The sequence below is a fragment of the Nelumbo lutea genome, chromosome 6 (genome assembly GCF_056320005.1).
Source record: "Nelumbo lutea isolate HS-2025 chromosome 6, American lotus-T2T, whole genome shotgun sequence".
In the NCBI taxonomy this organism is placed as follows: Eukaryota; Viridiplantae; Streptophyta; class Magnoliopsida; order Proteales; family Nelumbonaceae; genus Nelumbo; species Nelumbo lutea.
The window spans coordinates 7,084,590-7,150,892 of NC_142689.1; the positions used below are offsets into that span (position 1 = coordinate 7,084,590).

Here is a 66,303-nt window from a genome sequence, read left to right on the forward strand (position 1 = left end):
AGCACGCGAGCTCTCCAAGATCGCATATTTGGCCAAAGTAAAAGAAACCCTGCTCAACTTCCAGTCACACATCATCAGGCAAATCCCGAGGTCAGAGAACACTGAGGCCGATGCCTGTCCCGGTTAGCCAGTACAAGTCACAACAATATGAGAACTGTGTACATAGAGGACTTACCTCGGCCTAGTATTCTTGGGGGGATAGAGGAGGTCGCTCCCGTCTTGGAGGCAGAGCCGAGCTGGATCGACCCACTCGCGAGCTTCTTGATAGATGGAACCCTCCCTGCAGAATGCAATGCGGCCAAGAGGGTGCAGCGCCAGGCAGCCAAATACGTCATAATAGACGAACGGTTATACCGACGGTCCTACACACTCCCCTACTTGCGTTGCCTGCGACCTGCCGAAGCCGAGTTCGTACTCCGCGACACTCATGAAGGCTTGTGCGACAGACACTTGGGGGGCAGAGCACTCGCCCAAAAAGCACTTCGACAAGGATACAATTGGCCAACGATGAAGGTAGAAGCTGTCGAGCTAGTCAGAAAATGCGACAAGTGTCAGAAGCACGCCAATATCCACCATCAACCTGCCTCCGACCTCAAATACCTCGCCAGCCCGTGGCCCTTTGCACAATGGGGCATTGACCTCCTAGGGCCATTCCCACCAGCAACAGGTGGAAGAAAATTCCTAGTTGTTGCAGTAGATTACTTTACGAAGTGGATAGAAGCTGAACCTCTAGCAACTGTTACGGCTCGAAACATGCAGAACTTCTTTTGGAAGAACATAGTATGTCGGTTCGGGTTACCTCGGGTACTAATCTCCGACAACAGCAAGCAGTTCGAAGATATCAAGTTCCAAGAGTGGTGCCAGAACATGGGGATTCGGCAAAACTTCACGTCAGTCGCGCACCCGCAGGCAAACGGTCAGACGGAAGTAATGAACAGAGCCATCCTGCGCGGACTGAAATCACGTCTGGATTGAGCTAAGGGATTGTGGGCCAAAGAGCTACCAAGTGTCTTATGGGCTCACCGAACTACCGAAAAAACCGTCACGGGAGAAACCCCCTTCAACCTCACCTACGGCACTGAAGCAGTGATCCCAGCGGAAGTCGAAATACCAACATTGCGATTAGAAACATACGACGATCGGACGAACGGAGACGAGTTACGTACCAACCTTGACCTATTGGACGAGGTAAGGGACCTCGCGCACATCCGAACAGCGGCATACCAACAGCAGGTAGCTCGCTACTACAATAGCAGAGTAAAGCAACAAAGCTTCCGAGTCGGCGACCTGGTCCTTCGTAAGATTATGGTGCCCGAACCCGGCGTGGGCAAGCTTGGACCTAACTGGGAAGGGCCCTATAAAGTAAAAAGAGCGCTCAAGGGGGCATACGAACTCGAAACCTTAGAAGGCAAACGAGTACCTCGAGCGTGGAACATCGTGAATTTAAGGCGATACTACCCATAAACCACCAAGCGAAGTGGACGAAATCAGGTCCTATGTGCCACGATGCAAGCCAAGAGGAACCTCGACGTAAACAAGAAAAGAAGTCGGGCATATTATCAGCTCGGCAAAAAACCAGTTCGCAGCAGAACAGACCGTGGAAGTATAATAACCCGAACAAAGTGGCATAGACAAAGAATCAGTTCGGGGAAGAATAACACTTGGGGAAAAAGACATATATATTCCATTGCAAGAAACAGTACATTGGCCATCAGAAAGGACTTACAAAAAATAAAAATTACATGCCCGGAGCCACTTCTTCACCATTAGAAGGCACTTCAACAACACCCGAAGGCCCTGCCTCTCCTTCAGAGTCCGGCGCACCATCGGCAGCATTGGCCATCTCCTGAGTTATACGCGAAGTGGATATGGCACTTACATCGAGGTCGGGGTACGTATTCTGGATCATCCACCGGCTCAACTTGAACCCCCTCTTGTAAGAATCCACCATCAGATCGTCAAAACGCGGAGAGGCAATGTAGTCCTCAACTGCCTTCTTCTTGGCGTCTTCAATGCCTTGGGAAAAAATCTGTGTTCTCTCCCTGGTGTCCTCCTGAAGATATTCGACTTGATGCTGCAAATCCAACTTCAAGTCCGCCATATGCTTGACAACTACCCCCATGGCCTCGGCGTCACGTTGAGACCTCGCCTGCCTGGCCATCGCGACACGAGCAGCCTCTTCAGCAGCGTAAGCAGCTGCCTCAGCAGCCCGGGTATTTGCCTCAGCAGCACGAAAAGCTTCTTCAGCAGCATGAGCAGCAGCCTCAGCAGCTCGCGCCTGTCGCAAACTCCTCTCCACTTGGGCCGCCAAGGCATGAATTGAAGAATTCACCTACCAAAAGAAACAAGTGAGCAAATAACAGCAGAAGCAACAAAATAAAAAAGGAAGACAGAATCTAACTTACCACCATGGCATGTGTTACGGCGCGGCAAGCGACCTGATTCAAGGGAAGATCGGTCCACGCCACGACCTCCTCAGGGAAAGTAGCGTTCCTACTCTTCTGAAGAGCGTAGTTTGGCGTCAACACGCTCCTAAACTCCCCTTGAGCTCCCGAGCCCGAGGGCCCAGCCCGCGTATGAGCGGACCTGGAGTGAGCAGGAGCACTTGAGTATGCAGGAGCGCCCGTATGAGTGGTCTTAGCGTAAGGCGCCCTGACAGTTTCGTGCATCGGTGGAGTCACTTCGGGCTCCCTGGGCAGATCCTCCAGCGTATGGTCTGGAACTTGGGGCTCCTCATCCAGGGGCAGCTCGGTACGAGTTCGCTTGGCGACCCGCTTCCTCCTCTTCATACCTTGGAACAAACGCCCCCCACGAGTTCTCTCCGCGTCCATTACACCTGTAGAAACGAGTTCAACATCAGAAAAAACGAAAAGAACAGAGCAAGCAAGAAAACCGCATAGCTAGAAACCTACCCGAACTCAAGCCGGCTGTAATAAGCTTGGCCTCCGTTAAGTAGTGGTGGCACTTTAAACCTTGCCGTGCCCATTGCCGGAGGCCCTTCACCGTCTCTTTATCGAGAGTCACACCTAAATCGGGAGCGGCCTCACCCCACCCGGTCTGAAAGGGCCATCCTTGTGCACTTCGCACGCCAAAGTAGTCCCGCTTCCACGTCGGGACCTTATTAGGAAGATCGTGCAGAACCTTAAAACCCTGGCGATGAGAAAGGTAATACGCCCGTCTCCTCCCAGGAAGACAACCCGCCTGTCTCTTGAGCATCAAGATAGAGGAGAATATCTCTAAGTCCAAGGGGAAGTTTTGCTCGCAAAAAAGGGAAACTGTCCCCACCAGGTTCCGAATAGAGTTCTGATGAAGTTGGCCAATGGTGACACCGAAGTGGTTTATGACTTCGATGAGAAGGGGATGGAAAGGAAGTCGCAACCCCGCAGCGAGCTGCTCTCGAAAAATCACGATCTTGTCAGGACCATGTTCCCAAGGAAAGCTACCCAAAGGAATAAAATATGTGTACCCCCCAGGAAGATTGTAAGACATAAGTATGGATTGAAGCCCCTCAGACGTCATGGTCGAAGGACCAAACCTATCTAACGTCCGACCTCGGCGGGAGGTAGACGCCAAACTGCCCAAAGCGATTCGGCCTACTGGTTCATAGTCCTCAAGCTCCACCTTAGGATCACTGAGGCAGTCGAGGGACACAGCTCGGTTGGTGGAACCTACGTCGGCCCTACTCGAAGAATCGTATGAGCTATCAAAGCTAGACATTGGGGAAAAGATGGATTCAGGAAAGTACTCACCGGAAAGTTTGAAGAACAAGCCAAAGAACCGTGAAGACTATATAACTAGCCTTGACGCGAGCTGGAAAAGACTTGGACGCGAGCTGAAAGGTTGGACGCGAACTCAGTAGACAAACCGCAGAAGTGACAAACCGACGGGTCCCCCACTATTTATAGCTACAGTAACCAAGAATCGACCGTGCAGATCGAAGACGATCCGACGGCCCACGTTCTTACTGACCGCACGACCCTTAAGGTCGAGACGTGATTGGCGCACGTCTTTCCGAAAAAAACAAAACGTCAGCGCACGTCTTTTTGAAACCGACGTCGCTTCGATACGCATCTTTCCAAAACTGACGCGTCGCACGTCTCCCTGACAGTCGCCCACGCACATACAGCAGTGGCACGCCTTTTTGAAATGACCCGCTGTCACGTCCCAGCGGCGCGAATTGGTTTGAAATTTAAAACGCGCGCTGTCACAACCACCAGCATTCTTGAGTAAGCACATTTTCCAGCCTTCTCGGAAACTGAAAGAACCCTAGCAAAAGCAACTCGCGTAGTGAAGATTCGAAGGATGGGACAAATCCACCTGCTACCTCGCGAAACTCCCCGCACCATGGCAAAACCCCCGATGCAAGGAGTGGGGGGCAATTGATGAAAGAAGATTTGGCCCGACCTCTCTATTACGTGACACATGGCAGAAACAACAGCTCGGCAAAAGGGGCCAAGCCTAGGCGGGAACAAGGGGACACGAGCAGACTGAACTCCCTACCGGGGGCCCGGACTCACCCTTTGTAACAGCCCGGGATACACTTCGCCGAACTGACCCACCTTGTAACAGCTCGGGACACACTTCGCCAAACTGACCCACTTTGTAACAGTTCGGGATACACTTCGCCGAACTGACCCACTTTGTAACAGCTCGGGATACACTTCGCCGAACTGACCCACCTTGTAACAGCTCGGGATACACTTCGCCGAACTGACCCTGTAACAGCTCGGGATACACTTCACCGAACTGACCCACCTTGTAACAGTTCGGGATACACCTCGCCGAACTGACCTGCCCTATAGATACCTCCGAGCTCAAGACTGCCTCGCTCAGCACTTCACATCACCTTCTGGGCACCAAAACCAAACAAGTCGTACCATGCCTGACACTAAGGAAGTCCGTGCCCGAGGGCGCCGCGCCTGATTGACTTGGGATCTGACGTTTGGCGGCAGCACTCTAAACGGCCACCTGCCACCACCACTGACACTGCCATCTCCAGTTAGAAAGACGGTTAGGCAGTGACGGTTCTGTCTCAGCAGAAAGGACGATGGCCGAATTGACAAGCACAAGGGTAATCATACCCGACCTGACAAGGGCCTCGGGACGAGTGCACGAAGTGATTATAAGAGCCTCCTGCCCCCGACAAACGAGGTATGCAAACTCTGCGCTATCTGGTATTACCTTGCTTTTGAAGGATTCTAACTTGAGCTTCGGAGCCTCTACACCGGGTTCCCCCCGGAGCTTCCCCATCTCCTCCGTTTCAGGTTCCCTGTTACCCCGTTCAGAAGCAAGGCCGCGGACAGCTAAGACCGGCCGGATTGGGCTCCATCAAATCCCATATTCTTTCTTCAGATTTATGTGGGGACTAGAAAAAATTTATTTTCCTAGAGTATCACTTGCATTATTTACATGAAAAAAAAAAAGAATAATACACTTATTCAATAAATCTTTTTGTAGAATAGTTACTTAGATAAATGTATTTACCCAGATAAATAATTTACAAAAAAACGAACGAAGCCTTAGTGTAAAAACTGTGAACTATCACAAATCAATTTGTTTAGTTATTGAAATAGTTCTATGAATCAATATTCTTCTTATAATTTGCAAATTAGACTTCCTTAGCTGGTGTGGCAAATTTCATGAATCAATTTTTGGTTTTCAATTGATAATCATTATAGTGTTTGAAATCATGCATGGTGTTTTGAGTCTCACTACTCAGCTCGTACTTACTTTTTTGAATTGAATTTTCAAAAAGTGAGATGTTAATTTGGTACCTAATACAGGGGGCGTAACCGTGTAAGTCAGATACCCGATTTGAACTCTAAATAGGCCTTGAAAATTTTACATTGGATTGGGTATCGGGTTCAGCCTATTCAAATTAATCTGAGCCTACCCAAATTACATTTATTACAGGTTTAAACACATGTGCCATTGCAGGACTGTATGTGTCTTAAATGATATCTGCAATGGGAACAACCTCCATTGAAAAAAAAAACAACTTATTGAAGCTTCCTTCAACCCCTCTATGCACATTACGTCCAGAGATGTTTGCATTTAATTCTATCCAACTAAACTTTTTGAAGCTTCCTTCAACAACTGTATGCAAATAAGTCAAAATTCCAAATATTACCAAAAGAAACATTATACCAACTAGGATTTTTGAAAAATTAAGTCAAAACTCTAACATCATACCTAACTAAAATTAAAACAAATACAATAAAATGCAACACTGCCTTCCAAACTCTACCCAAATTTCTGTACTTTTTAAATTTTAATTTTATTATCCCTCTTCATATTTGAGCACATTTTGGAAATCAAACCGATTCTATCAATTTTCTAAATCGAAGTTGAACCGAATAAGTCGATTAACATATATGTCGGTCTGATTATCGATTGATTTTTTATAGGTTTAACGAAACCAAATAAAAAAAAAAACCAAGATTTTGTAAAATAAAAATTGAAACTGAACTAACGTTAATCAATGTTTTTGGTGGTGTTTGATTTCATAGACGGCGCCGCATCGGAGTTGCATCAGATTTTGAGAAAACTAAAAACGGAAAATACATCAGCATATGCTGGTTTGGTTAGCCGTTTTAAAAAAAAATGGCTAATTTTGAGAAAACTAAAAACGGAAAATACATCAGCAAAGCGTTTTCTGCTATGATGACCGACGTGATTCTTACCTGACGCTATTTTTACAATAGAACTAAAATGCACCGTGTATAAACATCTTCTAAAAAATCGCAAAAAGATACAATGCCGTGTTTTTAGAAAACGCAATGAAAGGAAAAAAAATAAACACATTTGGTTTCTACTTTTTAACGGTTTGCACACTAGCTCTCAAAGTTTGCATGCATTTAATTTCTACTTTCCAATGCTTTTTTATTGTCTGCTTGACTGAACTGGATTCCAAATCCAAACTGAATGATAAGTTCAAACGGTTCGACCGGCCAGATCAACGGCGGGTTGAAAACATTGCTATTTAGGCAGCAAGGCCCGCCCTGGTGCAATCGTATTACCTTTTCTTTTCGGAAAGAAATCAGTTCTTTCAAAAAAAATTGTCGCCATCGTCTCAGTCAAAGAGAATTTCGTATAAAACCGACAGAATCAGAGGCTTTTGCGACATCTGATCCCGATTACTCCTCTTCAAGTTTCAATCGTTTCCGTTCAAACTCTTCAAAAGAAAGTCAAGGTGCATTTTCGTAATTGCACTCAAAATCACGACCATTTTCTCCAGCTCTGTTCTTCCCTATTTATATCTCCCCTCTTATACTCTTTTCTCACTCACACTTCACCTCCCTCTTCCCTGCAACTCTCCTTGTATTCTTTTCATAGTGATAGTTTATTGCCTTTTCTTCTCGTCCTAACTCCTACCTGATCATCAAGATTCTCTGTAAACATAATTTAAAATGTTTTCGATTCTTGGGAGAGAAATGATGCGATTTAGGTACGTAATCAGATCATTTACCAAATTTCTTCTTTTGCTTTAATTTTCTCTATAAAAAGATAAGCGGACAAGTAAGATCTTCTCAGGCCAAAAATTTATCTTTCTGTTATCGTGTTTCTTGTTTACTGAAGTGCGGTAAGTTTCTGAATTTTTGTAGAAGATAGACGTTTAATTTGACTCTTCTACTCAATCGCATTCTTTCTTTGATTTCAGGTTTGTATGGTAGGACTGCAGAACAATCGGATCAGGCATTTCCAATTTCTTTCCCAGTTAAAGTAATCTGCTCAAATTTGTGAGATTCAATCATAGATTGCATATAGGTCTCCAAGTGCAGAACAACGCTCTTGCAAACAAAAAAAAGATGGGGAAAGGAAAGGCCGAAGCATGTGTTTCGGTTATTTTCTTATTGTTTATCACCTTTACAGGAGCAGCAAATGGAGATGAAGTTGAACTCCTTTTATCATTCAAAAGCTGTATCAACGATCCGTTTAGGTTTCTCTCTAGATGGAACTCTTCTGTTGCTTTATGCGACTGGTACGGGATTACCTGCTTAAACTCCTCTCACGTTTCCGGAATTGAACTCTCCGGAAAGAACATCTCCGGCGAACTCTCTCCCTATCTTTTCCGTCTACCGTTTATCGAAAGTATCAATCTCTCCAACAATGAGTTCTTCGGAGAACTTCCTAATGAAACATTTTCCTGTTTGTCCCTTCGCTATCTTAATCTCAGCAGCAATAACTTCACTGGTTCAATGCCTCGTGGTTCAACCTCCGGCCTTGAGACTTTGGATTTATCTAACAACATTATCTCTGGTGAAATTTCGGTTGATATCGGATTATTTACCGGCCTTAAAGTTGTTGATATCGGAGGGAATGTCTTAACAGGAAAAATTCCAACTTCGATTTCAAACCTCCAAAAGTTAGAGTACTTGACATTAGCATCAAACAGGTTAGTTGGTGAAGTTCCGAGGGAACTGGGCCGAATGAGGAGTTTGAAGTGGATTTACTTGGGATACAACAATCTTTCGGGTGAGATACCGAAAGAAATTGGTGACTTAACTTCTTTGAATCACCTTGATCTTGTCTACAATAATCTCACAGGAAAAATCCCGCCTTCACTAGGGAATCTCAGTGATCTTCGGTACCTTTTCCTTTATCAAAACAATCTTACCGGCTCGATTCCTCCATCTATATTTAATCTCAGAAAGCTTGTTTCTCTCGATTTAAGCGACAATTCTCTCACTGGACCCATTCCTGAACTTGTAATTCAGCTACAAAACTTGGAAATTCTTCATCTCTTCGCCAATAATTTTACTGGAGCAATTCCAGAGGCCATTGCTTCTCTGCCTCGTCTCCAAGTTCTTCAGCTCTGGTCCAACAGATTATCAGGAAAGATTCCCAAAAACCTCGGAAAACAAAACAATCTGACTATCGTAGATCTTTCGATGAATAAACTCACAGGGAAAATTCCAGACAGTTTATGCAATTCTGGACGACTCTTTAAGCTCATCCTCTTCTCCAACTTCTTTGAAGGCGGAATACCAAAGAGCTTAAGCTACTGCAGAAGCTTACAGCGAGTTCGTCTGCAGAACAACCGATTCTCCGGTGAATTGCCGCCAGAGTTTACGAAATTGCCACTTGTTTACTATCTCGATGTATCAGGCAACAATCTTTCGGGCAGGATCGATGGGAGGAGGTGGGATATGCCTTCACTTCAGATGCTGAATTTAGCGAGAAACAGATTTGACGGAAACTTGCCGCAGTCCTTTGGTAGTGAGAAGCTTGAGAACCTTGACCTGTCTAAAAACCGCTTTTTAGGTACAATACCGCCGAGCTACGGAAACCTATCGGAGCTAATGCAGTTGAAGCTAAGTGAAAACCAGATTACCGGTTCCATCCCAGACAAGTTGTCTGCATGCAAAAAGTTGGTGTATTTGGACCTCAGCCAAAATCAACTAACCGGTCGTATTCCGGCTAGTCTCGCGGAAATGCCGGTTCTCGCTGAACTCAACCTGTCGGAAAACCAGCTATATGGCAAAATACCGGAGAATTTGGGAAATGTCGAATCACTTGTTCAAGTAAACGTCTCTCACAACCATTTGCACGGTAGTTTACCTTCGACAGGAGCATTTCTCGCTATCAACTCGGGCGCCGTCCTCGGCAATAATCTTTGTGGTGGTGATATTGTAAGTGGTTTGCCGCCATGCGAAACCATAAAATGGCATGTTTGGTGGTTCCTCGTCACTACTCTTCTGGTCGTCCTAGTTGTTTTGGTTCTTTTGCTGTCCGTCGTGGTCTTGCTTCGACGTCGAAATGAAAATCTACAGCTCGAAAAGGTCGACGGTGAATACAGTAATGGTATCTGGGATTTGCAGATATTTGATTCTAGAGCTTCGAGGTCAGTCACCATAGACGATGTCTTGTCGTCGACAAAAGAAGAGAACGTCATATCGAGGGGGAGTACCGGCACACTGTATATCGGGAAATCTGCTGCAGACGATGTGCAGTTTGTCGTAAAAGAGATGGATGGCGATCACTCCCCTTCGTCGAATTTATGGATGCAAAATGTGGAATTAGGAAGACTCCGACATCCAAACGTGATTAAAATGATCGGGATATGTAGGTCGGAAAAGGGTGGAATTGGATTTATCATTTTTGAGTTCATTGAAGGGAAAACCTTGAGAGATATTTTAAGTGGTTTAAGTTGGGAATGTCGCCGGAAAATAGTCATTCGGATAATGAAGACTCTTCAGTTTCTACATTGCCGATGCTCTCCGAGTGTTCTGGTAGGAAATCTGTCGCCAGAGGAAGTGATAATCGACGGAAAAGAGGAGCCTCGTCTCCGTCTAAGTCTTCCTGGGCTCGTCCTCGTGGGTGACAATCTCAAAGGTTTCCTCACTTCAGGCTACGTAGCACCAGGTACCTGTCCAAACGAACTCACGTGCTAACGAGTGCTCATTTCAAATGGCGGGACCCAACTGTAATTCAAAAAGTGCTTTATTAAAAAAGTTTAATATTAGAAAAAATTCCCTTTGCCACGTGGAAGAACGAAGATTAATAATATCCGTCTAATTTTAGTCTGTTTATCGATACAAGTTTTATTGTAGGAAATTACAAGAATATCCACGATATTCGTGTTGATTGCCATGCACCTGTGTGCTGCCATACGTATTAACGTACTCTCTGTTGCAGAAACACGGGAGAAGATGGATATCAACGAGAAGAGCGACGTATACAGCTTTGGAGTCCTCTTGATCGAATTCCTGACAGGAAAGAGCTCGAGCTCGATCGACGCGGAGGCGGGTCTGCATCTGCAAGAGGGCACCGTAGAGTGGGCCCATTACTGCTACTCAGAATGCCATCTGGACACGTGGGTCGATCCTGCAATCAAGGAGTACGCATCGAATCATCGGAACGAGATCGTGGAAACAATGTACGTAGCTATGCGGTGCACCGCGAGGGACCCCGCAGCGAGACCAAGCACCAGCCACGGATTGAAAATGCTAGAATCTGCCATCAGAGCCTGTTCCTGTGTTTCAGTGCCCAAATTTTCTGCCACTATGTGATAATCTTGGATACATATAATTTCATGTTCTTTTACGGTTTTACTTGTGTTTTATAAATATAAAGATGTTAAATGAGTGTTGCTCAATGCTGTCTTTGTGTTTGTTATTATGACCATAAGTTCTGAAAATTAACTCTAAAAGAGAAGCAGGAGGTTGGCTTACAGAGAGAGAGAGAGGGGGAAAAAAAAGGTCGAAGTCTGTTGGGATATTCAGATCCTAAAAAGGAAAAATATTCATTTCGATGATTTCATTGATATGATTCTATTCCATACCAGTGGGGAAAGGTTGCAGATCTGATTTATCATGAGTCGTTTTTTATCATTAGATTTTCTCTTTTGATGCGCGCATGGAGATGTTCTGTGTGGCTCATTTCCATCTTGGACTAAGCCTTTTAAGCTTTGGTCCATGAGAGAAATATAAAGTCAAGGGAAAAATTTTAAGGTATTTCACATCCTCAAGGAAGAGGAATGCAGCCCCAAACTTAACAATTAACTCTACCGCACAGTTTGTTGATATAATGGTCACCTGGTTTCCTTGTACTCTTTTTTTTTTCCATATTTTATGTTTAAAAGCTAAACTTCATAAACTGCGTATAGGATATAAATTTTTGTTAAACACTTGTTAGATCAACATATAAACAGTCAAAAATAGCGTTCCAAGTTCTTATTATCATTGGTATTTAATAATTGTAGATGTGATATAGTTGTATTAAACTTGATTATCCTGACTAATAATTGGTTTGGTTGTAGGTCTATTTTACAGAACCAATTAATAATTGGTTCATAACTTGTTTGTTCATAAGAGTTATTAGATATGGTTTGATCATGTGGATAAAAAACTACCCAACACCTGCTAGAAAATAGTGACCTGTTACAAATTGAAGGGGCTATAAGAGCTTGGGACAATTAAAAATAACTTGGGTGGAAGTAAAAATAAATTATTTAAATGCAATGGATATGACATATATCAGAATGTGAGTGAGGAAAGAGGATTGATATAACTGATCCCATATAGCTTTTCTTTTGTCAAAAAAAAAAAAAAAAAAGGAATTCATTAAAAATCATGTTGGGATACAAATCATCATAATCCTCCTGGAGCAATAGATGAATCCAAGGACCAACGAGTTAAATGCATACGCATGAAAAGATCAGAACTGACGGTGCCAGTTCGCAGTTAACCTGCTGGTAAAGTTTCTATGTGGTTGAAGTGGAGACCTGGGATTAAGTGCCACCTTCATCCATATGTTGGGGGGATCTAGGTGTTGTGCGGATTTTTTATTTTATTTTTTATTTTAATAATGGTATTCAATATACAAATATGATATAAATCTAATGGAAAACACTCAACTTAAATTTAAATGTTAATGGTTCAAATTTCATTTATATTATCTGTTTCGATCTCTATTTGTAGTCTTCTCCAAGTCCTTTTAGACTTTTTACCCCTTTTTGACGCCCTAAGAAAATTTCAGTCAGAAAAATGATTACATCTTCATATGGATGGTAGATTCAATGAAACAAGGGGTAAAAGACCAAGTATGTAATCTACAAAGACTACAATCAACTTTAGTAAGACTGTGAACTCCATTATATTCCTGGATTGTAGAATATGGGGGTGGGATAGAGATTGATGGGAAGGACTAGATGATTCCTCTGCATTAGATATTGACATACACTGAATGACTGAATATTGAATTGAGGTTAAGAGCATTTATTTGAAAGTTGTAAACTTGTAATAGCAGAGAAAAGACTGATACAATTGCCTCACTTTGAAACTCACCTAATCAAATATCTACATTAGAATTTATTTTTCATATCAAAAGCTAGGAATGGCTGCAAATTGAAACCAAGAGAAAAAAATGGAAAAGATCTTATCCTTAATTATATTACTATATAAAGCCGGTATACTTGGCTTCTCGTCTGGACAACCAGATATGTTTAATTTCCTCTCTCTCCTCCATTTATTTCCTCTTTAGCTCAGACTTAACTCATATATATAAATCTCTATTACTAACAAGTAACAAATCAATCTGATTTGGTATCCTAACTCAAATAAGAAAGCCAGCACAAAGGCATGCATACATTAAGTTGGCATGGATCCCATTCATTTGGATCAATTGGATTATCAAACCTGGCCTCTTGAATCAAATAAAAGACCCAACCTGAATTCACCACATGGATGGTGGGTCTCAAACAAAATACATCATGTATGGTTGCCCCATATACTCAGTATTGGTAGGCAGAGCTGAGACGGGTTGCAATGTGGCTGCCTTCACCAGAACACTTTGACCAATCAAAACCTCAAATTCTCAAGTGAATTTGAATGAAGATACAGATTTAATTGGGTATCAATTTTTTAGGCAAAGGTACCATATATAGCAGGACTCTTGGAATCATTAGATATACTGATTTTTGGTCTAACTATTGTTTACAATGGGACCTATATATCTATGACCCACCCAATCGTGGCTCCCCATCTTCTTAATCTGAACACGTGGCTACTTAAGAGGGCATCTCATTGCTATTATGATGAGGTCCCTTCTTTGTAGCATGCCACTAAAGCCATATCGCCCGCTCCATTAGTTTTTCATAAGGGAGTGGGGGTAGGCCAGCCTTGTTATGGCATTTCAAGAAACCTGGACATTGATTCATCAACAACAAGACAAATTGCTATATATTGTCACTTTGAACCAATTATAGCAATTTACCATCATCGTTCACCATAAAGATTGTTGAATAATCATATTTCATGCTCTCAGTTGGATTTTGATAAAAGTACTTCTTAGCATGTTACCCACGGAGGAGGATCTCTTTACATATATAGAGATCTTAAGTTGATTAAGGTAGAGAATTTGGCATCAAAACCACAGATGGGTAATCAAAGATGTGAACCATATTCAGGGTCTCAATCTTCTAATGAACAAATGCCTATTATTCAGTCAGAATCTCTATCTAAATATTGTATATTCTATCAAGCATAATATCAAACCACCAAAGGAAAATATGCTCCTGATAACTTGAAGTTCAAAAACATGTTTCTGTTTTCATTTTTGAGTAGCATGAAAACACTTCCATAGTTTTTTTTTTTCGAATAATATGTTTTTCTAAACCAATTATTAGGTCCAATTTTTAGAAATTAAATCACAACAAAGGAAACAGCCCAGGTTGATGATCAAAAGTTTTTTCACCAGTTGTCTAACATGCATAAATAGAAAGGAATGAATGTGAAAACAAAAAATGTTTCAGCTATATTTCTGCCATCCTATTAGACAAAAGAAGGCATCGATTTCAAACAAGGTCCTCTGATCTTCTTTAGAGAGCTAACATTGATCAAAGAATTTACAATGTGTACAGTGTTAGCCTACCCACTAAGGAGAGTTGTGATCGATGGCTGGGTCAGTAGTGCTCTCTACATGATACATTTAATGTACTATTCATGGATGTGATGGTCCAATGATATTTGTTTACTTATTGCGAATGATAAAATCCACTGCTTAAATCGAAAGTTGGAAGGAGAGATTAGACAGCCAATGAATGGCCTTTTACATGCAAATTGAAATTGAAGAGTTATCATCTATTGCAGCCTTTCTCAGAAAAAGCTTAGTGATCACCCAAAGGAGACTTGGATATTTCCCAGAAAAAAAAAAAGAAAATTAAATAGGAACAGGATTAGAATCTGCAGATTGTCAAGAGTGTACTTACATCGCAAAATGAGTATTTTTGTTACTTGTTTTCTTATGTGACGCCCAACACAGGAATCTTGTAATTTCTTCAATTATATTACTTTTTATAGTTAAGCTTCGAATTTCAATAAATAGAACTATTTGTACGTACGAGCATTCCAGTTCCATATTTCTTCATTTTAATCTCCACAACTTAATCTATATGAATTAATTGCAGATCACATTGTTATCTTCACCACATCTACTTGTTAATCATAGTGCTGAATTTTCTGGGTTTCTCACATAACCAGTTAGACAGTAAACCTTTAATGGAGGATTTGGTTGCATTTCTTTTCTTTGATTAAGTTTCTAGGAAAAAAAGCATAAATTAATAAACCAAATCAAAAGGGGGGGGGGGGGGGGAGAGTTTGAAGAAGGTTTAATTAATTCATGCAAGTCTTTGCATTTATCTTGATTGGACTATATGGTTAGGGCTGAAATTGCAGTCCACTGAAGGCAAAGAAGAAGAATTTGGAGATGGGGTTCCTCCCAAGTGATCCACCTCTGCTCTGTTCTAATGATGATGTTTAGTTCCTTTTCGTCCAATTCTTCTAAGCAATGATGGCAGTGAGAAGAACTCTTTTCTCTTTTGCACACTGAGAACTGTTTGAACGTACGTTGATAGAAGATTCCTTTGGCAAAGGGGAGACTAAAGTGAGTATATACATACCTTTACTGTAAAATAAGTGAATACATCAACAGTTTGACATTGTTAGAAGCAAAACCCAGGTAAGCAATTTGGCCGGCAGAGAGACTTGATTGATGGTGTTTTCTTCTTTAAAGCTTCAAAAAGATTGATTATACTATAGTAGACCATGCAAAAGCGCTTTGGCTTCCTTCTTCTAAAGCTCCTTTTTCTTCACTTTGAAAGAAGATTTTGATCAAGACTTGACAGCTAAAAAGCTGTTAACAGATACACATCTCCACGCCACTGTGTAGACCTAATAACAAACATTTTGCTTGTATGTTTCTCTACTTTGGGACACTTGGCCTGTTTCAGACTGGGATATGATACACGTGCATGCATCCCTTCGATAATTTCATGGTATTGTTCATTAGAAAAATTAAACAGAGGGAAGTATTGAAGAGAAAGGCATTCTGGATCTGGTTGGGAAGTTTGGTTGAGACAATTTTCCAAATTGTCAAAGGGCCTTTTTGTTGTAAGTGGGCCTCTGAGAGGAACCCATGTACTCTGTCCCTGTAGGAGAGACTGAATGTTTGAATCTAGTAGGCAGTCTCGGAGAGCACACACTGAACAATAAGTACATTATATGTAATGTGGTACCTGTCCCATAAAATCCTCTCAACCTTGTTTACATGCATTATATGAAGATTTTTCCTACATTTTACATGCCAGGTGTCAACAAACAAAACAATTATATATACAGAGATGGTAGGCACATTCTCTGAGCACCCTGAGTACATAATCACTACATTGATATTTGTCTCTTACATGCCTCAATCCACTTAAAATGCATATGCCACACAGGTGATAACAAAATAATTTTCTTTTGATGAATAAATATATCAACAAAATAATTCCTCTGTATCATCATCATCATCTAACCCTTATACCAAATTATATGGATTGGCAACATACATGGTTTTCAAAACTGGATCGGATTGGAAAAACTGGGAATTGGTTAGGTGACTGGTTCTTTTTTATCCCAAAACCATTAATTTGCCTAAAAACATTGATTTGGTCAGCAAATCGCTGATCCAGGCATTTAAACTGTTCGAACCGTTCAACAGTTTTTGGCCTTTTTTATTTTTTTGTCAGAGCAGACCGTTCATTCAGTTCAAATGATCGGACCATTCGACCTGCCCCTGACCGATTCATTGTCTGGTTTAGTTTTAAAAACCTTGGCAACATAAATCTTAATTCATCATTTAGTCCTGTTTCAACATAAGTGGCCTAAAATTATAATTTCCTTTACTTTTTTATATTTTAAAATTTTTTAAACATGTCCAAAAAATGAATGCGCGAAAATACCTATGCATATATGGATATGAGTGGTAAAACTATAAAAGAGCTAGCAAAAAGGACTTGGAGAAAAGTAATGAGAAATGATTTAAGCATCTACAATTTAAAGATGAATATAACATTTAAACAGAATGGCGAAATAACATTCATGTCACCAACCCCATATAGCTTCGGTAAGACGATCAGATTAGGTGATGATAGATAAAAAAAAAATCCTATTTTCCTATAAAGACATTTTGTATGTGTGAACATCTGTAAGGCAAGCAGAGAGATAAAACTCAAAGTGTCATTTTTTGTATGCATGTACTATACACTTAGGCTTAGTAGTGCAAAGTCTTGTATTTTATATTATTTAGTATGTATTTGTACTGTTTCCAAACTGACCTCATGGACAGGAATGATATGAGATTTCATACCATGAACGACAGCGCGACCTGGGCTTTGATTGAAATTGAAAGATGGATCATCAGTGGAATAGGTGAGAATGATCAAGTTGAACTTTACACTTAAATAGGATGGACTATGGAGGTTCTACATCACCAACTGGAGTGTGGGGTTCAGAGAAGATTTGATGGATAGGGAGAGTTCAGTTAAAACATCTCTCTCAAATTCTATTGTATATCCAACAAACAAAGCTTGATAAAGAGTTTAGCTTTTGGCAGGACTCGGACTGAAAGAGACTTGAACTTAGTGATTCAATTCTGTAGTGAAACTTAATCAAATATGACCTTGCAGCTGTAGGACATGATAGATTCAGGATATGGTGATGTTCTGGTACATCTTATGGTGGACGTCTAGTTGGGTATTTCGTCAAGTGCAACCCATGGATGAGGATGGATGGAGACGTGCCAACAACTTGTTATTGACGAGCCAGTTGTAAGGGGAGTATATAATCATAAACGGATTCCATTGTTCCAATTCTCAACAGGAAGTGGGTTTGGAGATCCTAACTCAGCTGCTCAGACCATTGTTTTTATTAGAGTAGCTTCCACCTGTCTCTTAGTTACATTAATTTCCCACCAGAACTCTACTCTCTCATATAAATCTTATCATGTAGATCTTCTTATCTTTTTATCCCTCAATTGATAGGAGAACTTGTACATACACAATTATGTTAATGTAAATATACTAGGGACGATGGGTTCATCACTGATCCAGTTCATTATCTCATTACCTATTGTTGTGACCTTCACTTGGTATTGGTATTAAAGCAATGACCACCCTAATGGCAACCTCTGATCACACTTCGGGTTCGAACACCTCCCACATCAGTGGTGCACACTATCTCCCGATTAAACTAAGCAATGACAACTACCTGCTCTGTAAAGCTCAGCTACTCCCAGTTCTTTACAGAATCGGCCGATGGGTTATGTTGATGGCTCAATTTCCCCTCCTCCAAAAGAAATATCAGACTCAAATGGGAACGAGGTTAGAATTCTGAATCTGGCATGCTCAGACTGGTTCGAGAAAGACCAACCTGTGCTCTCATGGATTATTGCGTCACTAACCGAGGGTGCCTTTGCACAAGTTGTTGGGTATCGCTCCTCTTGTAAAGTGTGGAATGCTCTCACAAAGTCTTTTGCAAACTATTCTCATTTAAAGCTACTCTGATATAGGAGACAATTGCAGAGTTTAAAGAAAGGAGGTATGACTGTTTCTGAGTATGTTAGAAAAGCTAGGTCAATTGTTGATAGCTTGTCTGCAATAGCTGAACCTATCAATGCCAATGATTTGATTCTCTATATTCTCGCCAGTCTTGGATCTGAATATGAATTCGTTGTTACCGCTATTACTAATAGGTCCGATCTAGAGAACCTTGATGTTGATGATGTGTTAGGAATCCTTCTTGGTCATGAAAGCTGGTCGGAACAAAACACCACTGTAGTGGATGACGCCAATCTCAAAGGGAAAGGTTCCAGTAATAATCAGCAGTATAGTACTCCCAATAACAACCGTGGCTGAGGCAAGGGGTGTGATCCCTCTGATAGACGCACCAATAACAGAGGCAGGGGGCACGACAATCCAATAGTTTGTCAGTTGTGCAATGAACCAGAACATGGTACAGTCAAGCGTTGCCGTCGATATGATCTAAACTTCAAGGATGAAGAAGCAGAACCAATAGCCTACAACAGTGGCTCTACTTCCTCATTAGACCCAACTTGGTACACGGATCCACTCATCACATAGCACCCGACGTTGAGAATCACCAAAATCGATCTTAATATGGAGGGTCCGATCAAGTGAAAGTTGATAAAGCTCAGGTTTGGTGATTAGACATGTTGGTTCATCTGCTAATAATTTTGCCTCTCATCACTCTACTCTAAATGATATTTTTCATGTGCCAAACCTATCCAAGAATTTATTATTTGTCCAGGAGTTTGCTTAAGATAATCATTTATATTTTGAATTTCATGGGGATTTCTTTGCTATGAATGATTATACGGGGACAACACCGCTTCGAGGGCCCAGTAGTGATGGTCTCTATCAATTTCTGGGTAATATCTATTCCAGTCAATCTGCTCCAAATAAATCGTCTACTTTGGTTGGTGAACATGTCTCTCTTGCACAAGCATCTCGGACATCCTGCTTTGTACATTGTAAGACAAGTGGTGAAGCAGTTCAACTTACCTTATGTTGGTGAATACAAGTCTAAGTTGAATCCACTTTGTGAGTCATGTCAAATGGCCAAGAGTCATAGGTTATCTCTGCCCTTGTCGTCTACTATTATTGTTAATAGTCCTTTAGATTTAATTTATTCTGATGTCTGGGGACCAACTCCAATATTGTCTCTGGTTTTTGTGGTTATTTTTGCATTCCCGTGGCTTTTTATTACATAAGAAGTCCTATGTTCTTGATGTATTTTTTAAGTTTAAATGTCATGTTGACGTCCTATTCAATACTAAGATTAAAGTTGTACAATCGGATTACACACAGACTTGCTTGCCGCACCCACATGAGCAGAATGGCTCGGTTGAAAGAAAACATCGCCATGTTATTGTAGCCACACTATCTTTACTAGCCTCCTCATTGCTCCCCTTTTCCTTCTAGGTCAATGTTGCATTGACAACGGTTTATTTAATTAATCGCCTTCCTTTGTTCTACATGGCGAATCTCCACTTGAGGTCCTGTTTGGTGTTCTGCTGGATTACAAGTTACTCAAGGTCTTCGGTTGTGTGTGTTATCCTCTCCTTCATCCCTATAAGAAGAACAAGCTTGCTTATTGTTCTTATCAGTGCATCTTCTTGGGCTATAGCGGCAAAACACAAGGGCTATCAGTGTATCCATCCCTCCACTGGTTGTGAGTATGTCTCTCGACATGTCACTTTTGATTAGCATGTATTTCCTAGTATTTCTCTTAATGGTTCTACTATTGCTCCATCCTCCAGAGTCTATCTTCAACCTCAATTTGCTCATCCCACGGGTTCAAATTCTTCAGATGTTCCAAAGCCATCTACACCAACTGTATCCTTGACGAATACTTCCTTCGATCTTTCTCCGAACATGCCAGTGACCTCAACTCCACCATCGCCAGAGCCATCTCCCTCACAATTTGAGTCGTCGTCTCCAAATGTTGGTCCATGTGGCACGCATCATCTCAAAGATATTCTTGATGCCACACCAATTGTACAACATCCTGCTCGACATCATTCCACGGTGACCCGTTCTATGGATGCAGTACTGCCCCCAGACCCCCGCTTGCATCTCATAACCAAGTATCCATTGCCGTAGAGCTTGCTTGCTCAATTAAATGATGACAATACCGGACCTACTTGCTATTCTGAAGCGTCTTGCTCTGCTCATTGGCATGACACCATGGACAAAAGGGTACAATGCACTCATTTCACAAGGCACTTGGACTCTTGTACCTCATTTCGCTGATATGAATGTTGTCGACACCAAATGGATTTATAAATCAAACGCAAGCCTAATGGTACCATCGACCGTTACAAGGCTTGCCTTGTTGCTCAAGGCTTCACGCAAGTTCCTGGAATTGACTTCACCACCACCTTCAACACGGTAGTCAAACCCGTCACGATCCACACTCTACTCTCTTTGGTCGTATCTCATGGTTGGTTTATTCATCAAATCGACTTCGACAATGCCTTCCTGAATGGTGTGCTTCATGAAGATATTTTTGTTTGACAACCAAAAGGCTTCAAGGACCCCTCCAAGCCTAACCATGTATGCAAGCTCCACAAAGCCTTATATCGACAAGCTCCCCATGCTTGGTATTCAAGCCTTACGGATCAACTTTTAAAAATGGGCTTGCGAACTTCAAATATAGTTTGTTTATTCCTCTGGCTCCGTGACTCTCTATCTATCGGTCTACGTTGATGATGTCTTGATGGTCGGATCCTCTAATGCGGCTATTTGTGAGTGCATCATGCACTTATCACGTCACTTCTCTCTCAAGGACCTTGGTCCTACTAATTATTTTTTAGGTATTGAAATTCTCCGGCATTCTAATGGACTCACCCTAAGCCAACAATGGTACATATATGATCTGTTACACCGAACTCACATGGATGCTACTAAGTCGGTTTCTTCTCCAATGGCTTCTAGCACTAAGCTGTCCAAATTTGACAGCCAACCTCTCTCTAACCCTACTAAATACAGAAGTATTGTTGGGGCCCTGCATTATGTTGCTATCACCCGTCCTGGCATCTCTTTTGCCATCAGTGAGGTCTCTTAGTTCTTACAATCTCCCACAGGTGCATTGGGTTGCAGTTAAATGGATACTCTGCTATCTCAAACATACCATCTCTCATGGCTTGTGTTTATTCCAAGGCTTTGTCTCTGCACTTCAAGTGTACTCAGATGCTGAATGGCCTGGCTGTCCCGATGATCGTTGTTCCACCGATGGTTTTGCTATCTACTTGGGAAACAACTTGGTTGCGTGGAGCTCTCGTAAATAGGCCACTGTCACATTCTCCAACAGAGTCTAAGTTTTGAGCATGTGCCATGGTGGCCACCGAAGTACTTTGGCTAGCATCTCTTCTCTGGGATCTCGGTATCATCCTCCCTGAACCCCCCACCATTTGGTGTGATAAAATTGAAGCCACTTATCTCGCGGCCAATCCTGCATTTCAGGCACATACTCGCCATGTCGAACTTGACTTCCACTTTCTTCGTGATTTGGTGGCGCACAATTTACAGCTCTACATAACAAGCTCCATGTGCTTGATCGATATGCACATGGAGCTTTTATCATGTAGCTCTCTCATGTAATTCTTATCATGTAGCTCTTCTTATCTTCTTATCCCTGAAGTTTCCATGATAGGAGAAAACTCCTTGTACATACACAACTTCGTTAATATAAATATACTAGGGACAGTTGGTTCATCACCGATCCAGTTCATTATCTCATTACCTACTATTGTGACCTTCACTATTTGACACTGTTCCTAGTTCAGCCTAAACAGCTTTTATATATTTTGTTCATTTGTTAGCCTGTTACAAAATTCCGGTCCAAATTTAGAAACATTCTATCCAATGGTAGGCTGCCACAAGACACTGACTTGTGAGCTGTGTCTACCACTGAAGTGAAAACAAAGAACATATTAGCTTGGGATTACTGGTTATTAGTGACTTAAGTGTCAACATATGCTGGTAATATGGGGTCAAAGTGAGTGTTTGAATTGCTATAACCACATAGAGTTATATTTGAATTTGACTACACATACATTCCCTGATCATCAAGGGATGGACAAGCTTAAATTGAAATTGATAGAGGGTGATTGATCCAATAACTTCTGCTGTAACAGAATAACTTTCAATCAGTGTGCTATTGGAAATTTCTCGCAGTCAAGGAAACAAAAGGCAGTACTATTGTACTAATTGGAACTCTAGATGTAGCAATTAATTGAGAAGATTTTACCCATATATTTCCAATGCTTAATCAAGAACCGTAAATTTGAATTTTCATGCAAAGGGTACGAAGTGAAGTAATTAGGTACAAAGACAAGGCTAACAGAAATAGAGGGACAATTATAAAACATGCGAGTATTACTGCAAAAGCATTTCTTTTCTACGGGCATGTTAATAACTACAACTTCTGAGAGTCAAACTTAACATTTTTCCCTGTTATTCATGAATTTGGTAGAAGTAGAACTATGATTTTTCTCTTTCACAATAATATATTATAGGTTTTGTGGTGTCGGCTTTCAAGATCCCTGCCCTCACCTAACCTCACGGGTATCTTGTATTTGCCTTTTACACCACTGAAACTAAATTTCCCCAGGTATCTTTGAGTATCTGGGCAATGAAGAACTTAGACTAATTAAAGGTCTAAGAAATCATGTTAATTAAGTAAACGTTCTGACTGTGTTATGGGCTTTTGAGCTGTATATGAAGGCACTGGTACAATATGCCTTGAGTCATATAGAGTAATGGTGATGGAATTAAATTCTCTGATGAATCATTCAATGGATGTATCCTTTCTGGGACTGGTCTATTATGCAAATGCATCATGGTAAGGACTAAGGAATCCTAGCTTAGGACAGACTGTCCACGGAACAACCATTCAAAACTCTATACTACCACAGGACTAGAAATGATGCTAAGCCATTACTGAAATCAACTACCCAGTTTTCTTTGTTGTTGCTAGTTTGAGAATCTACCAAGTTAACACCCTTTTAAGAACTATAATTAGATTTATCGCTTGCATTAAAATGAGATGATTACGATGCACGGTTGGTTCTTGGTTGGTCTGAACCAGATTCTGACCCCTACTTTTCACTTGAGATATATATTATTCCAGTGTTACAAATGAATGTTACGAGATCCTCTTGGCAAAAATTAACAACCACACAAGAGAGAAGAGACTGCTATATAACCCTAATTTCTCTTCCTTGGGATTGGCAATTTTCCTTTTCCTGTTTAAGATTAAACGAGGGAACCAGCTCGGCAAGCATCAATTCCATTGCCACTGGCTACCACGCATCTCAACAAAGAACACCTGAGCTAGAACACAAAACACCAGCTGCCAAGCACGCTGCCGGAGCCAGGAGGTGCTATTACAAGACTACGCCCATCAATTAACGTCAATGCCAGCGCGGAATGCAAGGTCTGGAGCGGGTAGATTCCAGTGTCGGTCTGCTCTGCCATCTGAACTTTGAATTCTGCAACGTAATGATCTCAACTCTGGTTTAGTTCCCATCAGGGCCCTGCCTGACCAGGCCCTTGCCCCAATATGACGAAATAACTATCCTGCCAAGCGTTCTGTGATTGGGGTTAGCATTTGGCAATACTCAAAGAAGTTTTAGCTTTGCACCCGTGAGGCTTGAACCACCTCTCACTCGACTGAAAGGGACCCCATCATGCTCCATGGATCCAGGCTCCAGCCAAGGAATCCGAAGTCTGGAACGAACCACGACCTCGAGTTATTCATGTTTTATCACTGCACAATGGAATGAAAGCTAAACACCAGCCCTAGATGTATGATGCGACACCACCTTCAATTGGACGAAAAGACGTTAAGGTGGAAACCTAAATACATGGCAAAGGACCTACCTGGTTTCAGGTTTTAACCCAAGCCAAATGCCATCAGGCACAACGGATTTCACCAAAGACCAAGATGGTAGAGGACTAGAGGTCAAAAACATTCTTCAAGACAAGGGGAGGTCGGTGACGTTTTTACGGCGAAAGGATAAACTTTATTAATGATGAAATCAAGTGATATTAAACCTTGGAATTATATTTATATCCAAAAAGTTATAGGAAACAAGTGATCCCGTGCCTCAGGTTGGAAAAAAAGATTTAAGAACGGTGTCAAGTGTAAACACAATCTTGTGAGAATTGAAAACTATACCTTCAACGTCATAAACACAATCCAGTAACTCAACGTCGGTTGAAAATGAAAATATGCAATTACGTCTGAAATGTAAAAGCATCGACCCAAGTTTGGATTGATCAAAGAACTTGTGACAATCGTGCATGGACAACTTGCATACGGAAACCCTACAGCTATGCAACCCAGATAACAAAGCACAGCCCAAGTACCAGAAAGGTACAATATGAATGTTCGACCCGTTGGGTTGCTGGAGTAGACCAACCTCTAGGAATCTCCCATTGTTGTTCGAATCCCTCCATTTCACATAAGCTCCATTCATCCAACCAGATAGAACCTTTAATGTAGCTGCTCAGATATATGACCTCGCAAATGAAATGTTGGGCTACAAAAGATGACAGGAATATGGGAGAGGTTTGGCCCGGGAATCAGCAAACACTATAGCGCACTCAAAGCAGGAGAGAGATTGCCACATCACAGAAATTGGCCACGAGTGAGCATATACGTATGTCTAACCATCCGGGTTTCGCCCAGATGAACCTCGAGTCGCAGAACAGGCAGCGAAGCAGAGAGGCACATGACCCAATAGATTCAAGCACAATCTCAAAATCTATGATAACAAAAGTAGGGCCCAGATTTAACCTCCGAGGTTCACTAAACATTAATGAGGCATTCCAGTGTCTCCATTCCAGAAAGGAAAAGCGGGAGAGATGATAACAAAAGGAAAAGTAAAAGAAGTTCTGTTTTCTTTTACTCGTTCTTCCTGTCCGATGCTCTGATTGGGACGTTGAACCTCAGACAAAAGACCAGTTAACAAACAAAAAGCATATGCAGTGAGCGTTTTCCTCTTCATTCAACACCTTCCAGGCTACGGCTCTTTCGTAGGAGACTGGCCTGCCCATGCTTGATAGGCAAATACCACCTTGGAGGCATGCAAACCCCTGCAATGAATCGAAATAGAAGAGAACAGTGAACTACTAAAAGATCAAATTTTAGAGCAATTTTCTATGCTGAAAAAATAGATTGCCCACATTTACTTGAATTCTATATATTATTCTCTACCACACATAAGGTCAACCACTACAGAAAAATGCAATAATATATTTGACCCAAGTTATCCAGTTGGTGGGCGATAGTCCAAACAGAACAGAATGGAAGTAGTAAGGACTAAGGAATTATCTAAAGGCGACAATTTGACAGAAGATATTGCTCTGGGATAGAGTGCACTGATGACACGTGGGGCAGGATGTGTAAACCCCAAATGGTTGGTTGTTATGGCTTGTTGATCTGAGATAACCACAAAAAGAGATTGAAGTGGAGGTACACAGAATTGGAGATGCAAGGAGAAATGTGCCTTGTAAGACTCAGATTACCAACCAATACCTTGAACATTATTGACGAATTTCCAAAAGAAGTAATAAAACATCCTATGAAGAAGCATAGGATGTTGAGCAATCGAGGAAATAACAAAAGACACGTTAAAAAACTAGAAATATCCTATTTTGTAAGAAAAAAAAGTAGGAAATTGAGAAGGTCTAGTTTGCAAAAATAATAATAATAAAGTGAAACAAGAAGATTCCACAACATTAAAGAACGCCAAAAATGCATCAGAAAAAAGAAGGCATTTGGTTCAAGTAGGTGAAGATGAAAAAAAAAAGATAACAAAGTGAAATAAGACAACATTACCACAACATTAAAGAACGCCAAAAATGCATCAGAAAAAAGAAGGCATTTGGTTCAAGTAGGTGAAGATGATAAAAAAAAGATAACAAAGTGAAATAAGACAACATTAAAGAACACCAAATAATGCATCAGAAAAAACAAGCCATTTGGTTCAAGTTGGTGATGATGAAATATATCCCCTCTTGGTAGTAAAGGGAATTCAAAGTCACTTCATGCTGGTTTTCAGCAGCATCTGGACGCACTTCTCTAAAATGGGTCCTCAAGAACAAAGTGAGATTGACTAAGGATTTCACGAAGAAAGTCTTTTTTAGCTTCTTAATAAAATCCCAGCAATGAATCCTTTATATGATGAACTTATGCTGTTAAACTATATTAAGGCTCAGTTTGGAAAGAGTATAAATACAAATATGTAGACTGCAAAACCTTGTATTTTGTACTATTTTGTATGTATTTGCACTGTAGATATGTGAATTTGTACTCTTACCAAACCAAGTCCAAACATCTAACTACATGTAATTCTAAAACAATCCCTTCAAGAACAACAACAGCAAAAATAATAAGCTTAGTGTTCAAAGGGCAGTACAAAACCTGCTGCATTATCTGTGGGAACTCTGAGCAGAGCGTCTTTCGTCCATGATCATCAAATATCTTCTCCAGAGTAATGTCTTGCAATGCAACTAAGGTTGTCTCGAGCATGTCCAGACCTACCTGATTTGCAAAGGTAAAAACTGGCAGTGCCTACAAAAAATGCAAAAATTACATCATAAAATAAACTTTAATGTCAAGGTAATACAGAAAAAAAGAGCACAGTTATAAACAATGGCAGATTTGAAACTCTGAAACATCTAGTGATGCATCTTTACATTCTAACAATGGCTAACCAAAATACCGTCTTTACATTCAAGAACAGAAGCAATGGAATAAAAGAGGACCAAGATCATCCATGTTTCCATAATTTAATTTTTTCACTTTTTTTCTATTTATTATTTTATTCCTCCCCTCAAAGTTCGACATAATCTGCCAATAACAACTTTTTACTTGTCTGTGTCAGGCCTGCATTACTCTTGATTTCCTATTTACCAATATATATCCTTATATATTTGATAAATTTCCGAATCTTGATACATGTCAATTTGTTCTGCACAACCATAACCATATAGAGTCATTCAAATCCATGCTAATATTGCAGATTTGTGGAATTCCTTACTGGCAAAAGCAATATTATGGAATCTCAGAGCTTCCCAGACTTTGTCTAGCCATTTTATGCTCCAGAAGATTTCATGAGGACAGATGCTGAAAATCGCATGCACATTTGTCACTTTTGTAAGTTTACAATGTTTGATTTATCATGCTTGTGCATCAAATTCTATCATGGACTCCTGAACATAGAACTTCAAAAGCCATCTCATATGGCTTCCAGTTCAAGTGGAAACCTCATTTTAGGTATTTCCTAGGGTAAGAAAAAAGTTTCATCAAACATTTTGGATTACGAACTAGATCATCTAGATCGCACACCTAACTGTAATTTTGAAGAATTTAGTAATGGACATAGGCACACAGCTGAGCCACAAAAACCATGTTTTCATGCTTTTATTTCTTTATTGCATTATGGTGTCTGATCCTTTGTCCAACATTTCCCACAGTACAAGTTAACAACAGCAACTCAGCAGTTGCAATACATCCTTACCGTGTTGACTATCTCCCAGGCACTCAAGTAAGCCTTACATTCTAGAACACATATCAGGTGTCACACCTCAATTCACATTGCACATTTTCTTTCATGTTCTACTTGAGACACCATATTTTTTAGTCTGCTTCCTTGATGCATTCTTTGTTTCTTCTAAATAATTAGATACCAGCTGTGATATTTCCTATACATATTACATATTCCTCCTAAAATAGATTGCTTGATATACTGCAATTCTATATTTGTAATATGAGATTGTAGAAATTAAAAAGGGTACAAGAGTTAGAAAACATAGATCACTCATCACAAATGGATGAAGTGTCTGCGTAAGAAACACATTAGACTCTAACCTTCCCGAGATTCTTGAGTGACACTTTAATGTGATTTTTTTTTCTCCCTTGCTTATTTGACATAAATGAAAAGTAATGGCACAAATTGATTGCCATTTTCCCTATGAAAGGGTATTAAGTGACAAAGACAACCTTTTAAAAATTCTATAGGTTTATAATGTTAAAAGTCAAGAAAATATGGTGTTCAATAGTTTGTACTCGTCTCTAGACATGTTTATGACTCCTTCATTTTGCTGACTCGAGTCATCACAAATTAGATTCTGATTCCTGTGTCCATGCAACAGTGATTTGGAGTGCTCTATGTTAAGGCCCTAATTTAGTAAAACTGCTAGCTTGTGCATGTCCTTTTACTTGGCAGTTAGGAACCTATTTAATTTCTTCTATTTGAAGACTTCGTTTGAGAATTGCAGTCCTATAATTTGTAACATCTTGTTATAATATTGATAAATGCCACAATCATATTTCAAAATTTGTGTGAGAATTCTAAGTAGCATATTCCAGTGGAGTTGAGCCATAAGACAACCTGTGCCAAATTAAGCCAGGCAGGGTGAAATATATGTATTTACACCAATGTTCATAGTTTCAAGGTGATGCCTAGGTGGGTGTCTAATCGCTAAGCAGTTTTGTAAATTGTGTTATAAAATGCTTTTATATTCTTAATTTTTTGAGATTATAATTATAAAAGACATTACTAAACTAAAATATCCATTTTTCATGTTTATATACTAATTCCTTTTTGTTATGGAACCTAGGAAACTACTGTAGGATACATGAGTTTTACTTGAAAAAATTCATCGCCTAGGCGACAAGGCACCCCCTGTTGCCTAGCCTCACCTTGGCACCTTGAAAACTATGCTCATGTTTATATCTTCAATTTGGTCATCTTTTCTATATATATCTAATCTTTCAAGCTCATCAGTAGTTATATCATCCTTGTGACATTAATCTTTATGCTACACCTTCAGTTCAAAATCCATCCACAAAACCTTTCCTCAGGGTGGGGGGAGAGGGGGTGAAAACTTGTCTTTTGAAATGCAATAATGCACATCATTGTTACCGAGTGCAAAGAGATTCATCTCTCAAATCAGAGCAGACAATAAATCTCAATACATGCAAGATCATGTCTATAAGGCAACCAAACTTGTATGAAAATTGAATAGTCAAAAACAATGATGTACAAGTAATAAGAAAATACTTTAGTCACAGAACATATGAAAATATTCTTCGACAACCATGTTGCAGTGGAAAAATAGAGATTCAAGCACTCACCTTCAAAGAGCAACACATGATAGCATCCTGGTGATGCCAAAGAGTTTTAAGAATGGATTCACTTCCTTCACTGCTGGGTTTTAGTAGTTCCACACCCAAAAAGTTCCTGTCAACAGTGTAGACAATCGATTTACATGACTGAATACAACAAGAAATGAAAGCAATTTCCGATTTGAGCATAATGCAGACATGCCAACAACTGCTACTATGGATGTTTTGATGATGATGAGTTCATGTAACAGACCTATAGCTATGGCAGATCCAACGAGCAAGGGTGTGTGCTTCAGGAGTGCCTGGTGGAGGCCGAAGCCCAGAATGAGAACTGAGACGAGAAGGTGAAAGTGCCAGAGCCACTCTCTGAACAGAAGATATAATGCTGCGAACATATTGTCGAGCCATGGATGCTACATTTTCTTGCAAGTGACTCTCAAATGCAAATTGAAATGCTATTGTCATCACAGATCTCATGTTTCCAGTGTTGCCAGAATAATCACCAGATATTCTATTACCAGCAGTCCCAACCTCAAGAGCAGAAGCAAGGTCTAGTGTGCGATTTGGACTTGAAGCATCCTGCATGGTGTTGACAAATGCAATTCAAACTCAAAAAAGGGACAGAGTCATAGAAAGATGACATAATGCCGCCTCTAATTCCATAATAAAAGCATACAAGAGACAACTCATCTAATTTTAATGATCAAAATGTCCTGATTGCATATATGCTTAGTTAAATGGGAAAAAAAGGCTGTCATAAGCCAGTTACTTAAAGACATACCATCCCTGCGTCAAGAGGAATAATCCGGAAACCAGAAGGTAGAAGGGGCGCATCATCAGCAAAAGAAGCATCAATGGGAGCAAAAATGAGTTCAGCGCAAGTGCCAACAGCATTCTCATCAACACCACTGCACAGCTGCAGCAGTAATAATGCAAAAATGAAAGAATCAGTTTTAAACTGATAACAGAAAAAAGTTACTTTAATACAATTAGCCAAATAACAAAGAAGCTCTCTCCCTCAAACACACACATAAAACTCAGATTTTCTTTACATTGTGGTTTCATAGTTCTTCACATTCCTTTATATTTTATGGTTGCAAAACTGAGTGGTTTCTTCCGAAGTATTTTTGGTTGCTTATTCTCCAGTGGTTCTTAGATGAGAGATTCACATGAATTAAAAGGAGTAAAGAATGATTACTTGCAAAAGAAACATGTCTCTTGGCATCATGGGATCCTCCTGACAGTGTCCAATACTTTCCAATTTAATTACCTCCAAGAACTGCACACAACAAGAACAATAACGTCAGATGCACAACAATCAGGAGACTGCATTGGGAAAACAATATTGAATACAAGGTAACATCAAAATCAGTAAAAACAGGTGTTAATGTACAGTATCCTGACAAAGAAAATGGCTGTTAGTGTACAGAATCCTGACAATAATCAGGAGACTGCATTGGGAAAACAACGTTTAATACAAGGTAACATCAAAATCATTAAAAAAACAGGTTAGTGTACAGTATCCTGACAAAGCAAATTACTTGCCTCTTCATGCTCAATTGTGTGAGCCAATGGAAGAATAACCTGGCCACCAAAACTTCCAAGACGAGATCCTGGTAAGCTACAAGGGCCAGCTTTCAGTGAAGCAGCTGAATAAGCATCAATATTACTGTCAGCCCATTCTGATCGGTGCTCTCGCAGGAACCTGAGAAGTATCGCAGGAGGCACATTCTGCAATGAAACAATGAAGAAGAAGCAGAACAAATCAAATGAATTTTCCATTGGAATATCAACTTCCCAGGATTGTCCTTATATTTTTCAAATATTCCAATGGGTTATGCTTATGCTTTAAATATTAAAATTGCAAACCCAGTTTTGGTTCAAGCAGAAAAAATGGGAGAAGAGGTTTTCCAATTGCTTAACAAATCAAATGAATTTTGCATTGGAATATCAACTCCCCAGGATTGTCCTTGTATTTTTCAAATATTCCAATGGGTTATGCTTATGCTTTAAATATTAAAATTGCAAACCCAGTTTTGGTTTCAAGCAGAAAAAATGGGAGAAGAGGTTTTCCAATTGCTTTATCAGTACCAAAGGCTCCATTTGGGCAGACTGCAAAAACAAAAATGTTCAGTGCATAACCTTGTATCCAGTATTTTTAAACCTTGTATTTGCACTCTTCCCAAACTGAGCCTAAAGTTTCTTCATTCAACTTTTCACTAAAGGTTTTCCATCCAATAGTAAGCTGCATTTCAAGTAGAATGCTCAGGATTTACTTACAAAGGTACCCACTTAAACAATGGTAACAATGGGAAGAAAATCTTGAAAGTGGAAGAGATTCAAACTATGCATTGAATATCTACCAAAAGTAAATATAATTGAAATAGGAAAAAAATAAAGAGTACACTTAAGTATTTATTTAAATCAAATGTAAAATATTAAAACATCATGAAATACAATTTAAGTTGTGTATTTTTAATAAAAACGAAATCATAAGCCAGGGGAAAAAAGCAGAAATATCTATTAAGAATTAACACCCAATAAAGAATAACAAACTTCCTAGATCGATAACATATAAACAATATTTAATAATTAATAAAAATTTATGTTTAATCCAGCAGAATTGCCAAAAATATGCATGCAAAACACCCAATGCTATTATCACCCCAAAAAAAGTTCACAAACAAATACAGCAAATGCGTAAATAGCCACAATTCTGACCTGTAAGAGCATGGATGCCTTTGCACATAGGACAGAATTGTTCATAGCTGGAAATCCACTACCAAAGGTAAGGTTGACACCCATTACTTTGCTAGGCGAGGAGTTTACAAGGATGGTTACATCATCCATGCCATCATTTCCCATCATGGACCATCCCTCATCAGTAAAACCATTAAGAGCTTCGTTGAAACCCCTGCAAAACAAATTTTATCAAGTTTATAAAATTGAAACATTTGCAAACCAGTACAGTTAACTGATCTTAAAGTTAATTTAAGTATACAGACCTGCTAAGTCTCTGGCTAAGCGCTCGTAGAGCTGCTGGCCTTCTACCCCAACCAGTGACAGTTGACTGAGAAACTTCTTGAGCAATTTGCCTCAGGTGGCGTAAAGCCTAATAGAAACAGCAAAAAATAATAGAAACATAAAATATTAATATTGAGTCGTTACCACCTCTACCTACCATCTTAACCAAACAATGCCTAGCAATTTTGGATAACGGAAAAAATTTTCTCTATTAGGATGTGACTTGTTCCTTTTAGGAGAAAAAAAAAAAGTTACAATGGACGGTCAAATTTGATTTTTCAAATCAACATGTCCAGTAATTGGTTTTTTCAGTCCAGTTACTGAAAACCTATATAAAGATTAAAAAAAAAAAACAATGGAAGTGATAGGCATACCGCCATTGTTGTCTTTTGAGCAAGCACAGTTGATGATTCATAAAGTGGGCGCAACACTTCAGGTACACTCCATGGCTGGTTCACAAAATGAAAATCTAAGTAATGAACAGCTAACTCGTAGAACATACATATCTCTTAACCCAAAAAGGGAAAAACACAATCACAAAACTTGTAGCAAAAATACAGCAGATAATTCATGTACCTCTAAATCCATATGATCAACAATATGTATTATTGATCCACCCCCTTCACATGGTCTTATCAAATACCCACTTGGTAGCATTTCTCCCCTCACAAAATTTTGCACTGTAGGCATGCTCGGACCGCCCTGAGTGTTGCTAAGTGATCTTTCACAGACCTGACCATTTCATAGTACATATGTAATCATCAGAATAGCTCCAAAATAAAAATAAAAAAAGAATCAGAATGAGAAAACAGAAAGTGAAGACATGCTGCTATAAGGCTGCAGGTTTTTTCTGCAATCCCAATGAAGGCCATCCAGGAGCTACATACCACAAGACTACCATCCTCCAAAACAGAAGTGTAGCGCAACAACCAGAAGTCACGAGCAGGAGCCAAAGTTGTTGGTGCATACAGCTAAACCAAATGAAAAACAAATAAGTCAACACAAGTTTATGATACGGACCATAACTAAGAAACATATGCATGTGTTTGAGTATTACACCAACAATTAACACCTACCTGCATATAGAGCAGCTCAATGGTTCCACCATTTCCAGTGGGCAGCACATTGAGGACATCCACAGCTCGGCAATCACGGAACCATGAAGGCCGATCTTTGAGGATTTCTGCAACCTGAAGCAGCATATTGAATTAAACCATTCTCATTAGTAAAACCACTGACAATTAAGGAGAATTGCAACAATTGAGGAAGAAACGAAAAAATACAAAGTTGAAAAAAGAACTCACCCTGGTAGGCTCAAGGCCCACCAGGCCACAGGCTCGTGCTGCCACACCAGTGCAACCATGAGAAATAGCAACGATTCCAATGGAATCCGGACCAGGCTGCACAGAAAAACAAAAACAATTAGCAAGGAACAAGATATTTAAGTGATCGTGTATTATGCCAGAAGAAGTTAAGAGCACCTAGATTTTTCAAAAAATTGAAGACGTATTATGTAAAACACCAAAATCAGCCTGGGGAAGATACGTTCATTTTAAAACTATGTATGTTATCCAATAGGGAGAATTGAGTATTGGCACATTGACAAATAGACAAGAAAGAGAGAGAGAGAGAGAGAAAGAGAGAGAGAGAGGCAACCTTCATCCCAGGCATTTGGACCCACTCCACGGCAGTTCCAGTGGCCTTCGAAAGAAACTCTGTTAATGTCTCCTCCGCAATGGACAAAAGTCTAGGGAAAATACAAACAAAACCTTAGAAGCCACACAACAACAAGGTCGTCACAAAGCACGAGAATAGAGGACCTATAAAAATTTACAATATTTTACTAACCCTGCAGGACTAGCGTCCCTTGGCGGATGCTGAGGCGTTAAATGGTGTTGGCCGCTGGTCACCACTGATTCACAACTCGTATCCGTGGTGGCAAGGGCCGTCTGCAAGACAAAAAATCAAACTCAAAACCCAACTTCAGGAAACAAGGATGAATTTAACATGCTCACAAGCTACAAATTAATAAACGTTAAAATAGAATGAAGAACAACAAGTACCAAAAAGCAAAGAAGAAAGTATAACAATACAACTCCTTACACTCTGAGTCTGTTGGCGGAAGTAACCATTCTCATACACCAGCTGCGAAACCTGCTTCTGCAACCTGTCGTTCTCCTCCATTAAGAGCTTGTTCATAGCCGTCAGCTTCCTATTTACAGCTTGGAGGCGCGAAGCCTCCTTTCTTTGCTTTTCTCTACATCTGAAGAAGAAAAACAGCTTGTATTATATGTAAACTAATAAATTGGTAATGGACATAAAATTCAGAAGCAGAATTCATAATACCTTCGATTCTGGAACCAGACTTTTATCTGCTTAGGCTCAATGTTGGAGAGAATCGGGCACTCTCGGATCAGCTGTTGCCGACGAATGGAACTAGGTTTTGGACATTCATGATAGAGCCTTTCAAGCGCTTCGACCTGCTCAGGTGTGTAACGGACATACTTTCCATTTTCCATTCCACCTTTACCATCCTTGCAGGACGCCGTAACAGCCATCATAACTTCAGAATTAAAGATGATAAAATAGCAGAAGCAAACCACTAGTTTGAGGTGCTCAACTAGCAAGAATTGAGACTCTGAGACCACAAGAAGCAATTCTCGACCGCTCTCAAGATTCAAATAATCAGCAAGCAAGAGGTGGGGTTGGCGGTTTAAGCTCCTCTGGCATTGATACAAAGTTCTCACTCGGCTTAATACTTACCTCTCCTCCAGAAGTCAAAGGAAACATTGAAGAAGGAAATGCTTCAAAGAGTCTCTAACTTCCAAGTCTTCTTCTCTAACAATCTCGAAGCGCTCGGGCGAAGGGAAACAAAAATAAATAAGAAATACAGTTGGTGTTCCCCAAACTAAAACGTCGTTGTCCTTCTTTCTTCACTATGAGGCAGCGGTGAACACAAGAAAAAATAGATCTTTCGAGATCGGAGCGGTAAACCACCTCAAACGAACTCCTCTCCAGCCTCTCACAACCGTGTTAGGCTCTGAGGCTTTTATATCCACCGAAGAAGTTGAGACTCGCAGGCTCAACCGCTCAAGCCTGAAACTGTATAATACGCTATCCTCTTCCTCTTTTAAACCTCGTTAGAACAAGGTCGAAAAAAGCATTCCGTCTAATATCTTTTTTTTTCCTTCCCGTCTTCCGAAGCTAACGAGAAAATCAAAATAAACAAGAGGGAAGAGGGAAGTGGAGGAACTTTCACACCAGATATTCCTCGAGATTGAAGTTAGTTATTTTCCGACGGGTCGACAATTCGAATGCGTCGATGCTCGGATTCCCTTCGTGACCCCAGAACCGAGCTGAACTTGGTTGTCCCCGCAGAATGCGTTCAGAAACGCTACTTTCTTGACATTTAAAACTTCAAATAAGAATTGGAACCAGAGATTTCTCAAGATCCGAGCTTCCTTTCGTTGTTCCTTCAGGCAAACAGAAAGAACAGACACGAAAGCAGCATCAACGACGGAACCTTGCTCGTACGAGCGGTTTCACGATCTTGTTTACACTCTTCTAAGAGCGGGAACCCGCAGAAGCGATCTTCATCTTTTCGAGGGGTTCCACCGCCGACTTCAGTATATGGTTCCTAATCTTTGAAACATCCTAAATTCCTAGGACCTAAAAATACGAAAAGAAGGCTTTCCCTGCACAATAATACAACAGCCAAGGAGTAAATACTAGGAAGACCGATTTTATGTGTTGGACCTCCCTGCTGAAACGAACTGAAAATTCATGACTTAATAAAAGATTTCAGCCATGGCGATTCCCTAAAGCTCAAGCTCTCCTTTTCCTTCGGAATTTCAGCAGGAAAAGCATGGACAGAACCAAAGATATTAGACAGAAACCCTCACCTTCATCTCTTGCCGTTCGCTTACAGTGGTTCGACAACTTCGGCTTAAATCTCTCCGCTGTGCAAGAAAAAAAATGGAGCAGACCTTATAAACGGTATTATTGGACGAAAATGACCTTCGTCGTTAATAAACTGCCCCCGGGAAATCAAGGTAATTGCATTAAATGCATCGAGTTCGAGTGGAGCCGAATCGCCGAATTGCCTACTCGTAATATCATCCCCAAAATACCCAATCAACCAGACAATCAGAATGCCAGACAAGGCGGTGGCGGAGGTGGTAAATTAAAAGAAAAGTAAGGGCATGGAGGAAGGGAGAGGGTTCATGCGTAATGTTGGAATCCGAAACTTAAAAAAACACCGGGCATGGGATAGGTTGCGTGGGTCAGAGAGGACAGAATTATGAGGGTTTTGCATGCGCCTCGGTTTCTCCTTATTTCTAGACAGAAGCTTTATAACATCAGCGGCTTCGTCATGATCGCATCTCCGTATACCTTCATCATCATACATGCATACACATAAACATCATGCATGCTGCATGTATTACATGCAAACATGATATGAGATGATGATGATGATGGGAAAGTGAGTGAGTAGGAGGGTAGGACCGATGAGAGAGAAAGAGATGGTGAAGTGTGAGCGGTTGTCTTTCATCTTTGTGCCCTGGCTTTCTTTTTCAGTTTTAGGTGGAGGGACAGGATAGGGGCTTATGGCTTGCACTTTTTATTTGTTTTTACTCTAAACAAATCAACTACTATAATAGAGTAAGGGCCTTTTCGTCAATTTGGAAGAGTTGCATAGACTCGTTGCTTGCAAAAAATATATATATATTCTTCAATTGACAAGAATAGTCTTGAGGAGTGAGGAGTTGGTGCGTCAGGTTGCGATTGGGCTCGCATCGTCCAGAGCAAAAAAGAGAAAAGGGGGGGCTGGGGGGAGGGGGGAGTGGCTCGATTGGGGTTTGTGCCTGGAACAGTACACTGTACACCACCACCAACCAGGTCGCTCGGATGCCAGCCAGCACCGTCAGTCAAAGTGGGCAATGGCAGACCAAAGTGAGTGGTGGTAGATTCGTCCAATTTGGATTTGGGTAAACAACAACAATTAAACAAATTGTCCATGATTCGAATCGAGGACTCGTAGGTAATGCGCATTGAGCGAGCAGGACTCGGGAGGGTCGCTGCGTTTACAATGGGGATAGACATTTAGATGATGGTACGTTCCAGCAAACAGCTTTGGTTTGGCTCTTCCAATTAAATCCTTCTTCACCTACCAATAATGCAACCATTTTGTAGTCAGTAACCCCAAGTTTCGGTTCACACGTCGTAGCCCTAGAAAGCAATGTCTAGAATTTGCACTGGGATTTGGTTGGAATGGCAGACAGTGGTTGATCCGTTACAAAAGCGACTGGGATTTGCACAGCACAGGCGCATTTTGCTTTTCTTTCTATGCTTGGGGGACGGGTTCTGAAAACAACTTTACTTCCTTTAATCGAATTAACCCAGGGGGGGATCAGGACTCAGGAGGAGTTGGATTGCAACCAACATAAAAAAAAAAAAAAAAAAAACAATCAATCAACCAACAATTTTTGTTCTTCAAATGGAGGAACTTTTGATGAGTTGTTGCCTTCTCCGGTAACATTTCTTTCTTTTTTGGCAACAATGATTTCTGAATTCAGGATTTTATCTGTGGAAAACGCGTTTCCTGCACCATATGCAGATATTGCTTTGTCAACTTTAGGTGGAACGGAGAAGACAAAGGTCCTGAAGCCAAAAATCAGCCGATGCTTCAATTATTAGGGTTCGTGTCAACGACGGCGATAGTGGGTGGCCACCGGAGGAGAGGATCAGAGGAGAGATGGATAACAAAAAAAGGGTAAAGAGAAAAAGAGAGGTGGCACAACACAACACGAGCTCCGGCATTCGCGCTTCTATAAAGATAATTTTGTTATTCCTTGGATCAACCTTTGCTGAACACGTGTCCAATAAGACTTTGGCTTCCGTGGGACGGGAGCCTTCACATGTTATGGTCCACAGAAGTGGGACCACTCGTGTGGCCCCATACGCGTGAAAACTCCCCAGAGGTCTTTTGAACATGCGCCTCACCATTCCCCACTCCCCAGTCTCCTCCTGTCCCCAGTCCGGCATTCCGCATTCCCCACCCCCACCCTTTTCTTTTTTTTTTTATAATTTTATAACAAATAAAAAATTGCGCCAAAAAAAAAAGGGCAGATAGTAGAGAAAAAAGAGTGGGAGAGAGAGAGATTGGGGACCACCATAAAAATAGCCACGCGTCGCTTTCGGCGTGTCAGAGTTCGGGCCTAAAAGACATTCTCCTGGGCAGTCGTGATCCCGTCGTCAACGCAATCGCAAACGAGAGAGAGAGCCAGAGTCTATGTCTATCGCCCCCCTTTGCTGTGACACGACATGGCCACTGTGTTGGGTGTTGCTTTCGATTTGGACTCTTGCGTTGGGAGTAAAGGAAAGAGAGAAAAGGGGGGCCAAAGCCGTTAACTATTTGGCCCCGAGCCCGGCCCATGAACAGGTCAGTTTGGGACTTACTGATTTAGCCATTGAGTTGATCGAGTTGAGCCAAGGGTGAAGGGGGGGGACGAGGGACTGAGGGAGTAGTGACTTGAGTACTGAGTAGCGAGTACTAGTTAGGAAGGGAGGTCAGAAAGACATATCTGTCCTGCAATCCTTCTAATAATGGCATATCCGTCCTTGCACCCCTAATCATCACGCCCTCTGAAAAGACTCCAACCTTTTATATTTGGCAACACCATCCCTGCATCTGATGCTTAAAGCTCTGAGCTCTGACTGTGACAGAATCTATCTTGCTTCGTTGCCTTGCCGCTTCTGTATCTTGAGTTGAGATGGCGCTTTGCGCATTCGCCATTAAAACAATCTCAACTTCTCAACCATCCATTTAATTAACTTGGTTTAAATGTTTTAGTGGTAAGAAGCTCAAAACGTGAGACACGCAAATCAATTCGGACTTTTAATCCCTGTCTGCACCTCTGTAACCCAACAAATTATCCGGAATTCAGTTTTCCAAATGCGATGTGATGGGGCAGAAAGAATCACTCATGTATTCAGCCTGGAATCAGGATTGTAATCTTTCCCTTTTAACATTTCCCGCATTGACCCTATTTTTCGGCAAGAACAATTGACCTGAAATGTGGACGCTTGCCTGAATTTGTTCTGTGTTCTGTCCAGAATAGTTCATACGGCAGATAGGAGATTCCAGCCCAGTGTTTAGTGATGTCTTTTGCCATAGAAATGACATTATCTCCATCTCCATGTGTGCAGTGTGCCTGTGGTCGTAGTCGTACTCTAATTTTACTCTCCAGTCCTCTAATGGTTTTTCGATTTTGTTGAGCTTTGTCGCAACTGGCAAATTAAACTGGTCCAGTCCCATCATATGTCAGCTATCGGGATAAATAGTAGCTACGATTATTTGACATCGTTTAATCATTTTGCTTGCAATTTCATTTCGTTGCCAAGAGTGTACGGCGAACATCCCTACCAACGCCTAAGAGATTGTTTGGTATCGTAGCCGTTTATTTAATAAAAATTTTGTATTAAATTTATTTTGAAAAATAAGAAAATTATTAATAAATGTTTATTTGATGATATTTAATATTTAGTGTCCCTGCTGCAGGAATAAAGGTTTTGAATGGGAATTGGAATAGGCTATTTTGATTCCAACTATTGGGTTGGGTGGAATTAGAATCTTATTGTCATTATTGTTGAAATGGCATTTCTCTATTTGAGAGAATGGTCATTTGCGGTCCATCTCTTGGGAATGAAATCCTATTCCTACTGATTTTAATTCTCATTTCGGTCTGAACCAAACAGATTATAAGAATGGACCATTTCATTCTGATTCCAATTCCCGATGATTTCAATTCAGATTCCAATTCTAACTATAGGCCAAAGGCACCTTAAACTCCATTATGCAATACATAAATAATCTTACCATTTAAGATTCTTACCACTAAAGGGGTGAATGTTGGGGCAAATATTAAAAACGATATTTCCCCAAATGATCGACTCTTGCAAAACTTAAAAAATATTTATTTAATAAATAATCTTACCAAATATCCTTTTGATATAAATGCCTCTACGATGAGCTGGAACCATTTATCAAATAAATGGCAATGGGCCATATAACCAAACACCATGTAATGGTGAACTTGACGGTGGCTCAACTTGTAGTTTTTCTTATTGTTTGTAGAGGAGACTTGGGATCAATGTTAATCCCATAAGTTGTTAAGCTTAAACACTTCTTTCAGATGATATTCTAGCTTGTTTGACCAAGTTATATTAAATGAAGTTTGGCAGAAGTTATGGAATAGTTAAACACCAAATTTAATGAAAAGTTGCATTGGAAAATTTGGAATAGTTAAACACCAAATTTAATGAAAACATTCAGCCATAGCCATGGCCACAGGCATGCAAAAGATATTTTTATATTTTGTTTTTACTTACATTGTGGTTTAAAGGTTTAACGGTTGCTTTAGAGGGAAAGCAGACCATGCTTATTTCTTATGCAAGTCAACCAAAGTCAGCAATGCCATTTACCATGGATTTATCAGCCTATGTTAGTAAGCTTATAGATCAACAATTGCCATTTAGCTTCACATACAACTTTAACCAGTCATATGAATTAAAAACCTTATTGAAAACATCAAAATCCCCATTGGATGGGTGAATGGACTCTTGAGGAGGTTCATAGGTTACAAAAAAGATTGGGATGGCATTGACTAGTGTTAATCTTGAAACAAATCCAACAATCAAAAGAATAACACTTCATATTGGTCAGTGAATTATGCATTTGATTTTCATCGCTGTCACCTTCCTCCAATTTAACCCAAAGAAAGTTCGGGAAAAATAAAGGAAAATTTCCTGTCAAGTTAAAACTTACCATTGGAAAACATCTACATTCTTCATTAAAAAAGAAAATTATTTTGAAGGAGAAAACATAATCTGGAACTTAATCTTCCCCTAGCTTGAAGGGCGTAGCTTTACCCTTTTACCACTAGTATCAAACATAAACATGGAGAATACAAAATAACTAACAAAGAACTCATATGAGTTGGTAAGTCTTCTTCAACCTAAACTTTCTACCAGCACATGTCGTAGCAAAATCTGGTTGAATAGCTTTAGATGGAACCTTGTTGAGTCTCCTCTACAAAATGAGAAAATAACATTCACCTGATGATTGATCAGTTGATTGTGAAATAGATGAAGAGAGCGTGAGCAAGTGATTGTGATTTTAGAATTAGCATTTGAGGTTTTTTTATGTAGAAAAGATGTAATAAATACGTACCTCGGTATTGGGGTTTAGGGAGAGAGCAAGGAAGGTGTATAATGACAAACAATTGGATTGGAATTATATTGCAAAGACATCCTCCAAGCTTCAAGAGGAAGATTTGTTAGAAATCATGCAACAATACACTAAGAAAATAAATGTTTGTGATAATAAACATCAAAAAGTGAGAAGAAGAATTTTTTGACCGAGGAATGAGTATTGCATACCTGTTGGTCCAAATATGGAAGGGGGAATATAAATTAACATTGAACTCACCTCTGACAGAGTAATGTACATTGGATTTAAGAAGCCATGAAAGCCAGCCGTTACTTGATTCAAAAATGTAGCAGAATGGGAAAGGGATGAGGAATTATTTAACACTAATGGTAGAAATGTAATTTTAACAACATTAAAAATAAAGGATATTATTATGTTTTAGTTTTTAAGTAAAAAATATCCACATGTGTAAGAACCAAGAGATGAGAAGCCTTTGTGTGAACATTGTGGAGCAAGATCCTTCACCTCTTTCCTGTTTATTATAAAGATATAGATAGAAAGACGGTCTACGTTACCTTGCATTTCCTTGCTTCATTACCCTAACCCTACGTTCTCTTTGGTTCTCTCTCATATCCCTCTTCCCACCACTCCCTATTTTCCATCCCAACACCCTCTCTCTCTTCATTCTTCTCCCTACCCATTTGGGTTCTCCCTCTCCCCCCACAACTCATGTCTCTCACTTTCTATAACAACCTAACTTCTCTCCTTAATTACCTAATATATGTTTTATCCTCTCCTTCACGTCTATCTCTGATTTCCCTCTATTCTATTACTTCCCCATAAATATAGGGTCATAATTTATTAAAATTTGGATTTTCAAATCAAACAATATTTATATCTATAGACGTGATTTCAATCAAATTAAAGAGAGATGAATTCGATGCTTCCTATATATTCATAGAATCTTCCATTATTGTTAAATAATCTATTTTTAAATAGTAATCTATTATTAAATAATTCATTTTTAACAAATATTAAAAAAAATAGTAATCTACCAAAAATTAATAAACAATCCACTATTTAATAATTTTTATTATTAATAAATGTTCAAAATTTCAATGTTTAGCGTAATTTACACTAATCATTGTAATTTAATAAATTTTCATTAAATTTTTATAATAATAATTTATTGGTTAAAGACATTACTAATTAGCATAATTTACTAATTTCTATAAAATTAATAATTATATTTAATAGTTATAAAATAATTTAGGGAAACTCTTCAACTAATAGTCCATAATTATTTTCTTAAAAAGTAACTAAAATTTTAAGAAATTAATCTATGAAAAAAATATTCTCCAAAACTATTTAAATAATAATACCTTATTATTATTCAACTAAATAATTATTAAAAACTAGGAAAATTAAATTAGGAAATTAATCTATTAGAAATTGTTTCAATAAATAATTTAGGGAAATTATTAACTCTATCCACACCAATCTAGACCACTTGGTTAACTTCGATCATACCTGGTTTTACATTAATTAAGAACAAATGGTTTACTTTTATTTGGAAATAATGTAATTTGCCATAAATACATTAATTTAATATTATTACATTTACTTTGGCTAATAGTAAATAATTTAGGCTTAAAAAGTAAATAATTTACACCAACTTATTGATATTATAAATAATTAATTTACTATACTTTACAATTATCAATAGACCTCGGGCCACTCCCAGGCAAGAATGCACCGATCCTTCTCAGGACACCCCTAGGCACTAACACCTCGGGGCAGTTAGCTAGGCATAACCGGCTACAGGTGGCCTATCACTCAAAGGACAGCCCGACTCAAGGTAATTCGTAGGAGGGTAGTTCGGTATACCACAGGAGGGCTTCCTACTCGACCGTCGTACCCGACAAATCTGTGGACAGCAGGCATGTCCCTCTCGCCGCGCCTGCCACCTTTAGAAAGGTGTCCCGTACCTGACAGACATGTACCCTATAGCGACGACCCCATGCGTGCCACCTCAGCCTTGCTTGTAACGGCTGTGGTAGACTAAAAGTGGCGATTATACCTGCCCTGTCAGAAATCAGAGGGCCTAAAGCAATGGAATTCAGTTATAAGGGTCTTATTTTCAAGGAACAAGGTATCTTCGAATCACCTGCGTAACTTTTCACTCTTAGCCTTTGTTCTCCTTTTGCTTCTTGCACACAATACTAACTTAAGCATCGGAGTGTTCCTACTGGGAAACCCCCCGGGAGTTCTTCCTCTTTCCTCTCGTCTCAGACACCTCTCAGGAGCCACACGAGGGCCAACTAGGAGTGACCGGATTGCGCAACGTCATTTGGCGCCGTATGTGGGAAACGCTTCAAAAGGCCTTTCTCTCTAAACTTTCTCAGTCATTATCTTCCTCGAAACAATCCAACACTCATGGCTTCTTCTAGCAACGTCGAACGAAGCACGGAAATGGACAACACCAGGGAACAACCCCAACTTCCTAATGTCTGTATCGGACAGTTCACCGTCCCCCTCTCTGCGGACGGAATCCCCATATTGAATGTGCCTCTCACAGTGACACCTGTCGTCGCCCCACTCCCTGCTACAGTCGGAGCGACGTTCACCGAACCTTCGATCGTGCCCCCAGCGGCCAACTCAAACCAACTGGAGGACTTGATGCAGTGCATGTGGGCCATGCAGGCCCAAATGCAACAGTTCCAGCAACTTCAGCTCTATCGACAACATGTACTGCATCAGGCCTCCCAGTACCAGTATCAGCAACAGTTCTCCTAGCTGCCTTAACCTCAACTTCAGCAGTCGCAATTCTCGCCTTGGCACCCAGCCTCGCAGCAAGCTAAGTCTCACCGTCAAGACGAGCGCCCCTCATGCCAAGGAGAGGTCTTCCAAAACCTCCCAAAAAACCAGGCCTCCCCCCGCAGCAAACGAGAGAGACCGGCTACCCCAATCTCACTACAGGCGGACAGGTTGAGAGGACCCCAGCTCGCCAAGTCTACGTCACCTCGGCAATCGAAGTTTGAAACCTTGCTCCTTGAGAACCAGGTCGAGGTCCTGGCAACAGATTCCAAACAGGACCCCTCTATCCACAGCCATCACCAGTAGACTGGGCTACTTCTTGCACAAACTATTTCAAACAGCGCAGAGGTGAGCAGCACGAACGCCGAGCCCACCAAGAAGCAGAGACGCTGCCGCCCAGCTCGTCGATCTGTCACCCATGATTTGTCCGAGCTCATGGGCAAAGAAGAGGTAAGCTTGGCCGAAGTCAAAGCTCCGCTCCTCTCGATTTTATCCCCCATGTCTTCCAAACTCCTAGCAGTCCCGATGCCCAAAGACTTCAAGCTCCCCCCTCTTGACAAGTATGATGGGTCATTTGACCCAAATGATCATGTAGATGTCTTTCAGTCACAGATGCACCTGGCGCAAGCTAGTGAGTCGTGCATGTGCATGGCCTAATCCACTACTTTTAGGGGAGCAGCCTGTACGTGGTACCGAAACATGGCACCCGGGTCGATAAGAAGTTGGGTGCAGTTCGCACAAACCTTCACGTCTCACTTCGTTACTAGCAAGCGGTGTCCGCGAACTGAAGAAAGTCTCCTCAGCATAGTACAGAGAGAGGGAGAATCCATCCAAAGCTATATCATGCGGTTCAACGATACCTGTATGCAGATACCGTGCCTGGACCCCGTCGTACACCTTGCATCAGCTAAGAAGGGTGTCACACACAAAGAGTTTAAATGGCACATGGTCATCAACCAACTAGCGACCATAACCGAGTTCCTGAATCTTGCGGATAGGTTCATAGCCACCGAAGAGGAGATAAACCAAATGGGCGAAGAAAGAGGGAAGGAGAGCTCTCTAGTCAAGGAGACAACCGAAAGAAAAAGGACACAGCTCGGGGGGCAAGGTTGGGTCAATTATTTCGACCTCTTGTAGCGGACTGAACCGATTACACCCCACTGAACGTGAAGAGGGCTGAAATCCTGATGGCGATCAAGGATGTCCCGTACGTGAAGTGGCCACCCCATCTGAGGGGGAATCCCAATGAAAAAAGTAAAAATCGGTATTGCAGTTTTCACAAAGATCACGGTCACAGTATCGAGAGTTGTAAAAACCTTCGCGATGAGATAGAGTGGCTCATCTGTCGCGGGTATCTAAGAAACTTTGTACAGAATAATAATAATAGTAATAAAACAGGTCGGCAAGGGGAGCGCAGTAAGGATGCTCCCGAGTCCAGTAGCAGGCCGTTCGAACAATCGCAGAGGCAGCTTCCGAAGGAGAGGCCAGTCCGGGGAACCATACACATGATAGTGGGAGGCTTTATCGTTGCGGATTGCACTTCAGCAGCAGCTCGGACTTTGATTCGTGAAGCCACTCAGGAGGAGCAAAACTCCCCAAAATGGCCAAGGACAGAAGAGCCAATTTTCTTCACAGAAGATGATGTGCGAGGAGTCCACTACCCCCACGATGACGCGCTCGTAATAAAACTAAGAGTCAACGACTTTGAAGTCAGGCGTGTACTTGTCCACTCAGGCAGCTCAGCCGACATCCTCTTCAAAGCTGCATTTGACCAGCTCCAGTTGCAGAGAAGCGACCTGAAGCCTGTAGACACTCCTTTATTAGGCTTCAGCGGAGAAGAAGTCTGGCCCCTTGGGAAAATAATAGTACCTGTGGAAGTTGGCACGTTGCCTTGTGTGGTCAGATTCAAGCACGACTTCTTGGTGGTCGCGACCCCCTCCCCCTACAATGCCATAGTAGGTCGACTGATCACCCATGTCCTACGGGCGGTGGTCTCCACTTACCATTTGGCTATGAAGTTCCCAACCGACTTCTGTGTGGGAGTAGGGCGGGACGACCAGTTCAAGTCCCGTAAGTGCTACATCGCCGCCTTGAAGGGAAAAACCAAGGTAGCCGACGACCTCGAGCTGGAGTGGCCTATGGAGCAAGGCGAAGACCAAGCCGCGCCAACAGAAGAAACAGTCACGGTTCCAACCTCAGCAACGGACCCAGCTCGAACGCTTCAAATTAGCGCTTTCATCCAGGAACCTCTACGATTAGAACTGGTAAATTTCTTACTTCAAAATTTAGATATTTTTGCATGATCTGCGGCAGAGATGCCTAGTATAGACCTCGAACTCATAACTCACAAGCTTAACACTAATCGTGTAGTTAGGCCCATTAGATAGAAGAAACACAACCCAGCCCCGGAGCGGTGGAAAGCGGTCGACAAGGAGGTCGGAAAGCTCCTCGCAGCTGACTTCATAAGAGAAGTCCACTACCCGACTTGGGTAGCCAACCCCATCCTAGTAAAGAAGGCCAATGGCAAGTGGCGCATGTGCGTCGACTACACCGACCTGAATCGGGTTTGCACAAAAGACTGCTTCCCACTCCCCAGAATTGACCGATTGGTGGACGCGACCTCAGGGCACGAGTTGCTAAGTTTCTTGGACACCTATTCGGGCTATAACCAGATCAAGATGGACCCGGCGGACGAAGAAAAGACTACCTTCATCACAGAATTTGGCCTATACTGTTACAAGGTTATGCCCTTCGGGTTGAAAAACGCGGGGGCAACCTTTCAAAGGCTTGTAAATAAGTTGTTTACGCCGTTAATCGGCAAAAAAGTAGAATGCTATGTAGACAACATGGTTGTTATAACTCAATTCTCACATGAATTAATACAAGATTTGCACTTTGTTTTTGAAATTCTACTTAAGTTTAATATGAGGCTGAACCCAAACAAGTGCGTGTTCGGTGTGACCTTGGGCAAGTTCCTAGGATACATCGTTAATCGGCGCGGCATCGAGGCCAACCCGGATAAGATTAAGGTCATTTTAGATATGAGACTGCCCCAGAAGTTGAAGGAGGTTTAGAGGTTGAATGGCTGCATAGCCGCCTTGAGCCGCTTCATGTCTAAATCGGCAGACCGTTGTCTACCGTTCTTTAAGGCAATTAAGAGCAAAGGGTTCGAATGGACACAAGATTGCCAGCTCGTGTTCGACGGGGTCAAGAAATACTTTGCTAGTGTGCCGACCTTAACCCGGCCCGAGGAGGGTGGTGTTTTAGAACTGTACCTCTCGGCGAGCGACGAAGTGGTCAGTTCGGTACTAATAAAGGAAGTAGATCGGGTCTAACAACCCATCTATTATGTTAGTAAAGTATTGCAGGGAGCAGAAACGAGATACCCAGAGATGGAAAAGCTAGCATACGCACTGATAATCGTAGCTCGGAAGCTCCACCCATACTTCCAAGCTCATACTATTATCGTCCTCACTGACAAACCTTTGAGGCAGGTGTTGCTTAAGCCCAAGGTCTCTAGTCGGTTGACGAAATGGGCCGTTGAGCTCAGTGAGTACGACCTCCAGTACAAGCCGTGAACTGCCATTAAGGCCCAAGCCTTAGCAGATTTCATAGCCGAATGCACATTCAGCTCCAAAGTTCCCAAGCCGGTTGAGCACATGGCTCCCACCTCGGGTGAGCCCGAAGCTCTCGGGTCGGTTGAGTCTGAACCCCGTGAGATAGCAGCCAGTGGGGCACCTCTCTTAGCTCGGCCAACTGCGAGTTGGGATGAGGAGCCCTGGATCCTTCACGTAGATGGCTCCTCGAACCAACATGGCAGCTGCACGGCCCAAGCAGTATGAAACTAGAACACGTGCTACGCATCGAGTTCACGGCATCTAACAATGAAGCAGAGTACGAGACGTTGATAGCTGGATTAGCCATAGCCAGAGAAGTAAAAGCAAGACACATTGTTATCTGCAACGACTCCTAGCTCGTGGTTAACCAGGTCACCGACGAGTATGAAGCTCACGAGCCAACCATGATTTCCTACTTGACCAAAGTTAGAGAAGCCCTGCTTGACTTCCAATCACACTTCATCAGACAGATCCCTAAGTCGGAGAACGCTGAGGCCGATGCTCTGTCCAAGTTAGTCAGCATTAGCGACATCACAATGAGAACTGTGTACATAGAGGACTTGTCTTGGCCTAGCATTCTCAGGGGGGTAGAGGAGGTCACTCCCATCGTTCAAGCATAGCCGAGCTGGATTGACCCGCTCGCGAGCTTCTTGCTACACGAGACCCTCCCTGCAGATCACAATGCAGCCAAATATGTCATGATGGACGAGCGATTGTACAGGAGATCCTACACGCTCCCCTATCTACGTTGCTTGCGGCCTACCGAAGCCGAACCCGTACTCCGCAACACTCATGAGGGGTTGTGCGACGGGCACTTGGGGGGCAGATCCCTTGCCCAGAAAGCAATTCGACAAGGGTATTATTAGCCAACAATGAAGGCAGATGCCATTGAACTCGTTAGAAAATGTGACAAATGACAGAGACATGCCAATATGCACCACCGACCCGCCTCCGACCTCAAGTATCTCACCAGTCCGTGGCCCTTTGCACAATGGGGCATCGATCTACTTGGGCCATTCCCGCCAGCAACGGGTGGAAGGAAGTTCTTAGTGGTAGCAGTGGACTATTTCACCAAGTGGGTAGAGGCTGAACCCCTCGTAATGAGAATAGCCCAAAATGTCCAAAATTTCTTTTGGAAAAACATCGTATGCCGCTTTGGATTACCTCGGGTACTAATTTCTGACAACGACAAATAGTTCAAAGACATCAAATTCCAAGACTAGTGCCAAGACATGGGAATCCGGTAGAACTTTACTTCAGTCGCACACCCCTCAAGCAAACGGTCAGGCATAAGTAACGAACAAAGCCATCCTCCACGGATTAAAGGCATAGTTGGACCGAGCTAAAGGATTGTGGGCAGATGAACTTCTCAGTGTTCTGTGGGCATACCAGACCACAAAGAAGACAGCCACAGGAGAAACACCCTTCAGTCTCACCTACGGTACTGAAGCAGTAATCCCTGCAGAGATCGATGTACCCACGCTAGGACTAGAAGCATACAGTGATCAGATGAACGAAGATGAGCTACGTACCAACCTCGTTCTACTCGATGAAGTACGGAACCTTGCGTACATCAGAACTGTGGCCTACCAGCATAGAGTAGCTCGACACTATAACGCCAGGGTCAAGAGGCGGAAACTCCGCATTGGTGACCTGGTCCTTCGTAAAGTTATGGTACCAGAGCCCGGCGTTGGCAAGCTCGGGTCCAACTGGGAAGGTCCCTACTGAGTGAAACGAGTGCTCAGGGAAGGAACGTACGAGCTCGAGACCCTCAAAGGGAAACAAGTACCTTGGGTATGGAATATTGTCAACCTAAGACAATACTATCTGTAAGAATTGAGTAGGTCACGAGCCACTCCCAAAGCCTAAGGGCCAGAATACCGAGCTAATATGGCATGGGCACAACAGGACCCTATCGCTTCTATGGCATTGGAAAACTCCGAGAGTGAGCCACGAGCCACTCCTCCAGCCTAAGGGCTGAAACGCCGAGCTAAAGAAGAAACCTCGGCAGTATACAAAGCTAAGTTGCCCCATCAGCACGAACTAAATACTTGCAGCACCTGAGGTACAGGCGGCTTGGACACGAACCTTACGATAAATAGCCTGCCCTGGCATGTGAAGAGTTAAACCCGTAAGGAAAACTGACAGCAACCTACCTCGGGTACAGACAGGTCAGGCATGCACCCTACTATGTCCCTCACCCTGACGTACACGAGGTTGCCCCTACTAAACAGTTCAGAGCCACGATGGCCGTTAAGGAACACCCACTTCGGAAGTCCAACTCGACAGGTTGACAGCTTGGGGTGAGATAACCGTTTCGACATAAATGAATTGCACAAACTTTTGACAAAAGGAAGAAATTTCTTCATTTCAGAAAATTTGTTACATAAATTTCATTAAGGACGCCTTGATTACAAGAAAGAAGAAGGGAAAAGATTAAGTTACAAGTATGAAGAGCAAACTACTTCGGGAGCTCATCGCCTCTATCAGGGACCCCCTCAGGGACAGTATCTGGACCAGCATCCTCTACTTCATTTTCGGCGCCCTCATCTTCATAATCGGGGTCATCTTTTGACTAACACACGATGTCGTTAGTAATTCGCGAAGTAGTGATGGCGCGCATGTCCAGCTTGGGGTAGAGGTACTTGATTAGCCACCGACTGAGCTTGAAACCCTTACGGTAGGCCTCCATCATCACGTCGTCGAATCTGGAAGAGTTGACATAGTCAATGACGGCCTGAGTCTTGGCCTCCTCAAGAGCACCCTCGAAGATCACAGTCTTCTCCCTTATGTCCTCCTGGAGGTACCCCACTTCATGCTCCAGCTTCCCCTTTGCCTCCTTGAGGCCTTGCACCTCGAGCTTCAAGGCATCCCGCTCAGCCTTGAGGTTGTTCACCTCAACCCCTAAGGCCTTCTAACTGACCTTAAGGCTGTTCACCTCGGCCCTCAACTTGTCTTTGTCTCGGGCCAGCTCCTCCTTCTCTGCCATTAACATCTAGATGAAGATCTTTTGAGCTAAAGCGTAACTCTCCAGGCGGTGAACCTGACAACGAGCTGCCCACAACTCAGTATGGGCTGCGCGAGATGATTTCTCAACCTCCAGAGCCTGCCTCAGGTGTCGATCTAATTGGAGGGTCAAGGCGCGAATGGCGGTGTTCACCTGCAAAAGGGAAACCAATCAAAAAAAAAAAAAAGAAAAGAAAAGAAAAAGAGAAGAAGATGAGAGACTCACCACCATAGTATGAGTGGCAGCTCAGGCGCCGAGCTGACCAGGAGTGAGTTCGGCCCACTCGTTGACCTCCCCCGTGTATGCAGCCAACGTACTCTTCTTCAGGCTGCACTTGGGGTTCAGGATGGTTTGGCTCCCTTGACCCTTCGAGCTGGAAGCTGTCATCTCCACATCACGAGTGGAACTCCCAGAGGTCTCTGCGGCAGCCTCGGCAGGATGAGCCTCGGTAGCTGCAGTGTTGGCCTCGGCAACGCTTTCACTGGTAAGTCTGGTGGGCTTGGCAGCAGGCTTGGTGGGCCTAATGGAAGGTCCCGTTGACACCTCGGGCCCCTTAGGCACGGCCCCTTCTTCCAAATCAACAACAGACGCGACTACCACCTCGGGCCCCGAGGCTGAAGTCTGCGGAGGTTAGGGCTTAGCTGAAGCTCGCGGGGACTCAACACGCGCTTTCTTGGCTACATGTTTCTTCCTTTTCATTTGGCGGAAAAGCTTCTGGTTGTCTATTTTCTCCGCTTCCATGGGACCTATAGCAAAACACTACATTAGCAACCCGAAGTAAACATATGAACAGAAAATCGAAGTGAAGGAAAACCTACCCAGGCTCAAGCTCGCCTGGATGAGCTTCTCCTCAGAAGTGAAGTCTTTATTATTCAATCCAAGCTGACCCAATGACTGGAGCGCCTTCTTGATCTTCCCGTCAAGGATGACGCTAGGGTCTTGAACAGCTATCCTCCAATCGGTGGGGAAGGGCCACCCCGTACTGCTCCGGACTACGAAGTAGTCCCGCTTTTAAGCTGGGACTTTGCTCAGGAGCTTGTGCATGAGTTCGAAACCCGGGCGGGGGGTTAGGTAATAGGACCGCCTATGCCCGGGGAGAGCGCCCGAAGCGCTCTCCTTTATAGCCAAAATTGTGTTAAGAATATCTAAATCTATAGAGAGGGAGCGATCGAAGCAAAGAGAGATGGACCCCACCACATTCCGTATGGAGTTTGGGTGGAGTTGGTCCAAGGTGATGTTGAAGTTTATCACCACCTCAACGATCAGAGGGTGAAGAGGAAGTCGGAGCCCAGCTATCAGTTGTTCCCTGAAGATCATGATCTCGTTGGGACCGTGCTCCCATGGGAAGTTGCCGGTGGGAAGGCTATATGAGAAATCCTTAGGGAGGCGGAACCTCTGTATGAGGTCCTGAAGCCTCTCTGGAGTCATTATAGAAGGGCCAAACTGGTCTGGCTCCCGACCTCGGTGGAAGGTTGACGCCAGGTGACCCGAAGCCACTCGTACTTCGGGTGGCTGGGCAGTAGAGGAGCCACCCCGAGTCGAGGTAACCACCTCGGGCTGGTCGATAAGGCTATCTACACTAGACAACGACATAGTGAACGAAAGGGAATAAACAAACTAAAAAGGATTGAGGAAGCTCGGGAGGACTCACCAAAAGAAACGCAACCGGACTGGGAGAGCAGGACGAACTGGAAGGCCCGAGCTAAGAGACCTCCGACGCGAGCTCAAACACTAACGACGAGAGCTTTGTGGCGGAGAAAATGGCCAAGGGGCCCCTATTTATAGCCACAGCTACGGGTTCCTTGAGGCAAAAGCGGTTTAGCACGTTTTTGACGTCCGTGAAGTCCAAATCGCGTGAGATCCGTGCGTAAACCAAACGAGACTTGAGTCTTTTATGATTGAACCGGACACCAGAACGGACCAACTGGACAGAGCACGTGACAAGGCAGCATGAAAACCGACGCCAAATCCACCCGGCGCATCATGACCTCCCCGCGTTGGGTCATCGCCGCTAGCACAGGGAGCGGGGCGCAACTGATGGAGGGTGATTTGGCCCGACCTCGCACTGATCCGTCTCAGGACACCCAGAGGCACTAACACCTCGGGGCAGCTAGCTTGGCATAACCGGCTACAGGCGGCCTGTCACTTAAAGGATAGCCCGACTCAGGGTAATTCGCGGGAGGGTAGTTCTAGGAGGGCTTCCTGCTCGATCACCGTACCCAACAAATCTGTGGACAGCAAGCTTGTCCCTCTCGTCGTGGCTGCCACCTTTAAAAAGGTGTCCCATACCTGACAGATGCGTACCCTACAACAACGGCCCCGCACGTGCCACCTCAGCCTTGTCTGTAACGGCTGTGGCAGATTGACGGTGGCGGTTATACCTGCCTTGTTAGAAGTTAGAGGGCCTGAAGCAACAAAATTCAGTTATAAGGGGCTTATTCTCAAGGAACAAGGTATCTTTGAATCACATGCATAACCTTTCACTCTTAGCCTTCATTCTCCTTTTGCTTCTTGCACACAGTACTAACTTAAGCATCGGAGCGTTCCCGCCGGGAAACCCCCCAGGAGTTCATCCTCTTTCCTCTCGTTTCAGGCACCTCTCAGGAGCAACGCGAGTGCCAGCTTGGAGTGACCGGACTGTGCAGCATCAGAAATTATATATATATATTTTTAAATTATCAAAAAATATTGTAATTTATTGTTATTTAATTTAATGTTAGTTAATTAGTTATAGAAAATTATTAGAATTGTAGCGATGACATTTTTTCCTATAAAACTAGGTCTCTACCCTGCCCACCCTAAATGGGGCAAAGTTTTCTCAAATCTTAAACGGGAACGGGGCACAGACGGGGTAGGGATAGGAAAATTTTTTTTGCCCCAAATTAGGGATGTGGTGTGCATATAATTCCGCGAATCTAATGGTAAATTAGTAAAATACCCATAGATTTAACATTGATTTTTAAAATATCTCTAAGTTTTCCTCATATGCTTATAATCCTAGGATTCCATAATTTCATTTATAAAATACCCCCAAATTGTCATAATCAAATTCCTAAAATACCTAAAATTTTTCATAATCTTATTTGTAAAATATCCATAAATTAGATTTTTAGGCGATTGCCTAAGGGTGGAGAAATTTTGGGGAATCCCCATCCCAATGGGGAATGGGTGCCTCACCTCGAACCCACCCCACCATTGGGGTCAGGGCGGGGAAGGGGTAGAGTGTCTTGACTTACGAGGGTGAGGGACAAGGAGGGGTGCTCTTTCCCGTGCATTGCATGGTCCCTTACTAGTCTTACTATAATACTATATACTAAAACAAATCGAGCCGCATAACATAGCCTCTCAGTGTTCCATTCTCACTTCTCAATTTTCCTTTTTTTTTAATTTTATTTTTTAGTTCTATGAAAAATAATGTAATATGTGCTATATGTAAATTTACCTAAAAGCAATCCTAGAATCTCTCTCTCTCTTTCTTTCTCTAAATTATTACTTTTAAATTAAGCCTCAAATTTTCTCTTAAAACACTCCCTTAATGTTTGAATGTTTGGTATCGTTTCTCTAATGCTACATTAATATGTTGTTTTCTCAAAAAATGCCTTTTTTTTCTTGTTTGGGACCATTACTTCCACCTAGGCATATTACAATGCACATCCGCCACACCTTTTCTTATGGTGTGGCATATTACAATGGATTTTTTTAAGGGTATTTTGGGTATTTTAATGGTTCTTAGGGGTGACATAGTCCAAGTGAAGTAATTTAGGGGCATTCTGGGTAAGAAGGGTGAGGGGCATTTTGGGGATTTTGAGGGTTTTAGGGGCATAATAGTCTAAATGGTGCGAATATTCTAGGAAGGAAGAAGGGTGAGGGGTTGTTCTAGATATTTTGAGGTTTTGAGGGGTGTTCAAATAAGAGAATATTCTGATCCAAGGGTTAAGACCTTTTGGGTGGCCAATATTTACTCTAGAAAGGCTAATGTGTTGGTGTTATATCACAAGAAAGCTATGCAAGCAAATGATAGCTTGTGAAATAGAACCTTGCTTTCATTTGAAGGCTAAGGGTGGATTTTTTTAGGTGAAATTTGGTAGGATGGGGTTTTTGAGGGTCTTGGACTTGTTGGTAGGGACAAATGGGTCTAGAGGCATGCATCTAGGGGATTTATGAGATCAAGGTCCCAGTCAATAAGGTGTGCTAAAAAAGAATTTTGACTCAGATGAAGGGGCAAACAGAGGTATTTTGAGGCAAAACATGATAGGCAAGGGTTTTAGGGTACAAAGAGCCTTTTGGTAATGTCTGATTGATCAAATTAGGTGCCCATATGGGTGATTTACGGTTTAAGGGGGTGAGGTGTTCATTTTTGAGTGTTGACAATAGGGCTGTAGTGTTAAAGATGATGAAACCTTCGCCATGGATGTAAATTATGAGAGGGAGTAAAATTGTATATGATTCTCATAGGTGCCTAGACCATCCGATATATAATAGATCAGATGGTCTTCAACAAATTTAGGCATCATCCGACAACAAACAGACCTAATGATGTTTTACATGCTTGGCAACAATTTGGTATTACAAATTAGATAGTTCCTTGCATTTTTTAATAATCAACTATGGTTGTAAATATCTATCACTCAGGTGACAAAATATTATTTAAACTTTCAAATTCATCTAAAACCCAATAGATCACAAGGTTTTATATGATTCTCACAACTACAAAGACTATCAACCATCCAGTATAGTGGAGACTAGATGGTGTTTTATAGACTTAGAAACCATCTAGCATTACAACCATAGTTGTATATGATTTTCATAGATGCACAAACCATCTGGTATGGGGAAGACTGGATATTGTACTATAGGCTTAAAAACCATCCAACATTGAAAAGATTGGATGATTGCTTGCAATTTTGGAATATCATTTATAGTTGCAAACATCTACCCCAAATGATCTGGGTTGAAGTTACATTATCAAATGCACCTAGAACCCAATAAACCACATGTGTCTGTCACAAGTGTATGGACCATCCGGTATAGTGAAAACCGGATTGTGTTTTACAAATTTACAAACCATCCGACATTATACAAGCCGGATGGTGCTTCACAATATTAGTTCAATGAGCGAGGAAGCTCTATGTTCCTTGATCGTTTGAGATGAACAGCATACGCCTTCACGAACTCATGAGGTGAAACATCCTTCATTGTTCTAGCAGTCTCCATGACTACAACAACACATAGAGTTGTGAAGCACTGGTGAACTTCTAGGGTTTTTACACTCTAAGAAGTGTAGAGGGCATTTTTGTTGGAGATCCTACTCTTAAACAATTGACAAATCTAGCGAACATCAAGCTCATTTTTTCTTCTTCAAAATAAACCAACTTTAGACTCAAGCCAATCACAATTCCAAATGTTTATAGTCGACTACACAAATCCCATCTCCCCATTGTAAAGAGCTCAATCCATATTTTCTACAAAGATGGAAGCCTCCAATTTCATTTCAACATACAAGAAAAATACAAAAAAAGAAAGAGAAATAAATGGATGCCCTAACAAAGTGAGAAGAGGGAGATACAGAGAAAAAGAGATAAACACAAAAGACGGTGACAATGAAAGAACGAAAGTAAAATTATAATGCATGATGGATGGGATTTTAAAAAAGGGCAATTTGGTAAAAAATAATAAGTTTTTTTTTATAAACGTATCTAATTTTGTCAATAATTTTAACCTTGTTAATTTTTATGCAAAAAGTCATTTTTATTTATAATTAATTCAATTGATAAATCCATAAGAACATTTAATCAATTAATACCTCAATGAAATTTGATGAATACCACCTCATTGATTACCCTTTTATGATAATCATCGATTAATTATATGTATTTCCGACGTCATAGTTGAATATGATATTAGCTAACACTTCTATGATGTCGGTTGAATGGTTACAAGTTTATCCGATATCATGTCTTCCAGTTTTAAGCATCACAAAGAAACCTACCCTACCCAACCTTGGAAATCTCCTGGTTACCTATGAGTGGGATGCAGTAATGGATTCCCAGTAGGAAATTAAAACACCTTCGATTTGGATCGTGTAAATAAAGCCAGGTCTCTCTGTAACACCTTAGAAGGAAATAAGGAGATGAAAATTGAGGATGGATCGCTACATTACAAGTTACAACCCAGAGATTTTAGAGAGCTAAAGTAAAGCGTGGACACATTCATTGCACTGGACTTTACACTGACAATCAAATTGCAGGAGCAATAGATGCGTGTCCTGCTAACTCAATTGCACAAGGTACGCTAATAAATGTCGACAAAAATTCCACAAAAAATTTTAGAAATCATCCGAAATTTCGGCGACTTACTTCATCACAGGCCAGGTATCGGAAATGACCGAAACCTCCATGGGGCCGTCTCCGTCGCAGGTCCCAACCTAGGACGATAATTCTCTAGTTGTAGTGAAGATGGTGCCCTTTGATGAGTTGGATCATTGATAATGCTGACCATCCACCCAGCGTACGCTTTTCAGATGGATGGTCAGAAAGCCTGAAACCTGGCGACCATTATCAAACATAAGCGCCATCATCGAACGGTCCCAATTGTGTGACAAAAGAGAATTGCTGAGTGGACCCCACACCCCCCATCCTTCTACAGTAATTTTCGTTGTTTGTCTGTCATCCCAGAGAGATATCACCCCGGGCATGCGTGGTTGGATGACACGAACTCTCACGTCATGTACGCTGCCTCTGCCCTGATGTCTTATAAGTTCGGTCATGTCACACACATATCGGATACTGCAACTGCAAACAAGCTCTGTACACATGCATAATGCATCATCATCATCATCATCCATCCATGGAATGACATAGACATACATCCAATGATCCAAATATTCCAATTCCCATCCCATCCCATCATGATATGATAACAAAGCTGGGAAAGAAAGTGGGCACTGGGCAGAGAGCGTGAACCGACAAACGGGAGGTGGGACCCATCCAACGCGGCGTAAAATAGAAGCCTCGCTGAGCTGGACGATAACGTGGCAGAGCATTCATTAATTTTTTTTTTCTCTTTAAAATTCAAACGGCGGAATATTCGGCGGCGGCACGGCTTTAACGTGCACGATGATTTCGTTTTGTTTTTGGCCCGCCGACTTGAATGTTTCTTCGTGATGGGACCGTATTGGGTTGGGTCTGGGCTTTGGCAGGCCACAAAGGAAGCGCGTATTTGCGGTATTGGAGGGCCAGGCCCACCATTTGATGGGGTCCACATGGGAGGAGCCGAGGAGGGGTTTAGCCATGACCCATGAACCATCTGATCTGATGGGAACTCTCTCTTTCTCTCTGTGCTATCCAAACGGCTTTTTCAATACAAGCAAAATTTCGGGGTTCTTTTGTGGCAGAGTTTAGTGGAACCCATTGGGTTCTGCTCTATCAATTGGATAATAACACGTGGAGCCATGGAGGATATATATAATGAGTCCACTGTGGACCAGACCCAGCCAGGCAACCATTCGGTGTGATTACAACACGTGGCAGCACGGACATAGAATGGTTATGGAATAAAGGCGTGTTTGTTTGTGCCTATGTGGTAGCTGAAGTGAAATAAAAATCAAACAACAGTGCATCCTTTTAACCCCCCCCTCCCCGAAAAAAAATAGCAAAGAGGAAGCCTAAATCACCACTGTACCTTAATTAAGAGTGTAAATGATGCAGGTACGATTGGATCTCTCCGAATCAAAATCAATTTGAATGGGTTGAAACCGTTGGATAGACCAATAAGACATAATGAGATATTGAACTGGATAGATGGGACCAAAGTATTACTGGGTTGGATTTATATTGGGCTGGGACAGATTAAACCAGTATCTGATTCATTGACAGAAGATAAGAGTACATGCATAAATGGATCGGTTTTTGGGTTGGACCTAATCTAAATTAAACATTTATTAAAAAATATCTAAACTAACACCAATTTGAACAGATTGGATGGCTCATGCATTGAAATAGATCAGTTCAGAAGGGTTCAAAGTATTTATTGGATTGAGCCTGGTCCATCTGTAATGGACTTATATTAGATTGAGTCAGATTGAACCAATATGTGGTTACATTGACAAAAGATAAGAATAAGGGTGCTGATGGATCAGGTTTGGATTGAAACCAATCTAAATTAAAATCAAATTAAATGGATTGGATAGTCCAGACATTGAATTAAATAAATCCAAAATGGTTTAAAGTATTTATTGAATTGAATTAGATCTGATTCATCTCTAATAGATTCATATTAAATTAGATCGGATTGGATACAATCTGGTTCAATTGACACCCCTGCACGGCCCTCTTTCATTCACCATGCTATTCCTAAGGCTCTGTTTGTTTTTTGGTAAGTTATTTATCCGGGTAAATACACTTACTCAGGTAAGCGTTTCCTAGGAAAGACTTATCCGAATAAGTGCATTTACCCATGTTCTTTTATTTCCCATGTAAATAAGGCAATGATCATTTTAAGTGTAGAATTCAATTATTAAAAGAGGCATTTTTGTCCCATTCAAGTGTTGGCAAATTTCTCCCATGTGGGAAAGTTAGGTCATGTTTGGTTAAACTCTCATTCTTATCCAATATAAAATTATAAAATGGAAAAGAATGGGCAAAAATAGGTAGAATGGGAAAATATTGCTATGAAACAAACAATTTTTTCTTAAAAATGAATTCTTTTTGAACTGACAAGTGTCCTATGTTGCTCATTTTTATTTAAAAAAAGAAATTGTGCCGGTATTCACAAACTGCCAGCCTAGGTCTCCAATAGTCAATGTTTATCAATTGACATAGATGTTTGTAAAAGTACTTTCATAAAAGTGCTTCCATAAAAGTCTTTTCATGTAAAAATATTTTTGTAGAAGTGTTTTCGCAAAAATAAACATCTACGGCAATAGTTTTATAGATAGAGCTTCCTTAAAGAATGAAATGACCAGGATGGGGCATGATTATTTTTTATACTACAGGCTAGTCAATTTTTGTGCTATAAAGTTGATTTTTCATTTTAAAAAGAATGTGGCCCTGTGTAAGAATTTTGTAACCAAACACTCTAATGCTATTTATTCTTGCCTAAAATGAACAAGAATTAAGAGGATAAGGTCCTGAGCAATGAGTCAAACATGGCCTTATTTATTCACCTAGGAGATGGGTATCATTTACTTGGGTAAATGGTACTCAGAAAAATAAACTTTCCTTGATCCTCATATAAATTAAAGAAAAAAAAAAAGGGTTTCTTGATCAATAAGAATGAAAATTTGATTCCTATAAACCAACTTTCCCTCCTCTCAAAATCCAAAAACAGAACGCCCTCTAAAAATGACCGACAGCATTTAAGGTGGGATGCTCAAGAATCAAAGACAAAAATATAGTATCGTCATCAGAAATGGGAATGGGATTGGCATAGAAGAAGATAGCGTATACGACGGAACCGATGACTTGCAATTGTGATGGAGACGCACGTTATTGGAACTGGCATGAATTATTAATTTATATATTTTCTCTATTAGCCGAGGAGATGAGCTTTGTATGCTGCTGCTATTACATGCTTTGGATGGACATGTGACCGACAGCATAGTATTATTAAATACTTGAATTTTTTTCTCAAATTAACGTTTAATTTACGTGTCTATGTTTATATAAAAGCTTTTAAGGATACTTATGTCCTAATTTTCAAATAAATAGTCAAACACAAGGATGGTCGTTTCTTGAAGAAAATTGGTCACCGAGCCTATTTTAATTTTAGGTTGACTTTTCGTTTATAATGTGCTGGCATCTAATAAGTCTAAAGAGCGGAGACTTGAGCTAACAAAATATGCATGATAGTTGACACAGGTAATGTCCTATTTTTGAAAGACAAAGTCGGGAAGTTCTTTTAATTACAGCATATACCAATTGTGTATTGAGAATATCTTCCACTGATCTATGTTCCCAATGCATGCTGAGATGCACATATAGGGTGCAGATGTGATCTCTTTCAAAGAAATGACAATTAATTTCATCCTAAAACCGTTTGATGTAACTTATGAATGCCATTAAGCTGTTTCTCTTTTTTCTTTCTATTTGTAAATAAAACCCTAAAAGCAATCCCACTCTCCAAATTGAAGTATTTTCTACTGACTTGCAGAGTTGAAGAAAATAATAAAACATTTACAGAATTGAAGGGATGCAAATGGAATTCAAAGATAAAAGCCATTTACGGTATATTCAATGGGGATTGAGAAGTTTAAGATTTGGAGCTATTTTCTAGTTTTTGGTAAAAATAAATAAAAAAATACAACAACAACAAAGATAAAACCCCTTACTGGTTTTTTCACTGGAGGCGGCAAGCATGGATTCTAGAGGATAAATTTTAGTTTGGAAAGAAGTGAAAACCATGGTTTTTAAAATTGGACCAGACCGGAAAACTGGGAACTGGTCAGGTGACCGATTTTGGTTTTTTTCAAAACCATTGATTTTGATCAGCAAATGCTGAACGGTTTTGACCATTTTTTTAATTCTTTTTTTAATTTTTTATCAGAACGAACTGACCATTCGACCCAATAACTGGACCTCTGACCGATTTAATCTCCGGATCAGTTTTAAAAAACATGGTGAAAATTAGACAGTTGGTTTTATATTTAGTTATTTACGCCTTTTCACCGGGGAATAAGAAAATGAGTAATGGTGAGCAAAGATTCCGAAGGATGAAATATGGTTTGCAAAGAAGTGAAAATTGAAAAGTGGGTTTTGTTTTACCATTTCATGTAATTCAAGGTAGGATTGTAGGCTTATAGCAATAAATCAAGGGCTTTGATCTTGTTCTTTCTATCTGCGCTACGACATTAAAAGTGGTTTGGTGTGTAAAAGGGTGTAACTTATCAAGAATGGACACATCTGTGTTCCCTAATATATATATTTAATATTGGGGTATTGTTCGTGATTGGGTATATGGGCTTTTACACACAGCACGGTGAGAGATTTTGCAAACCAAACTCGTCAGCTCTGTTTCATGTCAATTGTGTAAGCCGAAAATCCATATCCATGGTGTTATAATTCCCTCTGGACTCCACCAGAGATAAAGAACTAATGGACTCTGTTTTAATAAAGTTGGAGCGAATGGAAGAGGTGAGAGTTGAAAGGAGATCAACTTTTTTTTTTTTAAGGCTGTGTTTGGTTTGAAGGAAAAAAGTAGAGAAAGGTAGGAATACCTTTACAAATCTTGTATAGGTTTTTCTACCTTTTCCTTCAAACCAAGCATAGTCTAAAAGAAAACCAGTGGATGAATAGTTGATGCATACTAAGGTTTTACAAGCCAACCTGAAAGCTCAAACTTTTCTGTTACAGTCTTCGCTACAACCAAGAGCCAGTTGGCGCCTTCAACTGAGCTCATACTCCAACGTCCAAAAACCTCCATCCCTCACTAATGTCCATTTGAGAGGGTTTTTACATAGTAGCTTCTGACTTTATTAAATGGACCCCATCTAAACAGCTTATAAGGAAAGCCCATAATAGCTATTTCAAACTCAGAGCAAAAAATATGGCTTTTTATTAAAGTTTTTTTAATGATTTCTGCAAAGCAATTCATCAACCAAAGCTTCAACCCTCACAAAGGGATCCAATTCCGGTTTATGATGTATTCAATCAATGCAATACTAATTAACTTGGCCAGACTTTTTCATGTCAATCATGCATAGTATATCTTTGTGACACTACGCCTGATTCTAAGAACCAAAGCATTCATTAGCAAAAAAGAAGTGCCTAATGTCACTTGCCTTCACAAACATAATATCATCAAGCTACATGGAACCATCCCAAGTCCCAACCAAATTAAAACGTCTCAGAACCGAGATATATAAGTTGATAATCACTCACTTTTTTGAATATATAGTATTAGCATAATAGACTTTGTATGGATTCTTTCCACTACTTCCATGATATTTCCATCAATACATAACTTCTCAGAATTTATTGTAGAAGCCCATTGGTCACCCATCAGATTCACTCCCTAAGTAGATTAGAGAAATTCTTAATTTTTCTAAGCAAAATAAATTCTAGCAAGTCTTAATCAATAAATCCTCTTAAGTCTAAATCAAAGGAAGGTTCAGATGGTCATAAATAGAAAGGAAGTAAGGAACCCACCAAAAAGGAACCAAACCACAAAAATTTTATGTAGGGTGACTCTACAAACTCCAAACTTAGAAGAATCCAACTATTTTGTTTCCATGACCATGTGTACGTAGTATAATAAACTAATAACTGGATGAGGAACATTTTATGTATAGGGTGACTCGTTACTTGATGGACCATTAATGAGCAGAATCCACCATGCCATCTTTTGAAGCAAAAGAGAAGTAGCTCAATCAATAAGTTCCAATTACCCAGTCCAGTGTACGTAAGTTGTTTTATTAATGAGAAAACAACCAGCAAAAGCAACTAGTAGCATGCATTGCTCAAAAAAACCATGTTCTTGAGATCTCCAATATTCTCTTTCACTGAAATCATATTGATGCTCCATTTTATCACCAACTTGAAATCTTGGGTAGCAATTTTGTTAAAATAAAGTTATGAAAAATGCAAAAAAAAAAAAAAAAAGAGAAAAAAGTTAACAAGCGTACATTAAATTTTGGAGGCAAGGTAATATTTATAACAAGTCCTTAGTCGAAAAAAACTCCTTAACAAATACACAATTCCAGAGAGCTCTCATCTTGTTAATCTTGTGTTCAGTTCGAGATATTTGGCCCTAAGACCAAGGGCTTTTTAATTTTGCACCTCTAATGAACACAATATCTATGCAAAAAAATTAAGGGAAACAATGTTTGTTAATTATTTCTTATCATTATTGATAAGAATTTTTGTTCAAAATGATTAACATTTGTCTAACACAAACCATGCATTTCAATGAAAAGTAACATTTTTTTCCAGTCTGAATTAAAATACTAGACAACACAAAACAGAAGACAACCCCTTGTGTACTTGAATAGCTGGAAAGTAAATTATAAGATCTTGAACATGATGAACACTATGAAGAAACAATTCCAGTTTATTAGGCAATTAGGTAAAACACCTCTAAGATCAAAGCTAGCTTTCATGAGAGATGACAGTCCCTTAATATGATATTTGCCTATTGAGAGTCATCGTTGTCATTCTAGAGACAACAAATTAGGAGCATCATTCACTATTTCGGTTTCATTCTCTATTGATAATCAGTCTCTCAAGGCCTCCAGAATTTTTTAGTAAAACCCTAATGAGTTCAGTTTCATGTTTATGGCTCTTAAATAGCTCTTTAACCACGCTACAATCATCTTCCTCCTCTTGGCTTATGTGTCATCCTATGAAAAAGTTGTATATCTTAATAATCTTGACATTCTCTATGACAGAAGAAAAACCATGTTTTTGAGATCTCCAATATTCTCTTTCACTGAAATCATACTACTACTCCATTTTATCACCAACCTGAAATTTTGGGCAACAATTTCGTGAAAATAAAGTTATAAAAAATGAAAAAAAGGAAAAAAGTTAACAACCGTATATTAAATTTTGGAGGCAAGGTAATATTTATAACAAGAGTCTTTAACTAAGAAGAACCCTTTAACAAATACAGAATTCCAGAGCTCTCATTCTGTTAATTCTGTGCTCAGTTTGAGAAATTTTACCCTAAGACCAAGGGCTTTTTTATTTTGCACCTCCAAGGGAACAATGCTTGTTAGTTATTTCTTATCATTACTGATAAGAATTTTTATTCTCAATGACTTAAGTTTGTCTAACACAAACCATGCATTTCAGCGAAAAGTAACATTTTTTCCAATCTAAATTAAAATATTAGACAACCTTGTGCACCTGAATAAGTGCAAAGTCAATTATAAGATCTTGAACATGATGAACACTGTTTAGAAACAAATACATAATTTAGAGAGCTCCCATTTTGTTAATCCTATGCTCAGTTTGGGACATTTAATCTTAAGACCGAGGGCTTCTTTATTTTGCACCTTCAATAAACACAATATTTATGAAACAAAATAAGGAGAAACAATGTTTGTTAATTATTTCTTATCATTACTGATAATTATTTTTTATTATTAATGACTTAAAAATTGTCTAACACAACCATGAAATTAATATACTAGACAACGCAAAACATAAGACAACCTATTGTGTACTTAAATAACTGTAGAGTCAATTATAAGATCTTGAACATGATCAACACTGTGTAGAAACAATTCGAATTGATTAGGTAAATAGGTAAAGCACCTCCAAGATCAAAGTTAGTGATGGAGGCCCATCCCAAGGCCCATCTCACCCCTAGGGGCGGCAGCTCCTAGGATAAGGTCAAGAGTCCAAGATAAGTCAAGAAAGGACAATTCAAGATCCATCAAGACTTAATCCAAGACTCCAAGACTTATCAAGAATTCAAGATTATCAAGACTCTTCCAAGATTAGCAAGAACTCAAGACTCCAATCAAGATCCAACAAAGACTCCAAGAAGCATCAAGAAATCCAAGACTCCCAGATTCATGCATAAGGAGAGCCAGGGAGATCGGACGGTGGAAGATCAAGCCCAAGAAATCCAAGAGGGTTCGACCTTATCAAGACAACCCAAGAGGATCAAGATCAAGATCAAGATTCATGTTCTTTCCTAGTCCTTTTACAATTTCCAAATGTATTATAAATACTGCTATTTTCCCAAAGTTATTCATCAATTCATACTTCAGATTTTCAGAATTTCTTCAAGTTCTCTTCTTCCTATTTTCGCCACCATTTCTCTCTCCTAGAGAAATCGGTGTTTTTCGCTAGGTGCTAACGAACGCCCGGTGCTTGCATAGCCAGCTTCGGTTCTCATTGCTTCCACGCTGCGTCAGGTGGTATCAGAGCAGGGAATTCGCCCAGTCATGTCCAACCCAGACGGTAGCAGTCGCAACCCACCCTGTGACGGATATCAGGGGTTCCCAGCTGTTTGGAGAGCAATTGAAGAGCAGCATACAGCCACACGTAACATCGAACGACAGTTGGCAGAGGTGACTGAGCAACTGCAAACCTTGTTACGGGAGGTTGTCCCACGAATCCGAAAAAATCCACAGCAGATCGCAGGAGACGACCACGACAGACCACCCGTCGCTATTGCGTCCCGACGTCTAGTTCTTGA

The 66,303-nt window shown here is 41.0% G+C and overlaps 2 protein-coding genes and 1 non-coding gene across 3 annotated transcripts; 2 read left to right on the forward strand and 1 right to left on the reverse strand.

Annotated features, from left to right (window-relative positions):
• The first annotated feature begins 7,282 nt into the window (after positions 1–7,282).
• Positions 7,283–11,265, forward strand: LOC148847097 (uncharacterized). Its single transcript, XM_088948853.1, has 3 exons — positions 7,283–7,447; positions 7,661–10,365; positions 10,639–11,265. Exons 2-3 carry the CDS (start codon positions 7,809–7,811, stop codon positions 11,010–11,012), a joined length of 2,931 nt encoding a protein of 976 aa, XP_088804979.1. The 5' UTR covers positions 7,283–7,447; positions 7,661–7,808; the 3' UTR covers positions 11,013–11,265.
• A 7,162-nt stretch (positions 11,266–18,427) lies between these two features.
• Positions 18,428–18,536, forward strand: LOC148847098 (small nucleolar RNA Z247). Its single transcript, XR_016101624.1, has one exon. It is a non-coding gene; the product is annotated as a small nucleolar RNA Z247 (small nucleolar RNA).
• A 6,027-nt stretch (positions 18,537–24,563) lies between these two features.
• Positions 24,564–36,829, reverse strand: LOC148847099 (homeobox-leucine zipper protein ATHB-15-like). Its single transcript, XM_088952169.1, has 18 exons — positions 34,854–36,829; positions 34,611–34,770; positions 34,356–34,456; positions 34,164–34,254; positions 33,812–33,907; positions 33,584–33,697; positions 33,395–33,478; positions 33,084–33,239; positions 32,882–32,956; positions 32,489–32,595; positions 32,205–32,397; positions 31,029–31,214; positions 30,682–30,762; positions 30,265–30,399; positions 29,737–30,062; positions 29,493–29,598; positions 26,775–26,924; positions 24,564–25,444 (listed from the first exon to the last, which is right to left on the reverse strand). The coding sequence occupies exons 1-18, from the start codon at positions 35,066–35,068 to the stop codon at positions 25,298–25,300; spliced, it is 2,523 nt and encodes an 840-aa protein (XP_088808295.1). The 5' UTR covers positions 35,069–36,829; the 3' UTR covers positions 24,564–25,297.
• Between the last annotated feature and the right edge of the window lie 29,474 nt (positions 36,830–66,303).

What these genes read in the sequence shown, in the direction of transcription:
- LOC148847097 (XM_088948853.1), top strand. Translation starts at nt 7,809, where the DNA reads ATGGGGAAAGGAAAGGCCGAAGCATGTGTTTCGGTTATTTTCTTATTG. An exon ending in TTCAGGCTACGTAGCACCAG is followed by an intron (nt 10,366 to 10,638) that starts GTACCTGTCCAA and finishes TCTCTGTTGCAG; the next exon opens with AAACACGGGAGAAGATGGAT.
- LOC148847099 (XM_088952169.1), bottom strand. Translation starts at nt 35,068, where the DNA reads ATGATGGCTGTTACGGCGTCCTGCAAGGATGGTAAAGGTGGAATGGAA. An exon ending in CTTAGCCAGAGACTTAGCAG is followed by an intron (nt 32,398 to 32,488) that starts GTCTGTATACTT and finishes TTTGTTTTGCAG; the next exon opens with GGGTTTCAACGAAGCTCTTA. An exon ending in TCCCACAGATAATGCAGCAG is followed by an intron (nt 25,445 to 26,774) that starts GTTTTGTACTGC and finishes GATTCATTGCAG; the next exon opens with GGGTTTGCATGCCTCCAAGG.